Here is a 72,089-nt window from a genome sequence, read left to right as displayed (position 1 = left end):
TGCGCTTAGATTTAGGTGAACGTTAAAGAACCTCAGGTGGTCCAAATTTCCGGAGTACCCCACTACGGCGTGCCTCATAATCAGATCGTGGTTTTGGCACGTAAAACCCCATAATAAAAAAAGCCTGATAAGGTGGAAGCTTGGGCGAGTTGATTCAATATCGACATGTGTGCACAGCGCAAAACACGAGGAATGAAGGAAGGACACAACGCAGGCGCTAACTGTGAAACCGCCAGAACTATATACATGAGCAAAAGTGATGAAAAACAACTTTTGCCTAATGACACACATGAACCCCTATTGCATCACAGCCATATACTTGATTTAATTTTTGGTGAGGAAAATGGACGGCATGCTGATGCAAAGGTCACCGAGGCGCTGTATCATGTCAGCCTCTATAATTTCACGTGTATGCTGTTCCCGTGTTTGGAGATGATGACGCAGTTTTCAAATTCAGGGTCACAAGGGCAGTCTCCGCAGTGAATGCCAAGATGACCTTGCACGGCTGAAAAAGAGTGAATTTCCTTGTGAGCTTCTGAAATCCACGAGCAGCTTCACTCATCTTAGCAGTTATATCTTCGTCATGACTAAACTGGAACAGAGGATGTGCCAAGTCCCGTCACAGTTTCAAACTTCAGAACTTGGTGTGCACCCTCCTTTTACTGCGATCGGGTTTAACATGCTTGTTGTAACAGTACGGTGCTATTGAATATGCTCATTATATGTAGACGCAGTTTGAACAGGCATGGTCAGGAAATAATAAATGCAATAAAATGCGGTCATTTTAACCAATTATTCGTTATATCTGCGACTGTTATAAGCGAGAACTGTAGTGTACATGAACGTAAACTGTGAGAATTTTTTCACATGGCACTCCAGTGATAGCACAAGTAAAGGCACTTGATAAACCGCTGATAAACCATCACTGTTTCTCACTCCTTACTCGTGCCCTCATCCTACCTTACAAATTGCAGCTAAAGCTACGAATTGTATTGCACGGCAGAAGTAAGGTTCCTCCATTGTCTGCTCCTAATCACCCTCGCCGTGAAGATATCTGAATGGAACCTTCAGAAAAGCTTCAGTGTTGCAAAATGGGCGACCCGTCCGACATTTTCAGAACACAAAATTGGCTCTCGTCATGTTGGCTCTGTCGTTCCTCGATGATTGACTGATCGACGGCTTTTACTCATAACGCTGAGGTCACCTGGAACACCCCGTTGACATCGTGATGCATGGAGGCAATGGCAGAATAGCCAGGAGAGGAGTACGTGAGTTCTTTAAATTTGTGGCATTCCCGCAACCTATATCACTGCCGCATTCACCAGACTGTTGTCATAGCGTTTTCTACGTCATGCGCACATTTCTTTGAAATATCAACTATGTCAGAGGGGCCCTTTAGGCAATTTTCATTTGTATAAAGGCTGTCATATTCTAGCAAGGCTTTCTAAATAAACCTTCAGTTTAAACAGCAGCGCTTTTGTGCTCTTTTCTTAGTCTTTGATTCTCTGTGCTGCTCACAATGCATCATTTTCAACCAATGTCTTTGTGTTCCACTGTTCAAACACTATATTTTTTTTTATAAGTTGACGTGCAATATATCTTCAACGTAAAGAAGCCTAAGGAAGCGTCTAAAACTAAAACAAAGCAATCTGTTACGCTCGTTTGTTTCTAATAAACATATTCTTGCAGCAAATGGAATTTGTGGCAGACTGTTTGTGGGTGCTCAAATAAGAGTTACCGGCAGTTATATTTATAAAACAATTGAAATTGCACAGAAATGAAAAGGCTAGTTACAGTCACACTGTATAGTCGTCCGCTCTAATCCCAGCTGGCGGCGAGTGTTGAAACTTTGTATGATGCCTTAGTGCCTTGCTTTTTGTGGCATCGATGACAGGCATAATTTATCGCAGGCTTATCAGGAGAAGTACAGATATCCATTTATAGCGTACATGCACTAATGTGCGAGGTAGTAGTAGTAAACACTTTATTTAGGTCCTGAGAAGCTAGGCAGGCGGGCCTGCTAGCCGTTGGCTAGTCCCATGTCGGAACAGAGAGGCCGTGCCTCTCCGCTCGTTCACGGGCCCTCTGGACAGCCAGGAGTTGGACGTCTTGTCTGGGATCTGTGATGGCCTTCGTCCAGTCTTCTTCTTGGTTAAAATCCTGTAACACAGGGCACTGCCAGAGCATGTGATTTAATGAGCAAAATTCAGTGCCACAATCTGGGCAGAATGGATCGATGTCGGGGTGAAGTTTGTTCAGAAAGCCCCTAGAGGGGTGGGACCCCGTCTGGAGCATGCGGAGCGTGCTAGATTGTGATCTGTTGAGCTTATTATGGGGGGAGGGAAAACTCTGCCTATCCCCTCTGTAATGTGATGTGCGAGGTGCTTTCTTTGTGCAGTAATTCTTCATTGCTATGCGCAAATAAAATGAGATCACTGCAAGTAAGCTGAAAGTACTGATAGGACACATCTAAAGGGACAGGACCATCCCTGTGGGGCAAAGCAACTAGAAACAAAAGTAAAATCTTAGGCACCAGACAACCTCAACGATTCTGTGAAAGCTCACATATGAGTGACCTGTAGCTGCACACCACTTAAAAGTAACCAATGGTCAAGTTCGCATAATGAGCTGCACCACCAAAGTTAAAAACTGAAAAAGGAGGGCGGCAGGACACTTGCTGTACAATGAAATAAAGAATGATCGCAACATTTCCTGGCCTTATACACACCAACCCGCCTCCTTCTTAGTGTTCATCTGTGCATTTACAAGTGATTCATAACACATGAATACAAGAAAAGGAAAACTGAGTTAGTTATCTTTGAAGTGAAGTTAGTGAATTCACCACGTAGGAAGACAAACTGACCGCCACAAAAATAAGTACAAGGCTGGCTTAGGAGTGAGCCCTTCACTTATACACAGGGCCTCTGCTATATCAAGGGTTATGGAGTCTTTGTTGCAGTATGTAATCTCTGCGTCCTGGAAATCACCAAGGCACCCACAATCACTGCGATGAATTGCAAGGAGTGTATAGAGTGCTCTAACGACTTTCTACATTCTCTTAACCTCATGCCAGCACTGTGACCCATTTGACCGCATACCTGCTACCACAAGCAACAAGCCCTTTATACATTACCCTCTGATGACATGGACCGTATTTTATCTTGCTTTAGATGCCGCAAAATCCCTAGCAAGAGGCAACAGTACCTTCTGCTCCAGTGTAGACTACAGCTCATACTTTGCCAATCTTTGTGAAAAAAAGCTTTCTTTAAACTGTGGAAGTGACATTATTCAAATGAATGGAAACAACTTTTTTTACAATAATCTGCTTTATCACTCAACACCTCAGCCACCCACCAACCTTTTAGTAACCTCATTATATTTTTGCATTAAAGGTCACTATGTCAGCTGGACCACACCTCTCAGTCTGTCTACCTGTTCAAGGTAGGCAGACTGAGAGCCTTCATAAAATAAGCGCATAGTTTATGAAGGATGCAAGCTGGTATCCAGGTAGCATATTGGCCTTGGAGTACATTGAGATGACGACGAGGTCACTAAAATTCAAGTCGAAGGCAAAAATGCAGATAAACATAGTGAAACAAAAATGTGGCTTTCATCACCATCATCAGCCTATATTTATGTCCACTGCAGGACGAAGGCCTCTCCCTGTGATCTCCAATTACCCCTGTCGTGTGCTAGCTGATTCCAACTTGCGCCTGCAAATTTCCTAACTTCATCACCCCACCTAGTTTTCTGCCGTCCTCGACTGCGCTTCTCTTCTCTTGGTATCCATTATGTAACTCTAAAGGTCTACCGATTATCCATCCTACGCTTTACATGGCTTGCCCAGCTCGATTTCTTCCGCTTAATGTCAACTAGAATATCGACTATCTCCCGTTTCATCAAATTTCCAGTTAAGATTACCACGGCAAGAAAGGAATAGCAGTGCTAAATTAATCCGCATTTTCCTTCATAGCAGCATGCCCCACTTTCCTGTCGTACATCAAGTTGTGACCAAGTGATAAAAGAGAGATAATTGGCTCTTATCTGAGATCTCAGTATTCACAGTTATACATTTTACTAATCATTTCGCATTTGTTGCTTTGCATAGGTTGTGCATTCTTGCGTACCTTCTTCTTTAGCTCTGCCAGCAGAGTATTTTGACTTTAAGCCAGTGGCTTTCAACCCAATAAAAGAGCATTTCGCATGGCTTAGAGAAAGGTGGAGTGAAGAATGAATTAGACGTGTTTTAACAAATAAGATTACCTGAACACATGCTGCAGTTAAGATTATAGCAAACAGTAGTGCTGGCTCTGGCAGATTTTGCGGTAGTAAACACACAATTGGTCGGTCTCTGCCATCTAATGGTAGCTCATAAAGAGTCGTGTGCTTTTCGTGACACCGTATATGGGTTAAACAGGGTGTTGTGTCAACACAAGGCGAAAAGAATATCCGAGTTATGTGAAGGTTACTGTGTACTCGCCTTACAATTCTTGGAGTGATTGTGGGTATTTACCCATTTTCATGGACAGAGATTACATACCCACTCAAGGACTGGGTAACCTCTGAAATAGTGGTGGCATCGGCGCTATCCCCCTTGCATTTATTTTTGTGGCAGGAAGCTCGTTTTTCTATGAGCATGACTCTGCATTTTTAATATTGTTTCCATGAATTATACTTGCGCCATATGGTATTTTCTTTTCCCATGCAGACAAATTTTGAAAGGTGGGAAAGGTGGTGTGTATATGCAGCAGAAATTTGTCTATCAAACTTTAGTTAGCAGTTAAGCACGCATCCTTTGGTTCTTAATTTTCTGCCGTTGTCTTTAGTCGTGCAGCAGAGCAATGGAATGCTGCCAGCTAGCTTCATTTTTCATTTTATTGATAAAACAATTATGTAGCATTGTAAGGACAACCTGGATACATTTGCATTTTACATGAAACATTTTCTTGCAAACTACAGAATCACACAAGAGCTGTACTAAATTATAGTAAGTTCTTCAATATTTTCACAAGCCCCCAAAATCTCCCATTGTATTGAAGAAGAGGAAGAAGTGCTCTTGCGTCTGTCGCTGTGCGCACCATAAGCGTTTGTGGACTGTCTCGACTGCGTGAGACGTCTAATAAATCGTCATATCACATTTGGTGGAGGTGCTGCAATCCCCGACCTCACCCTGGAACTTCGCAGCCGCACGTTGCCGACTGCTTCAGCCGCTACCATGCTTGAGCCTACCGACAATCCGCCAGCAGCTTCCGCCGCGCCCATCATTTGCGGCGCCGTCCAGCGGCAGCGGGACCCCCCCCCCCCCGTCTTCAGCGGAGCCGGTGAGACTGTCGTGGAAGATTGGCTCTCTACCTATGAGCGCGTCAGTGAGAACAACAAGTGGGATGACCCGACGTGGACTGCCTCGATTGCGTGAGACGTCTAATAAATCGTCATATCACACCACCAACTCCAATTATGCAACACCTCAAGATGAATTCGACAGCTCACTTGTTTCAGGCCATACTGAGTGCATTCCGCGGATGTTAGTAAGAAAAAAAGTTAGGCAAGTCGCATCTATAGCTACTCATAATGTGATGCTGAGTCTTGCTGTGAGAAGTCACTAAATATATCCAAGCTGCATATATCTGCCTTCACAACTGATCACAAAAACAAATGCGGGTACCTTAATGGGCAATTAAGCTTGCATTTCGTTTTGCTTTTATTGTAACCTTCCTAAGCTTGCGCACCATTATGGCACGCTGAGAGCACCCATGATACTCCTCACAACTGTGATGCAACTTTAATAAATAGGGATGAATTGTTAGGTGTTTAACACGAACAGAAATGTGGAAGCTCAAGTATATGGCAGTAAGAGGGAACAAACTGTGACGGCTAATATGATGTAAGGATCTGCAAATGACTGCGACCCATAGAAAGATAGACGAGAATTTCTTCCTTGCAAGGCTACTTTGTTTGGTACCTAGGCTATAGGAGAGATATTGTTAAACATAGGCCTACGCCTCTTCACGCCTGCCATCTAATAGCATAATCTCAATGCAAAGTGCTGAAGAAGTTTTCTTGTCTCATGCATGCTTGGTAAATGCAGCATGCTAAGTTCATACACGCCTTCCAGTATGCTGCATTTTTGTGGCAGCAGCAGACACGCTGTTAGTTACCACACATTTGGCAGCAACATTACCAGAACCAAGCTATTCTTTATGTTAGAAAAATAAACATTACATTGTGCACTTTTAAAAGGAACAATTCTCTCAAAATGTGGTTACCCGAAGCTCACAAGACGCACTGCATTCAAGACAACTACGTTTCCACGCTATATAACAGCAAGCCCAGAAGTAGCACCAAACTCCATTGTTAACGAAATCACTGTAATGTTCCTTATTGAACTTTGTCCAACACTAATGTCTCAATTATTCGGTGTGGACTATAGCCAAGTCCTAAAAGGCTAGGTAATTAGCTATTCGTCTCATGGTTCCATAGAAACTGAATTTGTGAGTTACCTTTTTTAATTATTGCAATCAACAGCAGTAGTAGAACACCTAAATAGTGCACTATGCTTCCTACACCACCAGTAATTTCTGTGACTGCAAATAAAATCAAATAAAACCAAGAGTGATCTTTAAAAACTTGCATCATCAACACAACTACATACAGCTATAAATATGTCCTTACCAAGCCATTTCCGCACAAGACTGGACATGTGGCTCAGCCCAACTGAATAGCTGATCTAGTGCAAAAAGAAAACAATACAAATTAAACGTTTAATTAAATAGTAGACTTCTGCACCTCACAATTGTCTTTTCACTGCAATGCCAACTTCTGTCGGCAACAGATTTTACACATTTGTGCAAATGTAAAGGTCCCAGAATTTACTTTGGAAGAAGGCCCCTTCTGCAAACATTCTTAAGCCAGGGAAGAACTCACATAAGTAGGGTAGACTTATGCTCTTATCTGAGCTGACCAATAGTATTAGGCTGTCCATGTGACTTCTATAGCAATGCTTCCACAGGGGCTGTATAAATGATCTTAGGTACAAGCTTTTAGATGACTAACCTTTTTAAACTCGATGACATGCAGTGGTAACATTATTTGCAGTGACTGTTTAAAGCACAGAAAAAATGGTTTCCCTAATTAACTGTGACCATGCTGTGAAAGTAAATAAAGCTGTTTCCCACATCAAGGTAAATCACGGAAGCACAGTTGATCAGCACCATGAAAAGCTTTATAAAAACTGAATCTTAAGCTAGCTGCGCATGAGTTAACTGGAACATTTGCAAGGACAGCGAAAAAACATATCAAACATTTGGTGTGCTTCCTGGTTTGTCGAGTTAGAAATGGGAGGTCCATTCGAATATGTAATCAGTTGGCTCTCTGCCAGTTTGTATGTAGGCGTAGGTAGTAGTCTAGTATTGCCTATTTTTGTTCTTTATGTGACAGCTGCATATAATTGTTTTGTCTGTCACTGTCTTATTTGTTTTATGTTGCACATGTACATTTTCCCTTGGCTTTTTCTGCTCTGTGCAAAAAGAGTATAGCAGAACTATGGTATGCTCTAGTATCAACAACTTGATTTCGGTGAGCTCATTCACCTTGATTGTACAATGAAGCAGGACAATGGGACAAGAGCCCCGCAGGGGCGTCCGTGTCAGCAGGCGTTTGGTGTGTTTCGACACCACGGACCCGAGCACATGGGAGTTGGACCCTCCCGCGTCTAACTGTGCGCGGCTTAGCCGTGTCCGGGGAAAAGGGGATCCTGGAGGTTGAGCCGAAGCCAGGAGTTTGGATCTTTATGGCCCCCCGGCGGAGGCAACGCACCTCTTTGGCCTCGGCTTGACGCAGACGGCACCCCCGGACTGACCCACCCAGGGGAAATCGGTAGTTGCCTTTTCCTGTCTATCTCTCTCCCTCCAACCTTCGTCTTTCTCTCTCACTTTCCATCTCTCCTGTCTTCTATTCACTTCGTGTTACTTCCAATTTTCCAGGCAGCAAGGGTTAACCTGGTGTAGTTTATCCATCCTTGGGTCTATTATATTAGGTTATAGTGACTATGTACAGCTGGCGTCTGCATCTCCTTCGGGTCTTGTAGCGTCCCCTTGTTGGGCTCGGTGGTGGGTGGCTGGCATAGCTACCGAAATCATTGTTAGCTTATGGCTTTTTCCTAATTCCCCCGACTCCCTGATCGCTCTCACAAACGAGGGCGCACCGAAGTTATTTTTGAATTCCATGGCAACAGATTGCAAAACTTCCCCCGATTTCATGTGATCCATTCTGATAAACCCGAAAAGACGGTGAGAATGATCTCATTCTTTCTCGTTTCGAAAAGTCTGACGAAAGCTCTTGGAGCAGGCTACAAAGCATCGAAAATGGCTTTCGGCGACCTCCTTTTGGAACTCCGCGATATGAAACAGCACGAAAAGCTTCCTAACCTAGTGTCATTCGGGGAGATCCCAGTGACAATATCCCCGCACTGAACTATGAACACCAGCCGTGGTGTTGTCTCCGACGATGACCTCATGGAACTGACAGAAGCTGAACTGTTGGAAGGCTGGAGCGAGGAAAACGTGATCGCTGTTAAACGAATCATGCTAAGACGGGACGGCAAAGAGAGCAAAACCAAACATATAGTACTTTTGGCTCAAGCATCCTGCCCGAGACAATCGAGACAGGCTATCTAAAGCTACGGTTCAGCCCCTATGCACCAAATCCTCTTCATTTCTACAAGTGCCAGTGTTTCGGCCACAGTCCCCAGAACTGCAGAGGCCGACAGACATCTGCTAAATGTAGTTCCGGTGACCATGCCTCTGAAACATGCGAAAACACTCCACACTGTGTCAACTGTGATGGCGAGCGTGCCGCATACTTGCGGTCATGCCCGTCTTGGAAGAAAGAAAAAAATATAGTCACGATCAAAGTAAAGGAAAATATAACTTTCAAAGAGGCTCGCAGGCGGGTGTCATACCTGCCTAAAGTCAGTTTTGCCGAAGTGGCGCGTCAGGGGACAGCGCCACAGCGGCATCCGGCAGCTGTCCGACCCACACAGAGTGAGCCGGCGGTGACGCCATCCGCCCCCTCGGCGGCTGCAGCTAGCGCTGCTCCGCCAACTCACAAGAAGGGGCCATCGACCTCCGGGCTGGTGGCTTCCAGGGCCTTGTCCCTCGAGGCGAGGCCTAACGGTCAAACCAACCGCTCGTAAGAGCGCGTGTCCAGCGCCTCGCAAGAAGCGATGGACACAACAACCGGTCAGAGGGCGCCGCCAGCACCTAAGGAGCCGCGAGAATCTCGCGATTGCTCAAAAAAAGATAAAGCCCGCATCACAGGGCCTGACAAGGGCTCTGTAAGTTAGTGTTTTTACACGAGACACACAGCACAAACATCGGCTGCAAAATGGACACACAGATACTGCAGTGGAACGACAGAGGACTACTACGTAACCTCGACGACATCACAGAACTCATACATAAATTTAATCCGAAGGTGCTGTGTGTCCAAGAAACGCACTTAAAGCCTACACAGTCCAATTTTCTCAAGCAATATGCCATTTTTCGTAAAGATCGTGACAACGCTTCTACCTCGTCCGGAGGTATAGCCATAGTTGTAAATAAGTCTATTGCTTGCCAACAGTTTGCCCTACACACGCCTCTCGAGGCTATGTCCGTACGAGCAATTTTATTCAACAAGCTCATAACCATTTGCTCCATTTACATACCACCGAACCATCACCTCGGTAAAACGGAATTTTACTGCCTCATCGACCAGCTCCCAGAACCATACATTATCACTGGTGATTTCAATGCTCATCACACTTTTTGGGGAGACTCGCGATGCGACGCGAGAGGTCGACTCATTGAAAACTTCCTTGTTAACTCCGGTGCGCACCTCTTCAATAAGAATGAGCCAACATATTACAATATGCATCATAGTTCATATTCATCAATAGACCTGTCGATTGGCTTTGCCTCACTTTTCCCTGATTTAGAATGGCGTGTAATTAAAAACCCAAACGGAAATGATCATTTCCCAGTAACCCTAAATTTAGTAACCGAACATGACTCCCTTCCGCATGTCCCACGCTGGAAACTGGCCTCAGCTGACTAGGAATGCCTTAGGGAATCCACGCACTTATCACAATATTTTCTAAATAATTTTAATATAGATCACGCCGTATCATATTGTACTGCTTTTATCATTGACGTCGCTGAGAATTTCATTCCTCAAACGAGTACTTCATTCAAAAGACGGGTCCCCTGGTGGAATGAAGATTGCAGAAAGGCACGAAGGAGACAAAATAAAGCAACTTGTGAGGGCTATTGTGAGGCAAACTACGTGAATGTCCTACAACTGAAAATCTAATAGAGTTTAAACACGTTAAATCCCAGGGAAGAAGGACGCGAAGACAGGCTAAGAGGGCAAGCTGCGAGAGGTTTCTCTCGGGTATAAATTCGTACACTCAACAGGCGAAAGTATGGCACGGGCTAAGGAGGCTAAAGGGAAAACAAATCCATCCGTTGCCGCTCGTAAACGACGAAGCGAACAGCTTGGAAGACCAAGCTGACGATCTTGGCGAACACTTCAAGTACATATCTAGTTCGAATCATTATTCCGAGGCCTTCCTAAAGCACAAACAAATCGCAGAACGCAAGGCTATCGATCGCAAATGCAGACAGAACGAACCTTATAACATGCCTTTTAACATCGCCGAGTTGAGAGCCTCCTTGAATAAATGTCGGAGCTCTGCACCTGTACCTTACAAGATCATGTACGATATGATTAAACATATCCACAGCGATACTCAAATAACACTGCTCGCACTTTTCAATGCGACATGGGCTGCCGGGTACCTACCTACTGCATGGAAACAATCCCTTGTCGTCGCCATTTTGAAACACAGTAAAGCCCCTACATTAGTAACAAGTTACCACCCAATAGCCCTCACAAGTTGTATTTGCAAACTTTTTGAAAAATTATAAACCGTCGCCTTTTACACTTCCTTGAGTCCAACAAACTTCTTGATCCATATCAGTGCGGCTTCAGTGAAGGACGGTCTACAACCGACCACCTCGTGCGCGTCGAAACAAACATTCGTGATGCTTTCATACATAAACAATATTTCTTATCCGTGTTTCTCGATATGGAAAAGGCGTACGATACAACCTGGCGTTATGGAATCTTGCGCCATCTGTCGGCAATTGGCATCCGCGGTAATATGTTAAACATTATCGAAGGCTATTTACACAACCACACATTCCGGGTTAAAATAGGTAATGCACTGTCGCGTCCATTTATACAGGAAACTGGTGTACCCCAGGGAGGCGTGCTCAGTTGCACACTCTTTATTGTCAAAATGAACACGCTTCGTGCTTCGTTACCACCAGCTATTTTTTATTCCATCTACGTGGATGATATACAAATAGGCTTCAAGTCGTGTAACCTCGCAGTGTGCGAGAGACAGGTACAGCAGGGGTTGAACAAAGTGTCTAAGTGGGCAGACGAAAATGGGTTCAAAGTAAACCCCCACAAAAGTTCTTGTGTTCTTTTCACCAGGAAGAAAGGTCTCGTTGCACATCCCACTATCGAAATGTATGGACAACAAATACCTATGAACAAATAACACAACTTTTTAGGCATCATACTTGACTCTAAGCTTACTTTCATCCACCTCATAAAACATCTGAAGGCGAAATGCCTAAAAACAATGAACTTACTGAAACTTTTATCTCACACATCCTGGGGCAGCGACAGAAAGTGTTTAAAGAATCTTCAAACGAGCCTCATTCGGTCACGATTGGATTATGGTACCGTGGTATATCACTCTGCCGCCCCGAGCGCGCTAAAAATGTTAGATCCAGTCCACCATCTAGGTATCCGCCTGACCACTGGCGCATTCAGAACAAGCCCCGTCGAAAGTTTATACGTAGAATCAAATGATTGATCACTCCATCTCCAGAGAACATACATAAGCTTCACCTATTTTCTCAAAGTTCACTCCAATCGGGAACATCCTTGTTCTATAGCCGTTAATGATTTGAAGTTTGCAACGCTTTTCTATAATCGACCCTCTATGAGGCGGCCTTTCTCACTGCGTGTAAGAGAACTTGGCGAGCAGATGGATGTCCCACTTCTAGAACATCACCTAATGCCTCCAGCTAAGATGTCACCGCCCTGGGAGTGGCAGGTGATAGATTGTGATTTATCCTTTGTAGAGGTCACAAAGTATGCTCCCGAGCTCGAAATTGCAATGCATTTCCGCGAACTTCAATCGAAGTACTCGTGCTCAGAATTCTACACCGACGCATCCAAGTCCCATTTTGGCGTATCTTACGCGGCAGTTGGCCCCTCTTTTTCTAAATCTGACGTATTTAACCCCCTAACAAGTATCTTCACAGCAGAAGCCTACGCAGTACTTTCTGCAGTGAAACATACAGACAAATTGAAACTACAAAAGGCAATAATATTCACGGACTCGTTGAGTCTTGTAAAAGTGCTAACATCTTTACAAAAGCATAAGAATCCTGTTTTTATTAAGCTTTACTCACTCTTTTGTAACATTTACCTATCTCATAGACATGTAATAATATGCTGGATTCCCGGCCATAGAGGAATCGTGGGTAATGTGCTTGCCGACGAAATCGCCAAATCAATGGCATCGCAAGGTATTGGTCTTCCCGCTGCTATCCCTGCTACAGATCTGAAGCCTTTCCTACGAAACAAACTGCGAAGCCACTGGCAACGCTTGTGGGACGCCCACATAAGCTCCACTTGATTAAGCCACAGTTAGTGTTCTGGCCCTGTACAACTAAAACACGACGAACTGATGTCCTATTCTGTCGCCTCAGAATAGGACACACATATGGTACTCACAATTTTCTATTGAATGGTTATGATCCTCCTACATGTGGTAGATGTGGCGTGAGGCTCACCGTCCTCCACGTCCTCTTGGAGTGTCGGGAAGCCGAAAGAGAAAAAGAAACATTTTCCGCTAGCATATCGCTATTGTGTCCCTCTCCATCCCGCTGTCTTTCTCGGTAAAGAGCCGCTTTATAACACAAACGCAGTCCTCGCATTCTTGAAAGATGTTGTGCTACATGTGATTAGCCCAATAAGTTCGTAGCGCATCCTCTCTCCAGAGGATGTTGCTGTGATTATTTTTTATAGCACATGCTTCCAGGCCCTTGTGTTTCAACGGTTCTGTTTAGGCACTTGTGCTTCTGGCTAATTCTTGCATCTGTAATATTTTGTTATTAATATCATTCTTTCGCAATGTATTGTTCATGTCTATAGTACACATCATTAGTCATTGCCATAATCGTATTACGTATAGATTTTACGCACTTTACAGCGACTGTTTTAGGCCCCTTTACAGCCATGCCACATCTAATGTTCATATAATTGACTATTCATATACCACTAACAAGCCATTACCATCGTTTTGGCGCTATTTGGCCACATCTGGCCCTCGCGCCAATAAACTACAATAATCATCATGAATGGGACAAGAAAGCAACCAAAACAAAACTAATGCAAACTGTCACTAAACATCATTTGAAGGAATACCATCGATTTAGAGTCACGTCGAAAACCACAAAAAAAAAACCATAGATTGACAGGCATGCGGAAATGTGGCACTACAGTTGCAAGTGTTTATCTAAAAATACCATCGCTTTGTTTTGCTCAGCTTATTGAAACCACGCTGAATGACTAGTCTATGACTTTTGTTATCCAGTGCACCTCTAAATTTCTGCTTTCTTGGTTTTTGCATTTTTCAGAAACCTGGTTTTACTGAACAGTGGAGTGCATGTCCGTTTATTACAAGAGCTGCTAAATGGCTCGCAAAACTAGGCAATGTTTTAATGACAAAGCGATAAAGCCCCAAAAAATGTAAAAAATGGATATGGTAGCCAGTTAGCTGCCCATTAATAAATGGGCTTGTGGTCCACAGTTTAATAGCCACCAGGTTCCTGAAAAATCCCAAAGCCAAACGAGCAAATTAATTGTAGAAATGTATTCTATAGCAACAGCCAAAGATGTGTGCCAGGACAGCACCCATCTTGTATCTGTAGTGCCTTCTGTGTGCATGCCAGTCAATCCGGATGGTTTTCTTCATTGTGTTTGACATTATCATAAGTGGTCAGTGTTTGTTCTAAAAAATTGTGATGCAAAACACCACAATTTTCTTAAGTGTCTCTTCGCATGTGTCAAAGATTACATTAACAACAAAAATTATACTTCAATTGGCGGGTATAAATTCATGGTACCTTGGTACCAAGCTGAACACAATAAGAGTCTTCTTATTGTGTTCTCCCTCTCATTCAAAACACAATGAGAGATTGCAGGTGTTGGTGCAAAGGCATTTTATGCCTCAATGAGCATCAACTTTTTGTGTGCCAGCCAGTGAAACCTTTATTTATATTACACCTATCACTAGTCTAGCATTTATTTGAGATGCAACCAAATAGTTAGAGACCTTGACAACGTCACGGGATAATGTACAGCCATATCTTAACATTCAAACCAACAAGAGCAAAATACAGCGTGAGCCGCGCCTACTTCTAGCTTTGCAATAGGAAGCAGTTTCATTGACTATTGGAAAAGGATAGATAATATCTACTGTACAGGACAATGAGGCACACATAACAGATGGAAGTTACTAACGAAAGCATATGCACACTTTTTTATTTCTTGAGTTTACTCACTTATAGTATAAATTGAAATGCGAGCAGGAATGAACATTTGTTACGCATAATTACATGGACGAACATGTAATCGCACTGTAGCTGGTTTCTAGGCATGGAGTAGTCTCAATTGCATGTTTTGGAGTCTAAATTAAACCACTGTTACAAGTGCAGCTAAACCTGGAAATGAAACTGTTTCAAGTAGTTTCAGAATTGGTTGCATTTGAATTCTGATGGTAGATATATCCTGCGCATTCAGTAAGTTTTTCATTCCAAATGAGTACTTCTGCCTGTTCCCTTGTTTCAGGAAAATTTTTAAACTGCGCGAAGACAAGACGTCAACAGAAACATAGAAGCTCACAGACGCTTCTGTTCACGTTGTGTCTTCTTCGCGCAGTTTAAACATTTTTGCTGAATCTATGAACCGACTAGCCTAACAACATGCCTTACTACCCTAGTTTATGCGTTACAGTTGCAATTTATTCAGCCCGCCTACACGAGACGTCACACTGAAATTCCAGAAATCTATTTTACGACTACGATAATGATAAAATAATTTAACAACGAAGCCTAGACTTACCGACCTAAATGTCTCTTCACTCAGCCATAGGTCAGTGCTGCTCACAGATATTAATCACCAGCGCCATTTGCAGAGGAAGAGGCTGAAAAAACACGTTTTTTTTCTGAAAGTACAGAACCACAGGACAGGCTCTGAAACTATGTCGAGTGACACGACGGATGCTAGTCAATTTAGAGGCTATTCCATACAAAAGGACAGTTTCGCACAAACTGTTACACTGCATAAGAGATGGCAATGTGACAAACACAAGGAGTATTTTAGCGCTTTTGTGCTATCTACCAATCTGCTGATGTGTTTATTATGAGCAAATAAAGGCTGAAAGGGCCCCAACTTATCCCACTAATGAGGTGCACCTACTGACACAATAAAATAGCTACTCCACAGTCTGAGATTTCTGGAAGAAAATGTGTTACTGAACTTACTGAGGTGTTAGCTGAAGTGTAATAAATGCACAATAAATTTTTTCCATGTGATGTCCTATTCACACAGTGACAGTTCAAAGAATCTGTTATGCCACCTTTTGTATTACGCATGTTGAATTTCTTGAACTTTTTGAAAATTTGCAGTTTTTTTCAGTATTTATGCTTTCCACAGGTCTGTTTACGTCAAACAAAGTAGTACCAGCTACAGCATGCTTGCTCTGAGTGTGGCAGCAGTGTCGTGTTATGTCAAGGCAATTCCAGCTGACCTGCTTTGGGTTCAAACGGTTTCATTCAAAAAACAATTATGGATTTTACGTGCCAAAACCACCATCTGATTATCAGGCACACCGTAGTGGGGGACTCGTGGATAAATTTGGACCGCCTGAGGTTCTTTAACGTGCACCTAAATCTATGTACACATGTTTTCTGCATTTTCCCCCATTGAAATGCGGCCGCGGTGGCTGGTATTTGATCCCGCAACCTCGAGCTTAGCAGCCCAACATTATAGCCACTAAGCAACCACGTCAGGTGGCAGTTTAATTTTAAGCATGCTTGACCACATACATGATGCCTAACCACATATACAATGTGCGACAAGATCTAACTCACAGAGCTCTCCCCACTTTCTTACTCCATGCTGGTGAAAATTCAAATTTACGACAGCACTATCAGAGTAAGTAGAGCAGGTGCTTTATAATCCCTGCCAGTGATATGCAGCTTTTCAGTCCTTATTTCACTCTACTTAGAACAATCGAAATGCATGTACATAGTTTCTGGATAAACCCATCACAACACAAAGAAAGCAACAGACGTTTTCCACAATTTACGTAATATGCACATTAGGCAACTAATAATCTCAAGCTCAGGTGTACCTTCAAGGCACGGGCAAACATACAGTGTCCGAAGCTTACTGCGCATCCGAAGCCAACATGTGCCATATTTTACATAGAGCTTGATATAAAATATGCAAATGGACCATTATTGCCTCTTCCATATATGACAGTATTATGAAATGCCTTTGCACCTGTTACACAGAATCGCAATTTTCACATTCAAACACAGTCTCGCTAATAAGAAAAATAATGCTCGTACAAATCAGTGCATACATTTAATAAGCAAGAAATGGCAACTGTTCTACAGTGTTCGGCCGATAACCACTCACACCACCACTCAGGCTCACAAGCCAACAACTTGTCATTGAATTTGTCCCACACCTTCCAAAATTAAAGGAAAACAACTATGCAAATAGAACGAGAACACAGCTGTGTATTTCAGGCACAGCTGTCTTTATAGTCTTGTACAAACTACCTCGGTTTAACAGCCCTTTCGGAGTGCAAAATGAAATCGGCAAAAACGTAATTACAGAGAAGCATTTTCTGTAACTGAATAAAGCCGCCGAGGATAATGAAGTTCTGTTAATTTGCATCAGCAATCAACTTCTGTGTCACGCTACACAAATAATCTTTTAAATATGTTCCTTAAACGCCGATAATTAAAAAGTACAAGCGTGCACGCTTATCGCGGTTCCGTACAAACAAAATGTGCCGCAAAACAAACACTTCTAAATGCGAATTCCCGGTTCGTAGGACACCGCGGTGGCTGCAGATATTAATTTTTTAGAGCTGTAGCTCAGACGTATTCCTGCCGAGGTTTCGGCTTCATTACGACAGTCAATGCAGCGTTTCCCAGCTAGCACAAAAGAGATATAATCATTCTTATTCACGGATATTTAGCTTTGACCGTCAAAAATCTAGATTGAAGAAGTCAACATCGAGAAGGATTCAATTGGGATGGAAAAATCTTGCTATAAGGCGGATTTTAGAAGACGTTTAAAATCGCTTGTTCTAGCAGCCTACAATTATTGATTTTTTTGTTGTTGTTTTCTTTGTTCTGCTTTTTGGCGGGAAAAACGGACGTTGGTTTTTGCTTTTGCTTCGCCCTGTTAGAAGAGAGTGCAATCAACCCAGGCGCGGGTGTTTGCATTGTGGTGAGTGAGCACTGAAGGGGCAGCCGCTTGTTCTTTATGCTCATAATGAAGTCCACAATAAAGAAGAAAAGTTACGCTGACCTTGCAGACAGTCAGAAGAGGCGTAGAGTTAATGACGAACCGATATCTGCCAGTCCTGTTGCCACGAGTACCGTCCAATAAGTATCATGCTAGGTTAATGAAAGTAGTAACCATGCTTCTAGTGAAGTATCCTCGCCACATGAGGATGCTCAATCCAAGGACAGTTTTCACGAAAGTGACCTTGCCTTGAAAGGAGAAAATGAAGAAGCACATACGCAAGACATTTTTAGAGAATATTTTGTTCCACAAAACGACCCTCCTATGAGCGCGGGCATCGAAGATAGAGGTTCTTCGGACTATGCATCATAATCTGCAGAAAATCAGGCAAGTCTTTGTCCACGTAAATGTGTGGAATTTCAAGGATGGCTTGCATCATGGGTTACAAGTCACCGAATTCCGCTTGTCGCAGTTTCTGAACTTCTCCGGAAACTAAGCACCACTTTCGGCGTTGATTTTGTCATCGACGCGAGGACATTGTTGAACAGTCCTCGATACACTTCAACGCGATCTGTCCCTCCTGGCGAATATTGCCAATTTTCTTTGAAAGAAAATTTAGAACGCATGATTTCTGTGTTCCTGAGTGCCTGTCGAGGGTAGATCCCTTGACAACGCTCAGAGAACTTTAAATGACAATGTCAGCCAAGCTGGACTAACGGTTCAAACTGTAAAATGTTTTGTTTGTCGCAGTTTTCGTTTTGTCTGTTTGGTTAACCTGTTTTACTTTGACCGAAAGGAAGAAAAAGACACCGTAGTCTAGTTGCTACAGAACCGGCTGCTGTGCCCCACGGCAGAGGTTCGATTCCATTACAGGTTGCACATCACTTTTTGTATTATAAAGCGAGTTAGGAACCTACCTACCTACCGCAAAGTGCCGAGAATGAGGCATTAAAAAGTTCGACTTTTGTTATTTCAAATTATCTTTGTAAGGTGGCGCTAGCATTATGGTAGCAGCCGCATTTTGTATTTTCTTAGTTAAATTAGCTAGTATTTCTGTGCTTCAGGTACCGAGTACGAAGCCACACTGAGTATTTTTCTGCATTGCACCAGCGTGTGTCGCAAGAGGATGCAGCGCCGCGACGTATCATAGCGGCTACCTGACAAAGCGAGGAGTGGCGCGACGGCTCATCGGCGTCATCGCTTGCGCCGACGCAGTCTGAGCAGCCGAGCTGACTGCGCTCTCCGCGCAGCTTTCCTCCAGATTACGTAACTTTTGAACCCGCCGTTACACTCACCGTTATTTTTGTCAGGACCAGCCGTTAAGTTCCTGACGCGTATTCGTTCATGAACTGCGGAGCGCCAGACTGCCTTCCACATCTTCTTTGCTCACGTAAGTAGTCACTGCCACTTTAACACCTGTCGTGTTTAATTATTTACGGTTTTCAGGTGGGAGTTTTAGGTGGAAGTTTTAGGCGGTAATGAAGTTTTGCAATGAAAGCGCCTTGATTTGAACTGGAATCTCTAATATTGTTTAAGAGGCATGTTTACGTCTGCGTACGTTTCTTTTATTGTGTGCGTATTCAGGTTTGCCAAAGCTGTCTAAAATTACCTCTGTGACGTTTCGTTGACCATTGATCGTTAGGATGACGATGACATTCCCGTTTGGCGCAGAATGATGAGACGTGCTACGATCTTCGCGTAGCCACAGCATTCTTCCGTCAACGCTCTTGTGCGAGATCACTCGTGTGTTTTTCCGAGCGTGAAAGATGCCCGCGAATACACGCAAAATTGCCGAACGACTGGCCGCTCGAGGCAGTTTGCGTGTATTGGCAGGTATGTTTCACACTTGGAAAAACACTTTATGTAGCTCATATTGAGAAACAGAAAGCGGTATCAGGGGTTTCTCATGTTGCTTTAAAAACTTCTCATTGACACTTTTCTTCTATAGTAATTGAGAAGTTAATCAATTAATTAGAACTAATTATCTAACTAGGCGGAATGCAAAAAATAATCTGAGTATCTCCAACATTACCTTGGTTCTGTCCTGGTACGTGGAACTTGCATATTTTTAGTATGGCTAAAGTTAAATGAAACACCCTGTATGTAGTGCACTGTTGCCTTGTTTTTTGTGACATAATCCGACAGTGTAGCTATTTACAGCATCTTTTTTTAGGATACCTAACATTTTTTGGCTTCAGTCATGCAACAAATAAATTTTGAGGTCGCACTGGCGTTTTCTTTTTGCAAGTCTGTGCAGTAACAAAATTCTGTTAAAAAAAGAAAAATTCCAATATACAGTTGTAATAGGCACTGCTGTTACATTATAAACATAGATACTCCGAGTTTATCAGCATAACAATAAAGAGTTTTTTTTTTTTGTAACTTACTTTGCAGGCACATACCTACGTGCAAGAGAGAAGGCGCGTGAGGGTGAAGACACCGATCATGTACCCTCTACAGGTGCCGAAAGGGGCAGACGAAAACGCCGCCGCCCAAAGGGCCACTACGAAACTCCTGAACTCCAAGAACCCAGGTAACTGTTATGTCATATTAAAGTCGTACAAATTAAATTTTCAGCGTGACACATATACAGTCGTATCTCGATAATTCGAACTCGAAGGAGCCCGAAAGTTTGTTCGAATTAAAGGAAGAACTTATTTCTGAAGTATTCGTGCACCACAGCTTGACGTACGAATGGAGTCGGTATATATCACGGCGCGCAAGCAGATTGGCGAGTAGGGGCCACGAGACTGCCCACGTCGGCCAACGCTCGCAGAAAACGATGCTGTAGAGAGCGGGCGGCGCCAGCACGTCGGCGCCGGGCGCGCGCGGACACGTCGAAGGTGAGGGAGGAGGGCGTCAGGGATGCTGATTTGGCTTCAGCAGAGGTGACCCCATCGCTTCGGTGGCTCCCCTCACTCTCCCTCTCAACTCCCTCGTAGCTCCCCCACCTTCGACTGTCTCCGTGCGCGCCCGCCGCCGGCCCGGCGCCATTAACCATCTCCCTTTCTTTTCCTGCCGTTGAAGCGAGCGTTGGCCGGACTGGGCCTCCGTCGTTGCTTCCGTCTGCGTCGCAGCCGCAGCGTTGAGACATCGACTCGAACACGCGTGTTACGGCGCGACGACGTAACGGAGACCTTGCCATTTGAGAGAGAGAAATTTACGCCGCGGTTCTTTTTCTTTTATTGCGATAGAAATTATATGGGCACTCCAAGCGCATTTTTGCCGCCGTCGTCGTCGCCGTGATATTCCGTATAAAGTGCAACGGCGATGAAATCGTCGCCGCGTGCCATGTGTGGGTTTTAGTGTGTGGGCTCATTTCGGTGTAAGCAATAAATTGCATATGCAAGCACTCTAGATCACAATTGATTTATAAACTGCACGAGCTTAACCTTTAACCCATTGCGTAACTATTAGTGTCACCAAGGTGAAAGTTAGTGAAACTGGGTGGAAAATTACGGCTTATGTTCCCACCTTGTGTGTGGATGACTCACTGTTTTTGTAAAAAAAATTCTTTACAAGTGCTTGGCTATGTTATTGTGTGGAGGTTTTCAAACAGGCAAGTCATAGGCGTGCAACATTTTAATGGTTTAATTACAAGCAAATGAAGTTCTTACTGTATATGCTTGAAGCAGCCGTGCTGCAAATAGTCGCTGTTACTCAAGGTTGCACTCGTCTGCTGTCTTTTATTTTTTAAGGAATCGCAATATATTTGCTCAATTTGAAGTATGCGATGTGTTTGATAGACTGGTGTTTAGGTATATACTCAAGCCTGCGCCATTTCTGAATTGGCTATGTGATCTGTGGCAAATAAAATGGGTGGTGTAACAATGCTGTCACACTGAAGCTGTGCCTTTGCAGAGCCGCACTTACCTCTTTTCCCGTACAACATTATCAGAAATGCATTATCTATTCCTTTCTTTGAATGCTAATTGGCACCTACTTCGCACATGTTTAGGAGGCTGCTGTCATCTACCAGTCGCCAACTAGTCAAGACAACAGCCTCCTGAAAGCTAGCAAAATAGCCGACACTTACACTGCTTGGCGATTGTTCATGCAACACCTTCAGTTAGATGTAAAGTATGTCTTCAAGGCAACAGAACGGAATTTCACTTGTGATCGGTTAATGTTAGAACCATGTTAAAGGTGGAATGCTCGAAAACTGTGTGCTTGGACCAATATATTGTAGTGCTGCCCATTGCCAAGATATATTGCAGTGCTTATTGCCAGTGCATTGAAAAACTAAACGTTCACTAAGAAAAGTGTGCTTCAATTAACATACGTTTTACACATGCCTAATGTTTTTGCAGTAAGAAGACCTGCTGAATTAAGGAGCTACAGCCCAGCAGCCTGTTCGAAACCAGGTTTATCAAGGTCGATACCTGTAATGGACGTTACTCGGAGGCACTCATTTAATGTTGATTGCTAGCTTGTCTAGTCGTGTTTACTTGCAATAAAAAATGTTATTGCTGTATGTGTTTCGTGTATTGCACAAGCGCAAACCTGCATGCCACCGGCCGGCGAAACGCCGCACGGGCATGGGGAGAGGGAAGGAAAGGGAGACGAGGGGGGCGGTAGAGGGGAGGGTGAAAGAAAATGGATGTCAAAATCCTGATTGTAGCAGGATTCAATCTGTATTTTTTAAATGCTTCTAATGGTCTTACAAAATCCATTTCAAGACAGGATTTTTCGAAACTACTTTAAGCAGGATTCTAGAACTTCTTGCAATAGTCATATCCGCCGGACATTAGCAACGATATACGACCGTTTATCACCTTCTAAACGGACTGCACGGATTTTTTAGTGCGTCTTTCAGACGTTCATTTAGTCTTGGCGAATCGGTATGGAAGCAGTTTTCTATCGCTTTTGTGCTAGCTGGGTTATTGCAAACCGCAAGTTTAAAATGCAGGGGGATCATCTTGCCGCCGGAACATTTTTGCGTCTAATACTGGGAAAAGTTTACGAGTGGTGGTGCGCACGTATTATCTCACTACAAGCGCTCTGTATTAGTAGCGATTAATCTTTACAAACGTAGAGCGCAAGCAGATTCAACGCCACGGCAACCGCATTCGGTACCACGCTGTTCGATTTCCGTGGAAACAACGCATCGAGCAACGATAACGCGCAACGTAATAAGGATAGCATACGCAGCTACCTGCCTTTGACACGAAAAATACCCGTCTGTCCGTCTTGTGGCAACGTGCCGCGCTGCCAATTGCCGGGCGGCCGTTGGTCTCGCGGCAATGTGCCGACTTCCCGATGTGCGCGGACTTCAAAGCATTTCTCCTGGCCACAGAGCGCTTGGTCGAGAATCTACTTCGGCACTGCTTTTCACTGCTGTGCGGAAGCATTTGAAAACGGGATCCTCCAAGACTACGGCTCACTTCCGTCCGCAAATGAAACAAAGGGATCACCGAGGTTGTGTTGCTGTAGGTTGTTGAATTAGTTCCTCGTGTCGCGAACCGAGTGGTCGCAGCGGAGCGCCAGAACAAAGAGCCCAGCTCAGCAGGCTTTTAGAACGGACTGGCGCGTGCCGTGCTTGCGCTGCTAGCACGTGCCGCCCAACTTTATTCTCCTCGCCATTCGCAGCCGGCCCCAAAGCGCCGGCCGAGAGCGCCGACCTTAGCGTCCCCGCATAGCAGCGTCTGTGGGCGCTACACTCGCATACGACGCATCATATCGGGCCCAGAAGTTCCTCCTTCGTTAATGAGCGCAATATAAAAGCGACAACAGGAGGTAGCACAAAAAAAGCCACTAAACAACGACTGCATGACCACAGAGATGGGCACGCAACATGACACGCCGCCATGTTTGTAAACAGCGACAGTGGCGACGCTACAGCCATGGTGCCTGTACAAGTTTCAATTTCAAAATATTACCTGATGATTCACTTTTGTGAATGGTGTCAGGAATAGCTTGGGATAATGCTCTAACGCTCCAATATGTAAAGGCAACTTGATATCTCATTTGTCTAGCGGTATACCATGCAACATTGATTGTACACTATGCAATCAATATTGGAGGGGTGGAGGGGCTATTTTGGTATGTAGATTCGGTCCGAACTGTAGGCTTTCGGTAAAAAATTTTGTGTTTATTTTGGCGTACTTTGGCGTTTTCTAACGCCAGTTCTTATGCACTTTACGGAAGTTTTGCTCGATTCTTTCGCCTGTAAAGTCAGACATAAAATCGTCTTTCAATACAAAACGAGCGAGCGAGCCACCTGCCTTTCCTGTCGGGTCTAGAATATTTCGCAGTACCTGTTCGAAAAAAGATTTTGTGCTCACCGCTGCACTCTTCTTGTTCAAATGTTGCAGAACGATCGCATTTTCGGGTCTGCTTCGTTTAGTATAACACTTACCACAGTTAATTGCCTGATTTTTAAGAACAAATGCAAATTTGTATTCACCTGCGGAGATGTGAACTGCTCCTGCGACGGCGCTAGCATTAGGGCGCCTCGATGCCAGCGCCGCTTACAGGTGGGGACAGCCTTTGAACCGCCCCGCGCCGCCGCTCTGGCTTTTCGGCGCCATGTTGGTTCTTTCGCGCCGGCTGTCGATCTGAACAGACGCGCGCTCCATTTGCTTTCTTGGTAGCGTTGTGGTGCGAGAGCTGGTATGTCGTGTAGTCTCTTGTGATGTTCGTGCTGGTTAATGAAACATGACGGGCTGCTTTGTCGTTCTGTGCACTGGATCGACCGCGAAAGAGCCGCGGGTATTTTATTACCCCCGCGACGTTGAACGAAGGAAGAAAAGGGCAGCGAAAGTAAAACGTGACAGCTGGGTACCGACGGACACAACGAAGATATGCGAGTGAGGATCATGATTTCGTTAAGGATAATGTCCCATTGTAATCCTTTTCATTTTCACAGAGAAGTTGCTTGTATACGTTGGCGTGCCTTTTCTAGTGATTATAAGGCTGCAGTATGGTGTGATACGACTTGCTGCAACGGTGTAGGTTTATTCTAGACGTTTGTGAATTGACTTTTGTTTGTAGCTAGAAGTATTGGGGCACTTGCTAACTCGTTTCCTGGTTACGCGATCGATGACAGTACCTACCTGGTCGACTTTTTTTCAGCAAAAATTAAACAGGCACAATGCATCACTCAGTCAGACGAGAGTGATGAGAGAAGCGACTTCATTCTCGACTTAGAAGAAGCTTCTTCTCTTGGGGAAGATGTACTCGCCCACTTGGCAGTCTTTTTGTTAAAGCCGATTATCCGCACTGTGGAACACTGCTCTGTGTGCATGCTAGCGGCTGAAGAACCTGGACAGGAACACCACCCTGATCAACTAAATGATAATGTCCAATACGTCAAAGTTTAATTTATGCAAGCAGACAAATTCTGGACTTTGTTTTTTAATGTGAGGGTGTTCTCAAGTCTTTTGCTGAAGCTCAAGATCTGAGCTGTCTGAGAAACACCATTGAAAGTACTGAAGAAAATTATTGGAAAGAATGTAACCTTGCCAGAAAACCCGTTATCAGCACAAGGATCTGATTGGAAAACTTCTTGAGCGATTTGTGTCTACACATCTCCGCATCTATCTGCGATTGTTTAACACTCCTAAAAGGGCAACTGAGTGTTATGCTAGCAAGACTGTGTTATGTAGCAGGTACGAGCGTGCAGCAGGGCAACCGCATTTTAACCAGATAACATCGCTGAGAGGTTATAAAGTGGAATTATTAGTCCTTACTTTTGTAAATAAATTGGGTTTGAGTGTTGAAGACTGTTCTCAATGCATTTTTGTTCTTCAGCAGGCACCTGAACTGCTGCAGGCCTACTCACGCGACGTCTCCTAATTTTTCTCCCAGTTTCATAAATATGACGGGAAAACCCTAAGAAGCAAGATTACGATTAAAGGAGCTTCAAACTTAACATTTCATCAAATGTACAATTCCAGTAATATTTGTGGGCCGTTTACCAGTGAAATGAGTAAATAACAATAAATGTCACAGTTTCGCCCTAAGGGCGAAGCAATGAATGCGATAGCAACACAGCAATGTCATACGAAGTAAGGTGAGCGGCTTTGGTAGCAATATGAATTGTAGTAAACATGAGCTGATTAAGTAAGCAGGTGTGCTGCGGCGTAAGTAGACCGACATGAAGAGAGACTCGATGACCACGAGAAGGCGCGTGTGAAACGGTGGTGTTGATGAGAAGCGCTTACCGTGGGCAGCGCGTGCGAAGGGACACACCTGTAGTGCTGCGCTTCCGATCTGGGCAGCATTGCATGTGTAGCGTGCGTTGGAAAATGTGGCCAGACTATTGCTAACTGAATGAACAAGCGTGGTGTGAGCGCGCACAAACAAACATGAATAGATCACACTGAATGACTGCAGCCAACGACTGTCAAAACGCTGGCAGCGAGCGCATACGCCGCGCAGCGGGCGCAGGTACGTGCGGTCTATCGCTTCAACGGAAACTGAGCGGCGAATGCACGGCGCATAAAGGTTGAGCCGTGTGGAGATAAGAGACGGTGCGCGCGAGCGAGCGACGAGCGCGGTTGTTGGCAGAGTAGAAGTGCGCCCCCCCCCCCTTTGCGCTCCCTCCGGCGCTGCCTTCCCGCTTCCTTGCTTGCGCGTGGGTGATTGAGTGCGTTCGCTCTCCGTGATAGCGCGCGTCCCCGCACGCTTCCGCTCGGGCATACGGCGCGCGGCGAAGATTTTATCTATAGGGAACCTCACGGCGACGACGACGGCGACGGCAGAAATCCGGTTGAAGTGTCTATATAATTGCTATCGCAATAAAAGGGGTAACCTCGCAAACAAATCGTGCTACCTTCAGGTTGCGATACACGCGAAAAGTGTCGGACAACCTCTTTTGAAACAAGCACTCTATGCAAGCAAACTGTTTATCAGATTGTAAAGCAGAAAATCTGCATTTAAATCGCGTCGGTATCGCCCTTAGCACGCCCGCCGCCCTTTCTTTCTGCCCAATGGTTAATCTGCAGCCGCCACACGCCCAGCGCCTCCGTATTGGAAAGAACCAAGATGGCGCCGAAAAGCGTGGGTGTCCCCACCCTGAAAGCGGTGCTGGTCATCGAGGCACCCTAGCTAGCATAAACTTGTATCGCCGTCTGCCGGAAGCTGCAAAAAGTAGCTGGTGAGGGTGGTTTGCCGCGTGTTGCCCGTTCCTAGAACACGCGGCTAACCTAAAGTCCCTATATAAGAAAAGTACCGCCATCCTTTGATAAACGCCGCTTCTCTCTCTCCTGTATCTCCGATTGGACGATGAAAGCGCGCGCTTTTCACTTCTTTATATTTTCTTTTTTTCCGCCTCGGAGCCATGTTGAAAGTCCTCTGCGCAGCCGTAGTCGCCGGCGGCGGCGCGCGCCCGGCCTGAAAGCTTCAACGTGGACTTTCTAGGTGCGCCACCATCGACTTGGCCTTCGCAAGCAAAAAGTAAAGAAAAAAGCAAGCGCTTTAGGAGAGGAGGCGGCGGAGGAAAGAGTAAATGGCGGTACTTTTCTTATATAGAGATTTTAGGCTAACCGTGCTGACCGGCTGCTTTCTGCAGCTGCCGGCAGGCGGCGACACAAGTTTACGCTAGCACCGTTGCTGGAGCAGTTCACATCCCCATAAGTGAAGGGAAATTTGCACTTTTTTCTTAAAAACCAGGGAGTTAACTGTGGTAAGTGTTATACTAAACGAAGCAGACCCCAAATGCGATCGTTTTACAAGATTTGAGGAACAGTGGAGCGGTGAGCGCAAAATCTCTATTTTCGAACAAGCGCTGAGAAATATTCAGGCACTAGTAAAGGAGGCATTCATTCAGGACCGTGTATGTTGTGGTGGAGCACGCCTTCTTGGTCACAGCAGCTCGGTGTCATTTGCCCAACCTTGTGCTTCTCGATCGAGTAGCCGTAGGTTTGGATGTCCATCGCCGCCGCAAGTCGATACGATATACGGAGAAACACGATTGCTATTTCCGTGGGTTGCATGCATGCAGTGTATGAGAGGCGCGGTGTTCTGGCGGCGATCCGCTCGATCCCAGAAAACGCACCTCTTTAGGAATGGGTGCAAAGTTCGTGACAAGGCTATCAGCAGTAGTGATTGCACTTACGGGCAAATTGCAGTGCAACGTCCGAGTCCACCGTAACAGTGACGTTATTAACCAACGCATGCAAATTGTCAACCAAGCTGCGTATCCCGCTGCTTCCACGTCGCGTCGCTTGCAGCCGTCGCTCGTACGTGTACGTGGTTTCACCTGTGATGTCACTAGCAAAGCAACCGGCTTGAGCGTTAGCGATCTCTTTGGCGTCTCTTGTCGACATCACGCGCATATTGTGCGACAAGGGTGAATCGCGCCCATTCGCAAGCCAAGAATGCCGGGGACGCAAACAGCTGTTAGCGGCGTCACGAGTTCATTATTCAAGCTTTTACGTTCGACGCTTCTGCATAGTCAATAGTTGACATTTTCGTTAATGGCCGCAAGGCATTTACTTATCTTCCACCAGTTCAGAAGTTATTAAGTTTCCTACTGCCTGCCGTGTTTTTTGCGAGAAAATACCGAGATGCATTAGTAATTATTTAATGAGAATATCCCAGAGTCATCGAGTAACAACCATTAGGTGATTCTCTCGAATACAGTATCACTGTATTCGAGAAAATCCAGTGTGTACGTTCCAGAAATCAATAGCTTAATTGAAATACTGAAACGTATCTTGTTAGTACATTCACCATGACAACTAGAGCAAAAGCTACCAAGCGCATACATATATAGTATACATAGGCGCCGACTACGGGGGGCTCTGGGGCTCGAGCCCCGCCCATGGCTATCCGAAGCCTGCCCCCCCCCCCCCCCCGCATTTCTCTCCAAAGTGTCATCACCAGAGTTCTGTTGCCGACATCATTTGCGGTTTCTTTAGAGTTGACTCAACGTTTCACTCAAAATTTTATTGTGGCTGAAAGCTTACTGCATCAGCGCGGACATGCACGGCTTTACATTCACACTTTCGCTTTATTTCTGCAAATCCTGACCATAGGACGACAAGCGCATTAGAAGCGGCAGCGGCGGCTACCTTATAAGCATTTGTTCTCACTTCAACTTTTTTTTTATTTCGACTGTGAACACTATAAACACACATACAATATATTTAAATATATACACAGGAATAAGTTTGCTACATTTTTTAAAGAGAAGGATTTAGCCAAGTAACAATTATTTCTAATTGTAAGGATAGGTTGTGCCTGGAGAATGAATACGTTGCTCTATGTTCACCTCCAATTACCCCTGCCTTGCGCTAGCGTATTCCTACTTGCGCCTGCAAGTTGGAATACGCTTGGAATACAGGGATAATTGGAGATCGCAGGGAGAAGCCTTCGTCCTGCAGTGGACATAAAACATAGGCTCATGATGCAGATGATGTTCACTTCTCACCCGCCGCGGTGGCTTAGTCAGCTAAGGCGTTGCGCTGCTGAACACGAGATCGCGGGATCGAATCCCGGCCGCGGCGGCCGTATTTCGATGGAGGCAAAATGCAAAAACGCCCGTGTACTTGGGTTTTACTGCACGTTAAACAACCCCAGGTGATCAAAATTATTCCGGAGCCCTCCACTACGGCGTGTCTCATAATCAGAACTGGTTTTGGCACGCAAAACCCCCAAAAGAAGAAGAATGTTCACCTCTCTTCAAATTGCTTTGCGTGCTTTTTTGACCCTGAAAAAGAAAAACCTACAGTCTTCAGTGGCCCCTTCAGCAGAGTCTTTTATCAGCGGCGTGTGAAATGCACATGAATGTTGTGTGTCTGAGTATTGCTACTGTTTCCAGTAGGCAATGCTAATGACTCACGAAAAAAAAAACCAACCAAAAACTGTTCTAATAATTTACAACATTTATTAGGGATGGAACCATCCCCTCATGCCTGCAGCGGTCAAAATAAAAATAATTTACTCAGTAACCGAAGTGAGTCTAAGCCGGATTCACTCGCAATCAGAAACAATAGCCGCCATGCGCAGCAGCGCTTATACTCGCACTAAACGTAAAAAGAAGAAAAAAAAGAAAGAGACGCAGTGTCGCCCGAACGGCGAAGCATCGATTGCAATAGAAAATCAGTAGACAGTTATATGAAGTAATGATAGTGGTTTTATCGGCCGTATAAACTTGCAAACATTTGCTTACTAACTGAATTATCAAGCATGTTGTCAGCGCGCCCAAGCAAACATGAACACAGCACACTCGATGACCTCTGACACTAACCGTCAAAACGCTGGCGTATGAAAGTGCGGCACCAGCAGCAGCAAGCAGTGATCTTTGTACTGTCTATTGCTTCAACGGAAACTGAGCGGCAAAAACACAGCGCGTACAAAGGTATTAGCCGTCTGCGGATCGCCATCAAGATACCGCTCGCAGATTACCGCCAAAATAAAGCGCGCGACCCGCGTATGTAGTGCTCCCCAGGCGCACGGACAGCCGCAGTCACTACAAACTAGCAGATACGCGCCGCGCTTGTCCCCCCCCCCCCCCCCCCCTTTTTTTTTTTCAAAGCGCACGCTTTATCGATAAAGTGACCGCGCGTTCAAGACTTGTACTCTGCGCATGCGCTGCTGCCTTCTCCTCTGAGCCTTGCAAGAACCCTAAGCTTAGCGCGCTGCCACTGCGCTGTCTATAGTGATGTCTTCCCAGGCAGCACATTACATGGGGCCAACTAGGGCCGATGATGGTTTTCAGCCGGCACTGGCTGGGCCGCGAAGGCCCACCGTTGCCTCTGTAATGCCAGTGCTGGCAAAGCCACTGTAACAGACATCCAGCGCTGGCCCTACCGTGCCGGTGAATGCCCGTTAATGGCTAGGCCGGGCGACGCAACTGGCTATCCCGGGCCTGTTCTGCCGTTAGAGTGCCCTCATTGGCTGTACATCTCCAAACATTGGTTAACAACGTCCGTTCAAAGCTATAGGCATAGCCACATTGTTTAGCAGTTCTGATAGACCCTTAAATATTGGCCTGTCAAACAGAACGGCATTTCAATATTACTTTTCACGCACCATTCGCTGGCCAATCCTGATTATATTTGTTATACAGCACGCAATATTTATTTGAATTTTTCACCGCTCACTCCAACTGCAACGAGATCACTCGGGTACTTTTTTTTGTTTCTTACTAAATTATTATGTATGTTCTGCATATTTTTTTTATTTTATTACAAAGGCTGTTAACTTTCGCGTAATTTTATTTATTGTGTTGAATCATTCAATCGGAGATTGTTTACAAATTACAAGTGACACAAGGGCACTCAATTATAACGCAGCAATGCGCGTTTGCCGTGTGCATCCTCGATAGGCACAATAACAAATTCAAGGGAGTGTATAATTAAAAAGCATGTGCGCTTACATGCGCGTCGTTTAAATAGTGTTGCGGGTAGTGAATTTCAAAATACTGCATAACTTTATGGTGCAATCATCTGTACCGCTTGCCAGTAATGCCCTTGCTAGCAGAACTTCTGTAGCGGCTGTAAATTTTATTGCTAGTACAATACAAGTCATTTTGGATGACTGCTCCCCATATTATTTTTCTGCATAAAGAGCATATCGAACCGTGTAGTAGTGTATCCTGCGGCCCGCTTCATTAAAATCTTAGGTGCCTTTCCCGGAAAGCTCTCGTGCGTGCTTTTTTTTTTTTGATGCCAGATGATATTTTCAGACCAACTGGCACAGTAGGCGTAAAGTCCTCCCCGCAGAAAGAACCGGGGAAAAAATGAAGTGGTGCCATGTTGGAGAAGAGGTTTGTGCTGGGCTATTGGAGCATATTTCAAAAAAAAAAGCACACACAGCGCATAGAAGGGACACGAATGTGAGACAAGCCCAACGCTAACTTACAATGAAATGCTTATTTTGCACGACGCCAAATATATCTACACTGAAAAGAAAGGGGAAGGCGGAGAACAGAGACAACGCCACAAGAGATATACCGGGGAGGGAGGGGGGGAGTGAAGAGAAAAGGTTTGGTCAGACGACCAAGACGACTACACAAGGCGCTCTCCGTTGGAAGGGAACAGAAAATAAAGAAAAATAAAAAAGTACAGGAATGTTCGTGGCCCGCCGCGCCATTCCGAACCTTGACGGATGGCTGAAAGAGTCCTAGAACTGAGAACGAAAATAGAATGAAAAAAAAAAAAGAAAATGAACGCTACTGGATAAAAATGTAAGCAAAAAGTACAAAATCCGGCAATTGCTATACCTTATCGCAAGCTCTCGAAAGTGTCCAAAAGCTTGCCGTCCGTGTTTTGTTACCTACAATTACTCACGTGTAGCCAGTGCGCTTGGTTTAACTTGTCGCCGTATGCGATCTCGCTTGAGTTTGTTTATTAGGATTTATTTTATTACTCCCGTTGCTTAAAGGACATAATTTTCTACCTCCCATCTACGTTTATTCTCGCAGTGGCCACGTTTGAAGCTTTCTTGCTTAGGAAAATAAGAAAAAAAAAACTGCCCGCTTTCTTATGTAAAGCCTTCGGGCTTTGACACTATACTAACATAATTAAGTAAATTAATATGGCGAACTTGAACGAGATTCTTTTTGGGCTTCACTTCCATGTTATGCGCCGCGTAAGGTATTGTCGCGAGGTTGAATAAAATGTCACAGTTTCGCCCTAAGGGCGAAGCAATGAATGCGATAGCAACAGAGCAATGTCATACGAAGTAAGGTGAGCGGCTTTGGTAGCAACAACACGCAGAACTGTTGTCGACGCCATCGGCGTTTTGCCCGCGTTAGCTCAAAATGCGTGCGGCGTTGGTAACTGTTGCTGGAGCCTCTGATATAAATAGCCACTTGGTGCCGCAGCTAAACGTCGGCTCCCTTCCCTCCCCCACGGACTCTCGCGCGTCTGAAGAAGGCGCGTTTGCTCTACATATATGGTCATTGTAAAGGAGAAAAGAGACGCCTACTTCTGCAGCCCTTAAGCGAGCACGGCGCAGAACGCGCGTTTGTTCTCCGCCGTGCGTTCACTCCCTGTGAAAGCGCGCGTCCCTCGCGCCCTTTCACTCGCACATACAGCGTTCGGCGGCGCGCGGCGACGATTTCATCTCCAAATGACGTCATACGGAACCTCACGGCGACGGCGACGCCGACGGCAGAAATCTGCTTTTGAGTGTCCATATAATTGCTATCGCAATAATATAGATACGGTTGCCGCTGCTTTGTGTCTATTCATTTTTTCCGAAGGGGCAGGTTGTATTATTTAACCAGAAGCAACAAATGCATGGGGGCATCTTAGCAAGTGATGCTGTGCACCGGACTTCCCCTTTGCGCACACGTTGTCTTGCTCTGCCGTTCTCCTCGGATAATGAGCGCAAAAAAAAATAACGATGAAAACATTCATTGATCACTTTGAGTTGTTCTACCGGTCCATTTGTCATGTGTTACATTTCAGCTATAATATATAATAAAATCAGCACAAGTGCTACTGCTCCTTCAGCCACATCAGCTTTTGGAAAAAGAAAAAATAAATAAATAAAAGAATAAAAAAAACGTGCGCGTGTCGTTTTTCACTACTATCAGGCGAAACGACTTCAAAACACCAACAATGCGTTTCACTCTCACCACGTGTTCCCTGCGTTCCCTCGCTTTGCAGTGTCGAAGGTATGCACGGTCGCGCACAGCCGAGCCTGCGTTGCTAATCAGAACCGGATGGGTGCACAAAGAAGCGTGAATAATGCCCTGTCAAATTTGTTGCTCCCTGCGCGGACCTCGCCCGCTTCCAAAAAAAAAACGTGGCGACTCTCGGAGGACGAGGGACCCGTACACATTCTGCTTCTGCCTGTGAGCTGTCGTAGCTCACATTTCTTGCACCATGTTTTGCTTGCATCAATGGTGAAGCATGCACCATGAAGCATGCATCAACTTGTCCAGCAACGTGTTCAGTACCAGCGGCTTGACCTTCGCCACTACAAGCTTGGTTCCACACTGCTATTGGGTGAAACATGAACAACTAGCCAAACGTTGGAAAACTGCATTTACTGCGAAATAAACTCTAATATAGCAAGGTAAGTGCAATTGTCTTATTTTTATTCTCAAGTATAGTGTTTCAACTAAGTGCATTGCCTAATACGTGTATTTTCTTTTCTTACAGAGATAATGTGCGGCCACTTTTTACTGCGTACATAGACGGTGCTGCACCGCTTCAGCGTCAGCTGAAACGCACTGTCTGAAAAAGGAACACGGCACACTTCGGCTGGTACACTGAAGAAGACCAAAGTTGGATTGTCGTAATTTCTTACTGAGGAACTATATTCTGCGAGCTGACTAGTGTTCAGGACTTCCTGCAAAACTATAATCTGTTGTATTATAGCTTGCTTAGCTGTTTATCATGAAGTAATGTACCCTTTCTTTGCTACCTTTGTTCTAAAAGCTTACGCATTGCCAAAGGCTAAGTACAGCTACCCGCAAGCACTTACGAGAAGTCTTCCAATGAAGGCATAATTCATCATAATTGGCTAGATAGAACAAAAATCGCATATTTTGATGCAGCGGCATTTCCTACCTAATTTTTGCGTATTTCTGCTTCTTTTTTCAGCTTCAACAACTTGTTTGAATGGATTAATCATGTGTGTGGGAGGTTGCCTTCAATATAATGAACGCTATCATGGGCCATGCAGTTCCAACTGTCATACAGCCTGCATGGGAATAAAAGCAAGATACTGTTGAACATGCGGCTATGCAGAGTGGGAACAGGTGATACGCATTTAATTTCTCAGTTTTGTGCCTCTTGCCTATATTTTGCACTGCAGGCAGTGTTGGGATAATATAGGTATATGTATTGTATGCAGATGGTGCCTGAGAGACGCAGAGATCGACATCAATCAAGCGCAAGACTCCATAAGAATGTGGCTACCAGGCGCCGTCGACTGTGCTAATAGCAGAAGGCGGCGTTACGCCGAAGCGGCTTAACCCGTTCAGCATCTTCAAGTGCCCTTTTTGCGAGCCCAGCCTCAACACCCCGTAGCGTCATAAACAAAGCTTTCGTAGGTGGCCCACAGGATTGGGGATACGAGCGACAATCTGTATCAACCTATTTTAAGACCAATAAAGAAATTATGTATCATTATTTGGTGATATTATAGTAGATCATTGCGTGTTGCATCAAGCTACCGTGCAATTTTTGCCCAATTTAAAATCGTAGGAAATTACGGCATCGCCCACACACATCACAATATGGCAATGCCAGTGGGTAATACGGGACAATAAATCGAATAAAAGCGGCAGAGCCGGCTATTGACCAATAACGGCGCTGCCAGTAGGCAAGGTGGGACACTAGAATGGCAATTAACGGCAGAGACGGCTATGTGCCTGTATTGGCACTGCCACTCGATGGCCGAAATAGGCCCTTTAGTGGCATGGCCACACCGGGCCATTCCTGACGCGGGTAGCGCTGCCGGCTTCGGGCCTATATTTGTGCCGGTGTTTGCCGTGACAATGCCGTGCTGGGGCCAGCCTGGTTGTGCTGCCTGGGTTGTGAGCATTAGCAGGAGGCACCTTCGCGTTTGAGCAGGTGGAGAATCCGAGATAGGAGAACCAAGCGAAGCGCCATTGTGTGCGTTGTGGTTTTCATGCGCACAACTTTAGAAATGTAGAGGACTTTCAAAAGCTCGCTGGATTTTCAACGAGGTAGTACCATCGTGTCCAGGCTCTTTGGATGCGCCTCACTCGTCTCACTTGTGAAATTAAGCGAGTGCCTGCCCATGCAGACAAGTTGACAACTGACGTCTGCGACCTGATTGGTCCGAACAGGTGAGTGAAGTCTTCCATTATTAACGCATACCCCTTCGAATACTCGACGTCTTTAGTAGAGGTTCACTGTCGCAGTAAGCGTCGTCAGCACGAAAGCAATGTGAAGTCCATCGTCATGATACTTTGACTTGCGTTAACTATAATACTATACGCGCGCGATCGTACATGGTTCTTTATGGCAGCCTTGCGCATCTGGCGGCGTCAAAGTGGGCTACCACGTCAGCAGGAGCGCAAGTGCCCGCGCTTAAGCCACACAGAGTGACCAAAAGTGGTCGGCGCTGACTGATTCGGAAAATTGTTCGATCTCGTTCTATTGGAGGGGTGCGTCTTTATGAACATTGCGTGGGGGTAAGTTTTAATAAAAGGAAAAAGTGGGAGCTATCGCATAGTTCTGAGCCGTTCTGTACCAGGACGGCAGTCTTACAGAGAGAGTGCTCCTACAATAAGGCATGTACGAGGTATTCAGTTGGCAAAACTTATCAGGCGCTAATACGAGCCGAGGAGGCAGTGAGGGAACCTTCAGGAACAAGTGAAAAGTGAACGTGCGTGGTTTTGATTGTGAAAGGCAATTACTGTGTAAGACAACTACTGTGTTTATGTAAGGATCGTGTAGGCGCGGAATGCTTGATCGCGTAGAGAATCGGCCTTTGAGGATTATTCGTTCTCGCAAAATTGGTTCCCAGTGGCAGATCTATTATTCCAGTTTAAGAAATTAAGAAATTGAAAGAATAGCCTTTAAAATAGCAACAGTTTGCTCAAGTGGCAATAGATTGACAAAATAGCTTTGTATGTAATTTGAATAATGTATTCCAAAATGTATGGTCATGCTGCACAACGTATTCACAAACATGCTAACAGCCACACAACTTATTTCTATTTTCACAACAGCCGTGATCTGCACCTTTGTGGTAGTTCTTTAACGTGTGACACTTTGTTCAGCGTCCTCATGCCGCTCCCGCGCCCGAGAAGTCATTCCTGTGTCAAATTATGAGCCCGAGCTCTTTCGCAGTGAAGCCAGCACACATTGCCATGACGAAAGTTAAAACGCGCATGCGAGCGCCAGCAACGAAAGTGGGTAGACACTCAGGCGTAAGAAAAAGCAAGCTGCATATTCGCTTGGCGCATCGCTCATCGAGACAATTCGTTGTCGCGGCTCTCGGCAAAGAAACGCGCCGACTGCGGTTTAATGTACCGCGGTGTCACGGCGCCTGTAAACAAAGTAACTGCACCGTCAGCACGCCTGTGAGAGATCTAACGGGGCAATCATGGCCCGGTGGCACTTTGAGGGACTAGGAACAGGAGATAGAGCGTGTTATCTTATGCCACCGTCGTGCGGCAGTGCGCTCAAAGAATTAAAACAACATGACGTGTGGATGTAGTTCACAAATGTAGCGCCTGCATCTTCTTTTAACACGAAAGTGTTTTATGCCGGGGTCCACCAAGACTTCACTGACGTATTTCCGTCACGGAAATACGTCATAGAACATAATACAAAGAAAGAAACCAGAAGAAAAAGTTCCACAAACATGCAAAATTTGGAAATCGAACCCACGACCTCTCGGTCCGCGACGATAGATCGCCGAGCGTTTAACCCATTGCGCCACAAACGCATTTGCAGAGAGCTACACAGACGCGCCTTATATATCTAACACTCCTCCGTGTACCCGCGCTCTTGCTCGGGGCGGTGCCGCCGCCTACGAGCAGAAAAGAGAAGTACTGCATTATGACACTAACGCGCACCGACAGTGAACGCTTCGGTGGTCTCAGCACTACGACGTCTCGATGCCAGCATTCGAAGGGACGCTGGCATCAAGAAGCACTACCAACGCCACCTAGGTGGCGTTCACCGTACTCAGCACAGCGGAGCGTGGCCTCCGCAATTAGCTCTGAAAATGTTTCTGAAGTTGATCGCGGAGGCTGCAATTACGACGCGCTGTACGCGCTGATTTGACTCGGTGACGATTCAGTTACGTGCTTTGTCTTGCGCGTTGTATTAGTGTGTCAGTTACGTGCTTCGTCTTTCGCGTTGTGCTAGCGTGTGCAGCGTAGTGCAGCTTCCATATGCACGACGGTTGCTCATGGTCATCGACGTTGGTAGTCGTGATGGAGGAGACGTGCCACCAGGCGTCAGCGTGGGTGCATCAACGCCTAAGGGCGCTTTAGCCACAAAACACCAATAGACATTATATATCAATGTGCAATAAACATTACACTACTTCTGTGAAGACACGTTTCACTTTCGTGTTCTATACCGATTCCTATATAAGAGGGATCAACCACATTTTTTTTTACATGAAACGTCTTATCTGCTTTATATTTTTGTTTGATGGCAATAATAATGTAGCTGCAGAGATCACAAGTGTCCGGTTATTCGCGACCGATGGTTATACTGTGATATTTTTGTTTGTGTTCTGCTTCTCTTTTATTTCAAAAAGAGAAAAGTTGACGGCGCAGTATTGATGACATCGCAAACTGGACAGCGCAAACAAAAATATCGCAGTATAGGGGGTGCATCATCGCACAGCACGATCAAACCGGACGTGCGCGCCTGTCAATGGTGATAACTGGACGGCGCGCCCTATACCTTCAGGCTTGTTATGCTTCGGCCACGCGCTCCGCTGTTCGCGTGTCTTTTCATCGTGATAGTACGTATGCCATGTGTATTCGCGTATAGCTTGTACACAAATGTAGGTTGATCGTCCCATATTCGTTGCCACGTGAGGGTATAAAATTATTCGCATGCTGGTCGGCCCATATTCTGAAGAAATGTATTTCTAATTTCAAGAAGACGCATACCTTTATTGCAGCGCGCACTAAATGATATTATGGGTAGCCGAAATTTTTTATAGCTCATTGCCACAGGCGGCGCCGTCATTCAGACTTGGCAAATCCTATTTTTTTGTGTGTCAAAATAGGGGTTTTTTACCGCGGGATAATTCTTCATGCTTCGAGAAATGGTGAAGATTCTTTTGTCTTTTTAAAGAGAGAGAGAGAGAAAAAAGGTAAAGGAAAGACAGGGAGGTTAACCAGACATTACCTCCGGTTGGCTACCCTGTACCGGGGGAGGGGTAAAGGGATGCGACAGGAGAGAGAGAGAAAAAATAAGTACAAAAAAGGGGAAAAAAGGAAAGAAAAAAATCACACACACACACACACACACACACACAAAACAGAACTGTTTCTGTGGGCATTGTCACGCAGTCTACGAAGGCGTTCTAGTGTTGAAAAGTGTCAACGTCCCATCCTACGTCACACAGTGTAGAGTCACAATTTGTCACTGAGTTCAGTGTCTTTTAAATAACGCAGCAGTGCCTTCAAGGTGGCTCGCGTTGTTGTTCGTGTAGGCCAGTTTACAAGGATGTTGATTTGCGTTATTAAGCGTTTGTCCAGTTGACCTATCGTGGCTGAGAGAGCTGCTCTCTGCTTTTTAAAAATTGAGCAGGGTTCCTACGCGCTTGACCAACTCTGAATATGAATAATATACCAAACTTTGTATGTTTATGCGAGCGTCTATTCAGAATGTTATTCATTTCCTTTGCAGACTGTTCAAAAGCAATGGAAAAATATCTCATCAGGAAACAGAAAGCCCCCGCTGAAGACTGCGAGGAGAGCCGTCCCTCATCCAGCATTTCCAGTTCAGTCGCTGAAGCTCCACCGCGCGCTGATGACACTAGCACACCAAGCTCTGTGTGCACTGCAGAAGCCGGTCCTTCCAAAATTCTATCAATCGGCGAGGTTTCTGATGCACCATCTACAGAAAAACAAGGGCGGCGCTTCCAGCCTACCTGGAAAAGTACCTACAAGTGGTTATCTTACAATGTCCAAAGTGACAAGGCGTTTTGCGAGACCTGTTGCACAGCATCAGAGATGAAACTGCCGCTCCCTAACACTTCCCAAGACAAGGATTCTTACCTGGAATTTGTGAAAAATGGTTTCTCAAACTGTAAAAAGGCAATTGACAGATTTAAATCCCATGAGAGGTCTAACTTTCATAAGGAGGCCTGCAATGCCGTCGTAGCTGCAAAAGGCAGCGCGAATGTGGCATATGCTTGCGCCAAGGGAAAGGCGAAAGAAATGGACGACGCCCGACAGGCTCTCCTAGCAACACTGTCGTCACTACTGTACCTGTCGACCCAAGGCTTAGCAATACGTGGCCACGAAGACACAGAGAGTAATTTGAGGCAGCTGCTGGAACTCCGGGCTAACGATATTCCTTCATTGCGATCGTGGCTTTTAAGAACAAAATACAAATGGATTTCTCTAGATTTTAAACGAGATGGTGGAACTCATGGCAAATGACATCCTTCGTTCACTCACAGACGAAGTTCGTGCGGCAGAGCACTACGCTCTCATTATGGGCGAGACAGCAGACATTTCTGTCAAAGAACAACTCTCTTTGTTTTCGGGTGGTCGCAGAAAGCCTGGAAGTAGAGGAGCTGTCCTGTGGTTTTTTCAACACGACGGACACCACAGCGACGAGCCTCTTTGCTATATTGAAAGACATTCTTTGTAGATTTAATCTGCCCATTGAAAAGTGCCGCGGGCAGTGCTATGATGGTGCGGCAAACATGAGAGGAAAGCACCCAGGAGTACAAGCTCTCATGCAAGAACAGGAACCTCGCGCGCTATAGGTACACTGCCTAGCGCACATCCTGAATTTGGTTTTGCATGATGTCGGCCAGAAAGTAGACATGTGCCGTGATTTTCTTTACGCCGTCACTGAACTGATAAACTTCGTGACCTGCTCTCCAAAGCGCGTTGCTGCTTTTCAAGGGATTCAGGTAGAAGAGGATGTGAACTTGCGAAAATTCTGCCCGACAAGGTGGACGCTAAGGACTTCATCACTGCGATCAGTTCTTTCAAATTATAGCTGTCTCATAACTAGAGACCGGATTTTAGGCAAATGCCTTTTTTGTTCCTATCGCCCCACTTTGATATATGAGCATGAATTAGAGGTTAAGAAGGGCTTTTATAGTATTTTTACAGTGCCTATGAATGCCTAATTTGGCGTTTGTGCCTAAATGCCTATAAATGCCTACTTTCAATATCGGCGCCTATATGAACACTATGTAGCCTCAAGTTTCGCTTTCGAGTGCAGTTAGAGACTGTTATTTATGTTACCGGGCAACATTGACTGTTAGGAACTCTATGGGGTTCAACCTAGCCCTTTAGTTCAACCAACTCCCGGAAAACAACTGCTATCAGCATTGAAATGGGACGCGCCGGCCAGAATACGCCGCCGAGCTGACATTGCGCGAGCGGTTGGTGAATGCGAAACCGTGGAGAGCCGTCAGGGGAAAGGAGAGTGAAGAGCAAAAGAAGAAAGAAAATGTGATGTGCACGCAGCTTTTGTTTTGTTTGTAATTTAGTTTTTAAGCTGTTCACCGCCGTCGGGCGTTCCTTCTCAGCGTATGAGATCATTCTCTGTGACAAGAGGCACAATTTTGAATCCAAAAATCTGGAGATGGTGGTAGTTTGCTAGTGTTTCCACAATCTTCACCATACTTCTTAGACTATGTTCGGCGGGCTCTCCAAACAGATTTCTTCATACACGTGCACTTCAAATGGGCGGAAGTGTATTTGGCAGTGTTGGGACGTCTTGCCTGTACAATTCGGATAATGTCATCGTATATGAGAAAATTGCCAAGAGTTGTACCTAACAGTCCTCATGTACGAACATGCTAATTTCTTAATAAATCGTAGTCTCTCTTGCATTTGTTATTTGCCTGTTTTTGTTGTGACAGTGACAGTGACAAGAACTTTTATTGGTCCCCTTGATTAGGGAACTACCTTGATTAGGGAACTAACGTCTACCTTGATTAGGGAACTAACGTCTACCTTCATTAGGGAACTAACGTGTTATGGAGTGTGTTATGTTTTTGTTGTGTCTTAATTTAATTGCGTCAGGCAGACATAAAGTATCGCCTTTTATAATCAGTATTCCCAGCTTTCAAGTATTCATTTTCATGCCTGTTTCACTATATGCGACGCCCGAGTACAGTGACATTGAACATGAATATGAGCAGTGTCCTTATTGAATTAAGCCAATTGATCGTCATTAGTTCAGCAGTATTATGGGACAATTGCACGGCTATGTTCAACTGTTGGCGCCTTTCTGCCATCGTAGACAATAACATTTCTTGTTTTCCTATCGTAGATAGGAAAATAGGAGATAGGAGATAGGCAGCGCACATCTTGGTTTGAAATTATTTGCATTTATGTAAACATTTATTGTGCCTATATTTACGACGTTGGAGGCCTAAAACATTGTTTTGCCTGCCTATTTTTGGCGCCTAAAACGCGTTTGTTTATTGCCTAAAGATCCGGCCTCTACTCATAACGTTTTTTCTGAAACAGCATCCGAAGAGCGAACTGAGGCCGGTGCGAAAGCCAGCGGATTTTTAAGGATGCTGTTCAAGTTTGAATCGTTTTTCATGTTGACGCTTTAGACAAAAGTGTTTTCACGATTGCAAGCACTGAATACTGCGTTACAAAAAAGAACGCTCAGGTTTGACCAAGCGGAGAAAATGGTGAAATCCGCCACTGCAAGCGTCGCTGAACTGAGGCAAAGTTTTCCCTTGGTTTGAGAGGCGGTGTTGGCAGAGGCAGGGAAAGTAGGAGTTGAGGAACCGTGTGTTCCAGCTGCTAGGCGAAAGAAAACACACCGCTATCAAGTAGGTGCCTCAACTCACGTGTTCACATCAGCGGAGGACATGTACCGCCAGAGTTACTAAGAAGTACTTGACACTGTACTGTCCTCGTTAAGCCACAGATATCCACCTAAGATGTGACAGCATATGTCACACATTGAACAGTTTGCCACAGGAAAGCAAGACGAAGCATACATAACAAAGTTCTACGGTGGCGACCTTGAAAGAGGACGGCTGATTTTGCACACAGACAGGCTCATTGACATCGTAAGCCAACAAAAGTCGGCACGATTGCACACATTCGAGGACGTCGTGCAGATGTTTTCGGGGGAGAAGGGCGAACACCTGCGAAACCTTTTGCCGGAAATGGCCAAGCTAACAAAAATTGCGTTGACCATACCGGTCTCGTAAAGCACATCCGAGTGGTCCTTTTCTTGTCTTCGGCGACTGAAAACGTACCTGCGGTCGACGACTGGACAAGCCCGTTTGAACCATCTGGCTCACTCACAAAGAACTCTCCCGCAAAATCAATTTAAATAAAATTGCCGACGACTTCATTGCTAGAACAAGTGCTCGAATGAACACATTTTCTCTCAAGGTGAAACCATCCCATCAGACAACGAAATGATGTCTTTAGTAGGAAAGAGGAAGTTGCCGACTCACAAGTTAAAGTTAACCATTTGGCTAAGAAAACAAAGCAAAAAGTTATTTCCAGGAACGAAAACGGGGTGCATGACAGGGCAAGTAGGGTGAGGCCTTTTGGGTACGCAAAGACGCTTCATTGCGCTATTTCTAAAGCTTCCCAGTCTATGCTGTGCTTTTTCCTTATTAATATTTATTTGTCATAGGCTGCATTAGCTGCTCAAGAATGCAATCCACGCTCTTACTACTTCTCTCGTGCCCTTTCCCACTGTTTAGATATCGTTGTGTCTTATTTATTTATTTGTTAATATGACTGTGTATTTCTGCGCCTGATAATTTATTCCTCTATAATCATTTATTCCGCCGCCGGGAAATAAATGAAACCAGTGGCATAAGGCATGCTTTGACAAGTAAATAAAGTATTGCGTCATGGAGTCACGTTGTTTTATGCTAATAATTGTAGTCATAAGTTGTGTACAGAAATTGTTATACATTGTGTATGTTTTATATATGTTATGTCTTATCTTTTCAACTGACCTTTAGTCAGGAAAATATTTCTTGACTGTGTCTTTGTATATGAAAACTTTCTCAAATCGTTACATGGCTGTTTTCATTTATGTGTAGTTGTGCGACTTATAGGCACAAAGCACACATATCTGCCTAACGTGAATCACTTAATCGGCTTTTCGCATGGCTCATCCGAGAGACGCGAGTCTCTTTGTGGTACGAGGGGACTCAGGTTATGAAATTGAACTATATATATATATATATATTGTCACCTGTAGTAGTGGGAATAGAGCAAGCGCAGAGGCGCAAGAAGAAATAAGTGTGCGTGCTAACCGCCCCGCTCGATGGTTAGCTCTCGCACTTCCCTTCTCTCGCACTTCGCTTGTAATGAAGAGAGAGACCCAGAGACAGCACCCGTTCCTGGGCCGGCTGTTCTATCCTCTGCCCGTCGTCTTTTTCTTCTCCAGCGCCCGCCTTGCGAGCGCGCGCGGCCAAGTTCACTACGCCTTCACACTCGGCCACGCTGCAAGTTTTCGGTGCGCTTGCAACTAAGCAACTTGTCCAGGGTTTGAGGTCGTCGTTGGTGATCAGTCCAGCGCGCAACCAGCTTCTCTGGCGGGCGACACTGACTGCAGCGCGCTGGTCGCAGGTCTCGCCGTCGATTATCCCGTCGCTCTTGAAAAAAAAGTTGCAGTGGCTTAGCTCGGCTATGCCAGGATATACGTAGCGTTAGCAAAGGTTCAGCTGATTATTCTTAGATTTCCTGGTTGTCTCCTACGCTCAACCGCTAATTGCCAGGCAACTACTTCGGGATCCGATGAGTCAAGCTTCTCCGTTCTTCTGCGCTGTTGAGCAGCATTTGCGCTCTCCTTCTCCATGGTTATACCACACTGGCAAACGCCAGTGAGAAGCGCAGCGGCTCCAGCGCAGTGTCAGACGGCGACTGCACAGCGAGCGCGCGCCGGCGCCAGTGCGTCTACCACGGCTACGACGTCACTCCTCTGGAATGCGCAGACCGGCGGCGGTTAGTCGCGCGCGGCGGCGGCGGAGTGCGCGAGAGGTGTAGGCTCCGGTGGCTCCGGTGCGCAAGCCGTGTGACATCACTGATCCTTGCGCATGCGCAGCACGGCTCTTGATGTGCCGCGCGAAACTGGCTTGGCTAGGCCAGTGTAGCTACCGCTACAAAAAGCTCCGTCGCATGCCCCCGCGCGAGGGACACGTGTAAATGCAGAGCATAGTGGGGTTCCGTGGTGTTGCACGAGGCGCACACCTCGAACGCCCGGAACCGTTCCAGCGAAGCGGCGTCCGCGTCGTCGATGTTGGTAACGACGGGGATGACGCGCGCCAACGCGACGGTGCCGTCCAGGCATTCTTGTTGGCGGCGTCGACGGCGAACGCGCTCCAAAGAACCCGCAAGGCGTTCAGGCTATGCGCCGGGTTACGCATGTTCCCGACCGTGGTTAAGTTGTTGTCGAACCACAGCCGGTCGCACACGTCGCAGCTGTGCCCGAAGCTCCGGTTCAGGAACTCGCGTTTGAAGCGCGCGTCGGCACCCCAAAATCCCGGTGACGTTGCCCGACGGCTTCCGCGCCAGCGCCCTCCGGGGCGACGGGCTCCGCGGCGGCGGCGGCGCGCACACCGCGAACGCCCGGAACCGTTCCAGCGAAGCGGCGTCCGCGTCGTCGATGTTGCTGATGCTGACGACGGGGATGACGCGCGCCAACGCGACGGTGCCGTCCAGGCATCCGCCGCCGAGACTCAACTACGACGCTTCGCGCGCAGCACATGTGCTGCAAGCGTGATGCGGGAGAGGAGGAGTGGGAGAGAGGGCGCACCTGTGCTCGACCTGTTGCGGACGGACGGCGCACGCTACATGTGAGTTAAGTGAGTGAGTGAGTGAGTGAATAAACTTTTATTGGGTCCAGCAAAACGCGATAAAACGCGCACCCGGCTAATCCCACGACGGGACTAACAGGTCTAGCCTGCCAGACCGATCACGGGCGCGCTGCAGGGCCAGGATTTGGTCTTCAAAGAGGGGACTTCGCAAGAGTGCGTCCCACTCTTCCTTGATGAACTTCGGGCCCAACGACTCGCACTCCCAGAGCATGTGAGCCAAAGTAGTAGCCTCACCACAGGCCGCGCAACAACAATTCGGATAAATATCGGGATATATGCTGTTAAGAGACACCGGATTTGGGTAGGAGTTAGTTTGCAGGAGTCTGAGTGTGACCGCCTGCGGCCTGCTTAGCTTAGAATGAGGCGGCGGGAAGACCCTTCTCGCTAAGTAAAAGAATTTAGTGACTTCATTGTGCGTGATAGGCGAGTCCCTGTGGTCAGGGGGAGAGTCGTCCGATCCGAGGGCAGCGCGGTCGGTAAAGTTACGCGCAGCCTCGTGGGCAGAGTCGTTGAGGTTCAGAGGAACCCCCTCGACCACCCCGACGTGGGCAGGGAACCAAAGGATGGAGTGTGTGGAGCTGTCGCCTTGTTTGGCGCATTTCAGAATTTGAACTACCTGCCGGGCTACCTGGCCTTTCTGGAATGCCCTGACGGCCGCTTTCGACTCGCAATACACCCTGTCTCTCCGACCGTCTTGCATGGCGAGTGCAATGGCAACCTGCTCGGCCACCTCGGGTTCCGTCGTCCGAACTGAGGCACAGTTGATGACTTTGCCCAAGGTGTCCACGACGGAAACCGCAAAAGCCTTGCCCTCTCGGTACGCGGCGGCATCAACGAAGCTTGCTTCAATCTTGTCCTTGCAGATTTGTTTAATATCGTGGACGCTCTTGCCTTGCGACGACCTGCGTTGTGCACGGGATGAACGTTGCGGGGCAACGGGGTGACGACGAGCTTCTCCCCTATTTCTCTGGGGATCTGGGCGTTGCTAGCCAAGTTCTTGGTGGGTTGAGTCCCATCTCCTCAAGGATCCGCCTGCCGGTCGGCGTGGTGGATAGCCGAGTTAGCTGGGCCCGTTCCTGAGCCTCGGCTATCTCCTCCATGGTGTTGTGTATGCCGAGCCGGAGGAGGTCCTCGGTATGCGTTCTGACGGGCAGCCCGAGGGCTTTCTTGACAATTTTTCTAATGAGGGCATTGAGCTTGTCCCTCTCGGGCTCTGAGCCAGTTGTGCATGGCCACCGTGTAGGTGAAGTGACACAGCACAAAGGCATTGATGCGCCGGAGCAGGTTGTCCTCCTTGAGACCACGACGTCTGTTCATCACCCTTCGCACGAGGCGAAAAGCGTTGTCGGTCTTCGCAATGATTTTGCGCAACGCAGTACCGTTGCCGCCACCCGATTCGATGAACATACCCAGAACTCTGATGGTGTCGACCCTGGGTATCGGGTCGCCGCTCCGAGAGAACAGGTGAATGTCACTTTCGGAGACCGGTTTCCAGCCCTTGGGTCTACCCCCTCTTTCTTTCTGTAAAGCATAAGCTCGGATTTTTTCGGGGAACACCTGAGTCCGGTGGGTAGCAGGTACTGCTCTGTGACGTCTACAGCCTCTTGCATGACGCTTTCCACTTGCCCTTCGCTGCCACCGGTGCACCAGATCGTGATGTCGTCGGCGTAGATGGTGTGTTTGATACCTTCAACTTGGACCAGCTTCCTCGAGAGGCTGACCATGCAGATGTTGAACAGCGCGGGCTAAATGACTGAGCCTTGCGACGTGCCCCGTGGGCCCAAGTTAAGAAATGCTCTGGATTTAAAAATACGACAGGAAATTCTTGACGCCAAACCACAGTTTGTAGCACTGAACGCGCATGGTCGCATTGATCGCGTTCGGTCACAACGCATCGGTGTGGTCTACGACGCGGCTTCTTAATTGAGGAGGTGAGCATCCGTGCTCGCATGGGACGCAATTTGCGCTTTTGCAGAGTTGTAACTGATGGAACCAGGCTCCTCAAGGTGGTCGATGCCACGTCGTGTGCAGTTGAGCTGTGCAAGTTCGAGGCCGGGATACTAGGTGTATCTAGCGGAAGCGGGATGGTAGCGGAAGCGCAGGTGCGCCCGGCGTTTCCCACAAATTCGGATGGAGCCGACGGTGTCACCCGATGATACGGCACCTTCATGTGCACATCCAACAGCGAGCTTGGAGACTGCGTCACCGACTGCTGTGGATAGCATGTTATCGCGGGCTCTGGCAGTGATGGTGTGGTACCTGATGCTGAAGCAGAGTCCGAGACCCGCGGCGGAAAAAGTAGCTGGGAACCGGGGTCTACAGCAGGGCAGGCCGTGATGCCATATGTCAAAACCTTGTCGGCAGCGGCGATTTGGTGTTGCTCGCGAGCTTCGTGGGGCTGAAGTCGCAGAATCTCGGCTGGCGTAGATAACCATGTCAAAGTAGGAGAGGTGGTCGCCATGCGCTTCCCACTGTCTTCGGTAGAGCCGACGGCGACACCCGATGAGCCGGTGTCTGCGGCGCACCACTCTGCCTGAGGGCTGCTGCAGGGCACACCTGCCGCTGCGTCAAAGCGGTAGCTCGCAGGAGCGCCATGCGCAGAAATGGGCGGGTCAGACTCAACGCAGGCACAAGGATGCCGGCCGAAAGCAGCTATGAGCGCTGCGCTCCATTCAGGCCAGGACTGCTGCTTGACGCCTTCGTAGGTGTCCCATGCCTTTGCGGCACCGAAAAGTCGTTTGGCTGCAACCAGCCATCTTTTGTGGTCTAGCCAAGCATGCCGATCACCCAAGGCATTGATGGTGCGAACACAAAGGGTGACGTCATCTTCAAAGCCACGAAACGGCGGTATTTTTACGCAAGCCGACTGCTGGAAGTCGCAGGGCCTCGTCTCCGCCAGGTTGCTTGTCCAGCTTCCCGTGGAACTAGGGCCGGTGTCCACGGACAGTGCGGTCGTTGTAGGAGCGACAGCCGGCTCTACCACCAAGGAAGCTGGGACGGCATACCTTGTTGGCTGAGGAGTCGAAGTAGTGCCAGGCATGATAGTCTCACCAAGGGAAGCGTGGACGGCGTTCCCAGGCAGGACGGGTCCATGACGGAGGGGCTGAAGTGCTGTCCCAATGTGAGGTGCAACCGCGAATCCGCTGAGGGATGCGAAGGTGTTCGTCATAACCTCGAGCTGTTGGGTCAGCAGCGAGATGGCTCGCATGGCGTCGGACAAGCTGCCGGCAAAGCCGCCCGTAGAGCCAGGGGCGGAATCCACGTACCCTGAGACGGCGGCAGCGGCCGCAGCACTCGGGTCAGCCGGACCAGTGGCCAAGGGAGCCTGAACGGCATCCGTTGAGCCAGAACTGGTGGCGTATGCGGCACTCACTGCAGCCGGAAGCATGGTCAGGGAAGCGTGAACAGCATCCCTAGCTGGCTGAGATGTCGATGATATCATGGGGCCAGGGATGAAGGGCATAGGAAACGTAGACGGCATTCCCTGGCCGCAGAAGGAACGTACGACGGTGAGGATCCATGTCTAAGGCAGCGTGAACGGCATGCCTTGGCGGATCGGACCTTGACGTAGTCCCAGGCGCGGCATCTATGCGAAGGGAAGCGTTGACGGCGTTGCCCTCGCCGGAAAGACCCTGGACGGCGAGATGCCGGAAGACGCAAGGCCTCCACAGGACGGTGCTTAAGGCTGAAGCCCCTTAAGACTTGGCGTTCGCCGGCTGCGCCATTGTAATGAAGAGAGAGACCTAGAGACAGCACCCGTTCCTGGGCCGGCTGTTCTATTCTCTGCCCGTCGTCTTTGTCTTCTCCAGCCTCCACCTTGCGAGCGCGCGCGGCCAAGTTCACTTCGCCTTCCCAATATATGTATGTATATATATATATATATATATATATATATATATATATTGTTACGTGTGGAAGGACACAGACGAAAGAGGCTATTTACAGGCTATTTACACTGGAGCCAGACAGCCAGGCCCACACTCGCTCGCACCAAGAGCACAGACACACTTCATCGTCTTTCTCGCGGCGGCGCGTCCCTTGAGCATCTTTCGATGATAGCGTAATAATATATATATATATATATATGACCACTTCCCCTCCCCCCAGGAAAATGAAAACTTTCGGCCTATGTATATATATATATACATATGGCCGCTAGCGGTCATATATATATATATGACCGCTTCCCCTCCCCCCGGGAAAATGAAAACTTTCGGCCTATGTATATATATATATATATATATATATATATATATATATATTTATATACCGGGTGTTCAAAATTAAGCTTTACGGAATTTTTAAAAATCGCCCCTTGCAGATAGCATTATTATTGCTGAGCTGGGTTATTTGAAGAGGCGGACAATAGTAGGACGCGAAATTGAAACACATGTGTGTCAATTTCTCGTGCTACTAAAGTCGCCTAATTCAACTAATTAATAAAAATTGACTAATGAACTTTTTAGTTACTTACTTTAGGCACATTTTGCAATTTATGACTTGTAACCGGTGAGTTTGCGTGACGCTTCCACTTGAAATGAATTTCCAGGATGATACCAGTTTCGAGGTATTATTTCCCAATGTGTGGGACGAAATACATGGGCATTCCAGTTACTTTTGTGCTTCCATGTATAAAACAGCATTTTGGTAAAAAAGTAAGTACTATAACAGTGCATTTTTACGGCGAGTTCAATGGCGTAGATTTCCAAACTGGTATCATTCTGGAAGTTAATTCCAAATGGATACGCCTGACAAGCTCACTGGCTACAATTTGTATATGGCAATATATGTCGTAAAGTAATTCATTATGAAGTTAATTAGTGAAGTTTTGTTAATTAGTTTAATATGCGTTTCGATTTCTCATGCTACTAATGACTGCCTCATCAAATAACCCAGCTCAATGATAAGAATTATGCTGCCTGCTACAGGCGATTGCTACATATTCCGTAAAACTTAAAAATGAACACCCTGTGTAGTACTTGGGAATATATAGATATACCTAATTCTACAAAAATGAAAGAATATTCCCAGCTGTTTTGCAGAGAAGGCAGTTATGAAAGAAGTTTGACATTCCTGATATACACTCTTCTCAATCCATACGCCAATCAAATTCAGTTTTAAGACCATTCCACCAGGCAGTCTCCCTTGAGAAACAACCTAATGTTTATGTAGAAAAGAAAAAGGATACAACCACCCTTCGAGTAAAAGCCAGACATCACTCTCAAAATTTGCATACTGGTAAGACCATTGAGCTTAACATGATGAAGTTCCAAAGAAGCTGTGACTTAAGAAGTTCAATCTAACTGATGGTAGAAAATAAACCACTTCTAATGTTGATTTAACTGCTTAATATGTAACTTTAGCAGGTACTTGAACAGAAGATTTGAATTTTTTGTGCAAGTACTGTCTGCCACTTCGAGTAGACCTGATCATGAACTGAAATTGTGCTATCTGCCACAAACAACCAATACATTTTACCGCAATGTTTGGGAATTATCTCAAAACTGGTGTCATCCTGATAATTCGTGGATCCGCCTTGCCAACTCAACGACTAGAATTTGTGAATTGGAATATGGGCCAATAGGTATTTAGTTAAAAACCGAATTAGTGATTTTTCTTATTTATATAGTTGATTATGCATTTCTATTTTTTGCAAGTAATGTCTGCCTCTTCGAGTGGACCAGCTCATTAAATAGAATTGCGCTATGTGACACAGGCAACCTTTAAAAGTGTTGAAAGTGTTGACTGCAACACCCTGTATAGTCAACCATTGTCCTCCCACCATCCGCCCAGTACACCCACCCTTCACCCAGCACACACACCATTCAACCACCACCCAACCAGTACACCCATCATTCATTCACCATTTGCACAGGTCACCCAGTATGTATTCCACCGTCCACCCACCATTGAGACAAGCCACCCAGTAGGTATTCCATCATCTACCGAGCATCTGCCCAGCACCATCTATATCACCCATCGTCCACCCAGCATACCCAGGATGACTTCCATTGTGCCCAGTATGGTTCTCAGCATGCCCAGCACGCTTTCCAGCGTGCCCAGCATAAAATGCATGATGGGCAATCCTGGGATTTTCAATAGGGACGACGCCTCCTTGACGTGAGGGTCAACATAAAGGGCGATTTCACGCGCCGCTGCCGATCAGCGCGCGGGAAGCACCGGCGCGGCGACGGCGAGGAGGAGTGTTACTACTTTCCTGAATAAAGGGGTTTCACATAGAACAAGTTAAGGCTGCAGCACCGCGGCCGTAACGTAATGGGGTTGCGGCGAGTGTGAGCCCAAGATTGAGCGCCGTGCTGGAGGAACTACATGGATTGACGGTAGCAGTGACTTTGCTTCAGGAAGCATACTCACGCTATTTGCAATTTTTGATGTCAACAAACTTGCTCACAAGTATGTGAAATAACGCTGCCTAGCTGGCAGGTAGAGGCAGAACCAAAGAACGTTCATTGCTCAGTGTAACAGGTTTTTAAGTCAACAGAAATCGTCACCTGCCCTATCGGAAAAAACAGCATGGTGGGTGCTGGAAATAATACTGGGTATAATGGAAATCGTGTCGCGCATGATGGAATTCATGGTGAGTATAGTGGGCAGTGCTGGGAGGGCTGTGCCCACTATGGTGGGCAGTGCTGGGAAGCAGCGGGCAGTATGGTGGCCGTAGTGTAAACAATGGTGGGTAACGTTCTACAATGCTGGGAGGCTGTGCCCATCATTTTGGCCATGCTGGAGAGGAATGGGCAATAGATGGGTATAGTGTGAAGGATGATGGGTTGTGCTATACAATGCTGGGATATAGGAGCCAGATACTGGGTAAGAAAGACACAATGGTGGGCATGCTTACTTTAAATAGCGATGGCCGTAATGGGTGACACTCGAAAGCAGCGAGCAATACAGTGGGCACAAAAACTCATAGCATATACAGGGACAGAGTTACTAATTTTTGATACACGGAGTTACAGTTTTAAATGCCAATTTAAGCACAATTAACGGAAAGGAAAGCCCACAGTAGCATTTCTGATATGCTGGAATGAAGGTTTCATTCTGTTGTGAATAATCGTGAAACCATGCTATTGCACTATTATACATATTTATATGTTACGACTAAAATATTTCTTTTACGAGTGGAAATAAAACTGAACAAGTTCAAATTTTTATGGATGTAGAATGATGTTCAGCCTAAGCTTTGTGTCAATCGGCAGTATTACGTGGTACAGCTACGATATAACGTATCTGTGTGTCCATGCATGCCTTTTGATCTGCCCCTAACAATCGCACTTCGATTCGGCAACATCCTTGTTGACTTCATTAAGAAGGGGTCAGTTCCAACTCTGGTGTAGTCACAGCATTTAAATAATGCTGCTAAATATGTAATGCTATGAACATCTACAATTGGGAAATCCGGACATCAGGCACACCAATCTGCACAACAGGTGACTGAGTATATAGATGCTAAGTCTCCCAATCACAAAATAAATTATCAATAGTGTTCTGTATAAGTACTGTTACAAGGGGATGCATTGTCTTCTACTTATTAAAGCTGTAAATTGTGCTATCGTAGACGTTGGCATTAAATAGACCAACCACCAATTTTGGTCGTACTCATCTTTTTAATTGCAATAGTTCAGGCTTAAGTTACTGGTCAAGGATCTCCAATACTGCAGAAGTGACAAGAACATTGAACATTCTTAAGAATTTTTCAGTGTGCAGTCACAACCGTGTTTCTTTCCTATGCTGGAAACAGTGATAGGTAAACACCATGGCAATTTAAACCAGCACATATGGGAAGCTGACTAGCGTGGCCTTAGCCATAAGAAATAATATTGTTTATCGAGTCAATGTTATACAGTTCGTGCTCCTTGAACTGCTCAACTATTTCTGAAATGACAACAATGTGTCTTCATGGTTTCCTGTCCACTGCTTTGGTCACATACAAGTCAAGCCAAGCCATATGTGTACTTTGTAACAAAAATAATTAGGTGTTCAAATCCAAAATGATGCTTTTACTACAGCTGTACTTTGACAAGTGATGCACAGTTCAGCATATTGCCATTCAGAAGTATATTGTCTCTTGAAAACCTTAGCGATCTGGAGCAAAGAATTTCAGCTTCAATGCACAATGAGAACTTGAATCCGTACGAAACTGCAATATAGTGTAATGCGTATCTAAACGCAAAGAGGGATGCCAGTTTTACCCTTGTATTTGCTGCCACATAAGCAGCACAGCTTGTAAGCATGAAGTTTTTTATACCACAGTATGCATGGAATAAAACACGAACACCTATAAAATATAAGGAATGCGCTTTAAAATAATATGCTGGCTTTTGCAGTCACATTGTAGGAATCCAGCCCTAGTACTGTTTCACAGTAATGTGCCACAAAATCCAATTTCTCACTACCTTTCTTCACAATCTAAACTTAGTAATTTCTATATAAGCCACGAACAATGTGTTCGATTCCATCTCAAGAAATAATAATGTTTTCATTTCCACCAAAATTTCATTTTAGGTTCGGTGCACTTGTCAAACTTATTTGTAGCATTTTTTGTCAAAAAGTGCAGTAACTAAAACCACTGTTGACCCATATTAGAACAAAATAGTGTGCCATTTGTTGGTCATGGCAGCCGGTTGATAAGTAAAAAAAACATTTTGCTTCAAAATGGGTTACTTGAGGACACATTTACCGCTAAAAAGACAAAGCACAGATGGAAAAACAAGACAACACCATGATCCCGTCTATTCTACATCTTTGTAGTGGTGTATACATGTCCTTCAGTAAACACCAACTAGGCCAAGATCAAGTTCAAAAAGTTTGATCTTCACAGCATTGTTTATTCAACATCTCATACAGAATATAATACATATAACAAATAAAACATTCTTTTCAGCTTAGGCAGCATACAATGTTCCAAAACTTGAGCTGTTTTAGAACTTAATGCTATAATGCAATAACAAAAAATACAGCAGATAAACAGAGAAACAGGTTAGCAAATCATGTGCTTTACAGTGGGCAAACAGGAAAACACGTAAGAATACCTTAGGTGAATTTAAAGGTACTGATGTTCATTCACTGAAAGTACTAATATATTGTCACTGTTGAGAATCGACAAAATATCTCAATCAGAAAAGTAGAGGTGCATGCTGAAGAAGTTAACAGCAGAATATAAATCGCTACAACACTGCGCCTGTACATTTTGGATGCACTGTCAAAAGACACAAAAGAACCAGAGCAGATTTCTAGTTTTCTGGTAGTGCACAGTAAAGCAGCAAGCAGCAGTTGCAAGCCATTGGTCTCATTGACAGGCCTGTTATGTTGCCTGTAAGCTAAAATGCTTGTAAGCTGAATCTTTACAGGAAGCGTAGATTGAGCTTACTATTCAGAACTCACTCCCTTGACAAGTCTCTAGACGCAACCTGTGGCACTTGCGACACGAATGAGCTAGCGTTAGCACGCTATCTGCTAAGGAGATGCCCTGCCCTCTCTCCTAGCTGCAAAAGACCTGCCTTGCTCGGCTACAGAGCTTAGTTCTTAAGCTAAATGACTATCCGTCCAAGAAGTACCCCTGCCCGCCATATACGACAGCTTGATCCTGTGGCAACGAGCGCCCACATAGACTGGTAAAATCGTGGGCTCTTGCGGGAGAGGAACAACCGACACCCGATCTCTTAGCGTAGCATTTTTTAATCTTTTTGGGAACACTAGCCCGTGCTGGAGCGTGGCAGCACGGGCTAGTGCTGGCACGCTCCATAATCCGTACGAGCATGGACCCTTTCTGCACTATCACCAGAATCGGCCCACTTTTCAGCATGACATCACCACCAGCACCACCACCTCCGAAACTTGTGAGCCTATAAAGCTTCGCTTAAAAATTATTGCATGTAGTACTCCCTCTACTCTCGAGCATGGATAAGAAATGACACAAGAGCATAAAAACAGGCCCAGAACACAAGCTATATACAATGAAGGCAAATGAAAGGCAGATAGGACAGGTTGAACAAAATGTAACAAAACCACTTTTGTTAACATGTATGAAATAAAGCTGCCTCTTGTTTACAAGTAAAAGGAATTTTTGTTTTTGCATGTTAATCAAATAGTCATCATCATCAGCATACTGTGTATTTCCACTGCAGGATGAAGGCCTCTAAAAAAAGTTAAATTACAGGGTTTTGCGCACCAAATCCACCACTTGATTATGAGGCACGCATAGTGCGGGACTTCGGATTAATTTCGATCACCTGGGGTTCTTTAACGTGCACGTAAATCGAAATATACAGGTGTTTTTCGGCCTCTCCCTGTGATCTCCAATTACCCATGTTGCGTTAGCCAAATTTAACTGGCACCTGTAAATTTCTCAATTTAATTAGCCCACCTAATCTTCTGCCATCCTCGACTGCAATTCGCTTCCTTTGGCGCCCATTCTGTAACTCCAATGATCCACTGGTTATCTGCCCTAGGCACCACATGACCTGCCAACCTCTATTTTTTTCTCTGTCATTTAGAATATTTGTTACAGCCGTTTACTTTCTGGCCCAGACCATTTCTTTCCTTAATTTGCAGTTACACCTCAAATAATATATATAGCTCAAATAGCCCATTGAAAGTGTCACCTATCACAAGAAGCACATACTTTGATAGGAGCTTTGTAATGCTTCCACATTACGTAAATGCAATGCACATTTACAGAGAACACCTAATTAGCATTCCCACCTTGATTATCCTTCTGTCCATTCCTACATTTGTAAATGAGGTCACTATTCTTGGTCAGTTGCCTCTACATTGCCCTCTCAGCAACCCAGCCTTCCCTCAGGGTCCTAGTGCTTAAAGATTTGTGCATTTTTTATTGCCACCTCTTAGGCAGACCGCAGTCCTTGCCAATATCAGAGCTCTCATATTGATATTTATTTAGGTGCAAAAAGGGCAAAGAGAACAAGGTACACACAGATACAAATGTCCATGTGTTTGTTGTTCCATCCCCATTTTACACTGAAAGTTCGACCTAAGATCAGCTAGCCCAGCTTGCAGTTTCTAAAAAGCAGCTACCATTTTTCAATTCCTGGCCAAACCATCAAAGCCATCCGTTTTGACATCTCTCAATGTCAATGACTTGCTCAATTGTAATTATTCTAAAACCATAAAAACCTCACGTCCATTTCTCATTCCAACCATATTTCTTCAGAATGCTTGACTTCTTATTCAGGATTTGTTCGGTTCCGTATGGCATTGCCAATCAGACGTGTTGTTCTTTCTACTTGTCTTATAATGCGTTAAGAGAACTCTTAAATTTCCTAAATTTTTTTCATTCTGCCTGCATCATGATGGTTACTTTAACCACGCTGCTTTTTCCAACACAATTGTTTAAAGCTACTAGAGATGAGGCCTACAGACTGAGCTTTCAATACATCTAATGCGTCATAGCCACATTTTCTGATAAAGTACAAGGAATGCTGAAGCTGTACTGGCATGAATAAAAATCATGTTTTCTCCATGTGTGCACTGTTCCGTACAATGTTCTAGCAGCTTAGAGGCACTATCCAACCACTTGTTTTAGCCGTCTTGTCACCTGCCACTTAAAGTATGCTGTGTTTATGACGAGACCCAAAAGTAATTGGAGTTGCTTTTTTTTCATTAAAACAGTTTGTCAAGCATTACCAAATATTAATTACCTGCAAAGAACTTAGGCTGAGACAATACATTCCTCCCAGTGTTTTAAACATGTTCAAAACTGCTCTCGAACCTTTGAAATCAAGTTTCCCTCAGTGCTTCATTCATTTTCCTCGTTACCTCCTCTATATTCTAAAGAGGCTTTCTTGTAACTCTTTCCGTGCCAAGGACAAGTCTCATTTGTCAAGATATTTCCTTTTGTATAACGATTGTCACAGACAAATGAAGTGTAATCAATTTGGTATGAATGCAGATACACTAGATGGTGCCAGATTCAAAAATACTAATGTTTTCTTGAGCATTGCTGGTAGGAACAAGCAGAAATCTGGTTCCTCTGGATTTTTAAAGTGGTCGCACAGAGTTGTGCAGTTACAGTGAAGAACTGAACCTTTTTCATTGCTGGAATCGTGTTGTTGGATCTTTGTTCCGTTCAACTAAACAATTAGATCTGCCAAGCTCTAGTATGTCATGTGTGGAGCTTTATCAAAGTAGTGCTGATCATAGTGAGAAATAGCTTGAACCATTGGCAGCCTGCCTTGCATCGACACGGCTCGACGGAAACGCATTGTAGCCTGTGCCTGAGCAAATGACATTCCTCACAATGCTCGGTAGCACATGGAGAACAAGAAAAGCACAGCTTGGCTTCTATACCAAAAAATAAGAAGCTTCAATTGGTTTTTTTAGTAGTCATGCATCGCTATACTCAAAAACAGGAATAAATTTGAAGTAATTGGCAACTGAAAATAGCAAATGGACTGGTGATATTTCAATAACGATAGCTCTTAACAATGAACGAGTCATTAAAAATTTAGTGATTAACAGAAAAAAATTGACATGAAAAAAAGTTACGCCCTGGCTTTAGCCTTGGAAATTACTTCCCGGGGGCAAGATTCAAGGAGCAGGTATGTTGTACGGTTGTCATCCCACATTTTGTCAAAAAGTGCCACATGCTCTGTGGGCGAGGGTATTGCTGTGGTGCACAAGCCCACTGCACATTCCCACAATAAGGCATTTCCTCCTAACCACATCACATAATTACTTATGTAAATATGCTAGTTGACTGCCCGGACTTACAGTACACATTTAAAATTAGCAAGCCTTTTGATGTCGAAAAAATTCTCAGGACAGGAATGAACTAAACTAAGCACACAGATGTTATGTCCACCACAGCAAAACTGATGCAGTCAATAGAGTCTTATAAGAAAGCAATGCAGTGAGCAGACTTGACTTTGCACAAGGTCACTGCTTGCCTTCGGAAACAGTGTAGTATGTGTATCTAGTGACGTACATCAGTTTTAACGCCCCTCTCCCACCTGAATGAAAAATTCTTACTTTATGGGCCCCCTCTCATTATGCATTTACAACCAAATTTAATCTCTTTCAATTTTGTTTGGCAAGTCACAAATGAATGTTTTTTCTTCATTTGTGAAATTTATGTACATACAGGTGTCGGCCACCTCCTCTGGAAACAATAAATCTAAATCACTGTCTGGTGACAAGAAGCATTCCTTAATGTGAGGAGGCACTGCAGTTGTATCAGCAATAATTAGTGGCCTGCAGAAGAGAGCACAAATGTCTGCCTCTTTTACAAAGAGTATCTTTTCAATGCATTTGTAGCAGCTGCTGTTTGTTCTGATGAACCTTGTGTCCGACTTAGATGCCCTTTGGTAAGCAGTGCTGTGAAAGACTTGTTTGTTCATCACAAAACGCTCATACTCCACAGCCCTCGTTATGGATATCCCACAGGAATGGCGAAGTTTGTCCTGTTCATCAGCACTGAGGACTCTATCTTTTCCCCTCCCCAACAAAGTCAAATTGCAAACATTCAACGCCTTTTTTATGGGTGGGTAACCAATGAACTCATTGTAGAGCTCTCTTTCTGAAGGAGACAACAGGACACTTTCTATCAGCTGATTCAGCTTTTGTGCCATGATGACTCGTTCAGTTATCTGCCATGGCAGCCCGTTTGCAGCTGACACTAGGCGCACAATGCTGCCATTCCCCCCTCGAACACAAACGCTGAATGTGCCCAAAGTGGTCCAAGTGAGCGAGCACAGTTTGCCAAGTGTTGCAGGGCCTGGACATTGAACGTCATGAATGCTGTGCCGTATAACGTCTCGCAGCGGCAAACAAAATTGCTCAAGAGGGCCTCTGAAAAAGAAAGCATTGCCTCAAGATGTTGCAAGTGTTTAACAGTACTTCAAAAGAACTTTAACACTGCAAAAATTATTTCAGTTAGTTAAGTTCTGTAAACATTACACAACATAATTTCCAATTAAAAGGTTTTCACAACCACGAGCTGCACTGTAGGCTATGAGAAATACCAAATGTTGGACACACTAGATTAATTGTGACCACCCAGGGGTGTTTATTATGCATATACAGTTAAACCTGGATGTAAGAAATACCAGGATTTAAAAAAAAATTTCATTTCCCAACCCCGCTACCCCCCATAGAAGCCCATGTATTTCTGACCTCGACGTAACAAAGGCATTGTGGCAACTGACCTTGATGTAACAAATTTTCTACGCTCATCATTTATGATCGTGAGCAGTAGCTCTGCCGAAAATTTGGGCAAATAATGCTTAACGTTTGTAACTGATGAATAAGGCAAGCGGCCAATCCCAAGAGGAACGCATGCGATCGCCGCGAGCCAGAGCAATAGAGTCAGTGTGCCGCGATGATGATGAAAGTCGCTAGCTCCCTTAGTGCCGCTCTGCCACAAGCGGAGAGCCTCTGCATTTTTCGCTTATGCATCGTGACACCAGGTGTCACTACCGTGCCTTCTTGTGTTTCAGTATTTTTTTAGGCTTAAGCGTGTTGGCGTGGCACCGAAGTCGGTTTTTCATTGTATGGTGTAGGGTTTATTACAATGGGGGAGTGGGTCCAGCGGACGCCTTAGCAAGCACTGAGGGTGAAGCAAAAAAGGTGGAAAATGTGGCGGCACTGCCATCGCTTCACTGAATCTCCGGCCAACAAATGTTGGCTCCGGCTGTTTCGGCTGCGCTCATTGGCTGAGGCGAGCTTGCGGGCTGAGTAGCTGTTGTCTGCTCAACGCACCGTCGTTGTTGCGTCGTTTGCGTTCTTTCCGCCACTCTTTTTCCATTTGATTTACAATAGGTCGGTGGGGAATAAATTCAGTGTTACCGCCACCGAGTATCCGCCTGTCAAAGCTCCATGCAGCTGCGGTAGGGTCTCTAATGCGACAACCGTCTGGCCGGTGAGCGGGGCCGCTCATTCGGGAGAAAGCGACGGTGGCGCCACCTGGATTTTCAATAAAAAATGTCTCAGCGCAGAGCCCTCATTGGACCCACTCCCCCAATCTAGTACGCTGTAGTATGGTGGCACAGTGGCAGGTTTGTGAACGTGAGAACGGACGCGACGCGAGTGTTAACTTCAGCAGTGTGTCGCACATGTCTCACGGTGTTTGTTCACTTCGACAATGAGTTCGGCGAGGAAGCGCAAAGTTTTGTCTTTTGAGGACAAGCTTTTAATAGTGATTGCGGTCACCGTTGTTTCAACATACCAGCCTGCACCCTGTCGACTATCTTGAATGCGAAAGATAGCATTCGCAGTGCAGTGGAGTCAGGTACCAGTTCAAACAAAAAAGGATGAACTTGTCGACTTACGCCGAAATGGACAAAGCCGTGTTTATGTGGTTTTTGGACACACGGACTCAGAACGTGCCCATAAAAGGCGCGATCTTGCTGCAAAAAGTGAAGAATTTTGCATGCATACTGGGCCACGAGGACTTCAAAGCAAGCAACGGCTGGTTGCAAGGATTTAAGAGCCGAAATGGAGTCGTCGGGAAAATCATTAGCGGCGAGTCTGCCTCTGCCAACAGCAATGCTTCTGCATCATGGGTGGCCAAAGAAGCTGCTTGGCGTTTTGAGTCACTGCGAGGCGGCTGACGTCTACAACGCTGATGAGACGGCTGTTTTATCAGATGTTGACAAATCATACGCTGGCACTTAAAGAAGAAGACTGCCGCGGGGGCAAGCAAAGCAAACTCCGCGTGATGGTTTTGCTTTGCGCCAACAGCGATGGCAGTGACAAAGGAATCCCGTTAGTTATCTGGAAAAGTTCCCAGCCCAGATGCTTTAAGGGAACGAAGCGAATGCCAGTTAAATATGTGGCCAATTCAAAAGCGTGGATGTCGCGGGCTATCTTTCCCTACTGGTTGAAAGGGTTTAACGAAGACGTCAAGCATCAAGGCCGGCAAATCTGCTTGCTGCTTGACAACTGCTCCTCGCATCACGTCGATGGCCTTCAGCTGTTAAACATCGAGTTGATATTTTGTCCTCTCAATTACACATCCTTGATACAGCCATTGGACAAAGGAATTATCAACCACTTCAAATGCTGCTACTGCCATCGGGTGATGGATAAAATTATGCTGAACATCCATTTTGAATGGCAAACGAAGATAAACATATACCAAGCAATCGAGATGCTTGCCGCATCGTGGCAGGAAGTTGGAGCGCAGACGGTGTCGAATTGCTTCACCAAGGCCCAAATAGAGGTAGTTCAAGCTGGATCCTGCGACGACAAAGAGGAGCCCGAAAACACACCTGATGTCCCCAAAGTGTGGGATGCGCTACGTGCGAATGGTGGTGTGCTCACGACGTTGAACTTGATGTATTTTTGTATGCTGACAATGGCGCTGTATGTACTGAAGAAATGTAAGATGCGGCGCTTGTTGAAACCATGCAAGATTGCAGTGATAAGGAAGGTGCATCAGAGGCAGATCTGCTGTTTGCCGTGCCTGCCGCGAGAGAGGTGATGGGCGCGTTGGACCTCTTGCGTCGTTCCATCGGCGCGCACGATGATGAAGCCGCATTGCATGATTTAGCTTGTTTGGAACGCCGCTTGATGTCATCAATATATCAGTCATCAAGTGATATCAGCCTCGTTTTGTGTTGTTTTTGCATGCTAATTTCCGGTTTTTGACGTGAAACTGCATGTAACAAAACCCTGTATATAACGAAATACTTCGGACTTTCTTCAATTTCGTTACATCCAGATTTAACTGTATATCTAAGCACATAGGCACACTATAAAATTGCAGTGCTTCGGAATTCAATGCAGCATTTACTAATTACATGGTAAAACGAAAACTACCTGCTCTGTGAATGTCACGGGCATCCAATTCTTCCTGAAGGAGGATGTGGATGCCTTCTGAGAGCCGAGACAGGTGCTTCCAATACTCGGGGTGCAGGATACCATCAAGGCAAGGGAGTGCATAAAACAATATCCAGTGCCTCCATTCCGATGCCTTCCAGTGGCCGCGATCTTTGAGTGGGCGTGGCAGCCTGGTCACGCAGTGTGGGGGCTTTATGGCAAGTAGCCGTGACTCTATCTTTGCAGCAACTGAAGGTGCACCTGCAAACAGAAATAATGTAGAGTTAGTCACATATAATAAAAAATTATTAAAAACACACTATTTCTCAATAAAAACAAGCAACTACATTGCCGTCTTCATGCTTGCCTCTACATAGTGACTAAACATCATGCATACACCTGATGCATTTCATACAAATTGCATTCACCACAAGCTATGCAGCCACAAAGTGTGCTTCAGTAAAAAGCGATCGTTTCACAGTTACAGTTGAAAGTACCTGAAATCATGGTATTTACATGACTATGACAATGGCTCATCGCATTGCATTTCCAACAAATCGCACACATGTTGTAAATGGTGGAAATGTCATTCTAGCACAGGAAAACTAAGTGGGAAAACTAGTGGAAATCCAACTAGCCCAACATCAAACTTTGCAGTAAACAGTGTTAATGCACAAGGAATTGAATGCAGCACCGACATTGCTCTGCGTTGTGAATAGTAGCTGTGACGGTGAAGTAAATTTACTCAACTAAGTTCCGTTCAACAGAAAGGTGGCAGATTGGGCTAGTTGGCAGTCAAATAATTTTGTTGCAAGAGCATATGGTGCGACACCAAAACAAATAAGACAAAGAGACGGACGGGTCAGGTCAGGATCAACATTGGCTCAAACTTCATATGCACACCTTGACAGAACTGAAGCTTGTGCATTCCAAGTTCGAAGGCATGTTTAGACTAATTTTGAGCCTGATTATAACTATATATACAAGCAAAGGCACTGCAGATATCACATTGTCAGTTCAATGGCCAATCGTGAGGGGTTCGGTCGAGTGATCATGGTCGACACACTGACTTTGTAGGTGCCGTCGACAAGAAGGCCAGTCACACTATGACAACTCGTGCCTGTTTGCTTGCGGTCACTGTCGGCCTATTAAGATAAAATGGTCTGAGCGACACGCTGTGCTGAATAGTTGGCCAATCGCTGGCGTCGCAGTGCCTTGTCAATCCCTTCTCGACCCAGTCTTACCGCACCTTAAACGAGTATGTGAAATCAGGCACGCACTCCCACCACCAGCAAGAGAGAGCCAATGCTGCAAGAAGAGTGTAAGTGTCCCAAGTGTAACGCAGGGGTTTATCAATAAATTTGCTAGCCATCAAGGCAAGGTGGCAACTACATGGTTCACGGTGCAGTTGGGACGAACCCCTGGCCGAGTAGAGTTGCAGTCTTACACTGCACACATCTTCGGCACAGCACTGACGTAGACCTATATACCAGTGGAGTTACAACGCGGTATATGGCACGAGTTTTTGCAGTGCGCATCTGTGCGCATCTTTTGGGGGGGGGCGACTTTCCCCCAAAATCAGACTACACAGCTGCGCGCACATCCCTTCCAAAACGTTTTGCGATTAATCTGCTAGGGCAGGGCACATGTGCCATCGTGCCGTGAAAAAGATGCGATTGTCTAAAAGACTCACATAATTTTAGAAAAAGTCACCATGTCCTTATGTACCTTCGAGGTTATACTCAGCACTTTGCCACAGAAAAACACCCTCTAGAAAATCAATTTTTGATCCCCTTAAGTGCATGAACAGTATTTTTTTATGACTACATACAGAAGGATGTGCTGGGGCGGTGTTCTGTAAGAGTCTACTTAGTGGACTGTCCATTTCGGCTGTCACTCATTGGCGGCTACTTGACGTGCAGGAAGGTGCCAGCCAGTCTCCCTTTCTTCCTGCACATGAAGCAGCAGCCAATCAGCGACAGCCGAATGGACAGTCCACTAAGTAGACTCTTACAGAATACCTGCCCTTGATGTCTAACTGGGACCTCAACCTGAGTATATAAGAAGCAGTGACTGTTGTTGCAGTCAGATTTTTGTGTTGTATACTGGACATACAATCCAATTTTGAGGACTGCTATTCTGCTATCCTCAAATAGCAAGTCATTCTACACTCTAAGCTATGTGGCAAGATATCCAAATGACATGTGAATGATCAAGCAACACCCGAAATAAACTGCATATAACTTCAAATTGCTACATTACCAACATAGAAGCGCTGGTTGCAGTTTGTAGACGAAAGGATCGTCTCAGTCAGTGTTTGGTGACACCTTGAAGTACACAGTGCATGTACTCCACACTTTGACCATTCACGAGATCAAAACCTAGAATGAAAGCATGCTTTCTGTGAGTCAACACAGTTCACAGTAGTGTGTTTAAAATAGCAAATTGTGCCAAAAACAAGAGAATAAAAGCTCAGAAAATTACTTGCAGGTATTGCATTCATCCAACCAACCAACCAACTGCTAGCATAAATACAAGCACTTGTTTAAAACGGTGAAAGTTGGCCAGGTTGGTTTTGATTCATTGTGAAGCAGCACCAACTTTTGAGTAAAATTTGAGTAAGATTTTTCCTATTCACTGTGAATTCACACCACAAGGGATAATAGTCAGAAAGGAAAGAGCGCTGTTTTTCTCTTCTATCTGCTATCTTTAGTGGGAAAACTTTTCATTTTGCTATGAAATTGAAAATCGTCCAAAATATTCTAAAATTAGGAGCACTACACAGTGCTCATGCCACCGAGGTGCTATCTAGTTCAACTGCAATGTTGTTTCCAGTATATGCTAGAAACAAACACTTGACTAAAAGCAGCCATAAACAGCTTGACTGGCCCAGAAGGCACTGTACATAACAGCGCAAGAACACTTTGCACTCTTGAAGGGCACATAATCAAGAATATTAACAATGTAATTGAAAGCATACTAAACAATGACAAAAAGAAATGTAAAAAGAGAAATTTTCAACACTGTCATAGGGCACACCAGTGACAAGATAACCAACATGCAATATTCTGAAAGGGTCTGAACTTGAGCTTGTTGTTTGGCTTCATTATGGGGAAACAGCGCGAAGAAACGGACACCATTTAGCCTGTCCATCTTTCTTGTCTCTGCTTTTTTTTGTGTGTGCTGTTTCTTCGCAATGCAATCTTCACAATTACATAACGCAACAACTGCTTACTAACAATATGAGAAACACATTAGACCTTTTTCACTCGCATAAAACCCACAAAAACATGCAACTGCACCAGAGGACCACCATTTTGTAAAAGCAAAACTAAGCAACACAGACACCTAAAGTAACCATTTCTTACACTATTTCATTTTGCCAGAATTAGCGGCCAATGACAATTATGCATGTGTCAATGACAGCTTATATAAAGATAATGCAAGCAACATATCCTACTTTTGCTAACTTGTACATCCTCAGCCTAAGCATAAATACTGTAAAATTACAAGCAAGCGCCCCTACACGTGCAAGTGTTCACTGCCACTTTTCCAGCGACTTACAATTGATGCCAACTACCGAGGAATGCCTCCTTCCTTTCTCCCCCCTGTTCACTACTTCACGGGCTTCAGGCTCTCCTTTATTAAATGTAATTTTTTATGAAATCACACAAAACAGTGTAATTTAATGAGTATGAGAAATATATTGTTTATCTACATGTCTGTTGATGCCTGAAGTGTCCCCACCAAAGCCACGCATCTTTTCATAGCTTTTTATAGCCATCAATTACGTCAGATGCATCAGTTGTAAGAGGTCTCGGATGCCAATGTAGATTTGGTGTGCAGCGCTTTGGCTAGTGGCCTGTACTTGATGTGACAGCCACGCTGCATGCACTTCTGTACAGTCAGTGTCAAAATAGATAGGTTGAGGCTGTGGAGTGGCATCAGCAAACCAGGTGAATTGTGAACCACTACTGGTGCTGTACAGTCTGAAGATTGCGTGCCCCTACAGCCCGAGTGCAAGGAACCCAATTTTTGGGTCCAACCCAAAGGAGTTATCCGATAGATTTGGGAGCAATGACGCAGAATAAAGACAATAATTTCATGGTAAACAAAGATTCAGTAAATGAAAGGCTAGCTGCGTTTTGTCAGAATTGTTTCACTACTTCTTGAATTTTGGTCCACGACCAAGCGAATTTAGGGTGCTGGTGCAGTTTACCATTAATTAGTGCAGTAAGTGTAATTAAGCACCTGTAAGAAAACAGATGTATCTGCAACAGACTCAATTTCATAATAACATTCACTAGAAAACTGCTGCCACAAAGCATGCCCATAGCAGAAGTCCTTAGCAGGCTGAATTGCAACAATGGTACAAAGTATTTTGCGTATGCAGCATGACAAACTTACCCCTCGAGATTAATAGCCAGGGAAGTGAGAACAAAAGATTAACATTGGAATGGGGTAGAGCAAATGCTCTACACTCTCCCAAATACCCACTAAATTTCACTGCAAAGTCTCCATTGGCATAGTTCTCAGCATTCGTCTTAATGTTGCCTTGAACTTGAGTACAGTGTGAAAGCGTCAAGGATTGCCGTAACCATGGTGCTGACAGGGCCCTGGTGCATGTGTTCTGAATGTGGTGAAATCAGCCTATTTGATAAAAAATAATAGTAGCCACTGTGGTCTACTCACACATCTAGTTTGAAGGACAGCTCTTTTGACACCAGTCAAGAATGTCAAAAGCAGTACCATGTTCCTTGGAAACCCACAAACAAATAGCAAAATTAACGCTGGGCATTTTTTAATGGCCAAATCCGGACGTAACAGATTGGCTTTTATAGCTTACACAAAGAACACAATCACCGATCAAGAAATTTGATTCCAATTAAGATTCAAGTTCAATCAGAAGTGCTCTGTGTAGCACCGTATCAGTTTAAGCAATCAGTTAAGCAAATTGACAGGGAAACAATTAACATTGTTACCTTCCAAGTTGATTGAATGCTGACGGCCCTTTCACACCATTGATGACAATCTTTGTAATGAAGTGCCATCTTCATATCTCTCTTGAGTAGGTCAGAAGTCCGTGCCTCAACTGGCTGCTCTGTGACATATCTCATGCTCCCTAAAGCAAATAAGAAATATGAAAATTGTACAAAACACTGCAGTGTGTGACTTTTCCAACATGCATAACTGTCTTGCACACATTAGGTCCTGGAGAAGAGTGAAGCAAGTAACGAACTACTCACCTTCCACATGCTCACCCCTTATAAGGCACCAAGGGCACCCAAAATAGCCATTGAAGGGCACCATGTTTGCACAGCTGCCTTGCAGGCGATCCACAGAACAGCAAAGTACGAAAGGTCTAGATGTATGCACTTTGTTCTGGTAAGTCCATCTCACTGGTTCGTGCTGTTCACTTCTTGCACGAACTTGTTGAGGAAGAGTTGCATGTTTGGATGTGACTTGCCAAACCAAAGTCCTGCAAGTACCGGGTGCTTTGAAGCGCAAATGCTGTGGCAGTTCATTAACAATGAACTGAAGAGGCCACACGGATGTTTTGACGACTTGAAGACCGGGCTTCCATCAGTGTTTATGGTCAGTGTCAAGTCATCATCTGCAAGTTTTCTTGCCTTCTTCAGTTTAGCATAGCACCGAGCATTTGTGATTATCACTTATTTTCGATACCAGCAATTGTGCTTTTACCAAACTCGACTCTAACTCAGATTTTGTTTTTTCTATCAAAAGCTGAGCTGTTTGTGAAAGTCAAGGATGATAAAAATGAGCCTTTTTCTTTCAAGGCCTTAAGCCTTTCAATGCGCTCGCAAATTGGGCACTCTGCCATTTTGCCTTGTGGCGTCATTACTGCACTGCATGTATCACATACATAATGTATTGTAGCACCTCTTCTGCTTCTTTACTCCACAGCTTGCGAAACATGTACTCACTGCGCGGCAATACATTGGCACCAAACAGAAAGTTAATAAGCTTGAAAGATCACCTAGTGCCGTCCAAGTGAGACAGTGGGCAATGGCATATGACATAACGGCCGCAATTGCGCCCGCTTTCGTGACTTGTGAGCCTGGCAAGGTTTCCTGGCTAAAGCCAGAAAACTGGCGATTGTCTCCGTCCTCAGACTGGTGCCTCCTCAAGACCCGTCGCTCTCTTCATCACTATCTTCAGAGCTCCCTTGCTCGTCGTCAATTCGCGGTGCGCGCTACTGCTGTACGTAGAACTGCACGGAGTAGTGCCCGCACTGCCATTGGCACCGTCGTCGTTCGTTGCCGTCGTCGTCACTGTGTGCAACACACGGTGCGCTCGTTTCTTCCGAAGACGGAGAGTCGTCTCCGTTGCAGAGACTTGTGCTCGTGACTTTTGACCGTAGCTGCGGCGTGGTCCTTTAGTCGCTTGTACAGACTTGATACAGGCACCTGAAAGAACTTGTCACGATCCAGGTACACCTTACGGCGCTTGTGGGGCGGGATTCCGACATAGTTTCGCGCCGCTGCACCGACTACGCGAGCGTAAATAGAGGGACACGATTGTTGACGATCGTTTTGCCTAAGCCCACGTTGCAGTACACCATAGAATAAACATAGTTTCTCACTATAAACACCATAATAAGTGAGAAACTCTACGAGATAAAGAACAAACTTGGCACAAACGAACGCAGTGGATTCATGGACGGATGAAAAGCGCATATGGATGGATTGAGAACGTCTTCATTGTGAAGAGTGGTGGCGCTCGTTACCGTCGTAGGGGGGTCTGCTGGTTCCGGTCAGTTCCGGTTCAACACAACCACCGAACATGATAAACATCTACTGCTACACAATCTATCACTTTCCTTGTTTGTTTTGGGCCTCCACTACTACTGCTGTTTCTCAACCCATCATCTACTCAAACTTCTTGCTCTATCTTAACCGGGTGGTAGAGTTACTGTATATGCAACCCCTATGACGGGGGTTCTCATAGGAGCTCTCACAGCCGCCATCACTTGACTAAAGAAGACGTTGCAGCTCTCAAGATTTGAAGCGTAGTGGCAATACAGCATAGTGACACTTTTGTCGAGGGGCGGCGCTGCCATAAACTTTTTGGGGTCGAAGTGGAGTTAGGTTATTGGAGTGTTTAGTGGAGGAATGTACTTGAATGCGGGATAGTATAAGCTATATTTCTGGGTCGAATTGGAGTGTTTAGTGGAAATGTTCTTGAATACGGGATAGTATAGCTACATTAATAGCTAACACGGTTGATTGCATTAAAGGTGTTCTGTGGTATTAATAGGTTGCGACCACGTCCTGTGTTCGCTTAGCGCTCCTCCTGATAAGCTTGAAAATGTGCCAACATGCTCGATTTTCAACCCTTCAGCAATTCATATGGAAGCTGTAGTTTGCTACGAAACGTAATGACTGAAGGGGCTCAAGAATTGAGCCCATTGAGCATCAAGATCAACAACAAAGTGCAAAAGCTATATGTTTATTTTAGTCAGCTAAGCTACCAGCAAAAATCAGAGCACGTCGTTACGGTTCTGTTTTTGTGGTGATGGCGACCGTTTTATTTTGTTGCGGGTGCATAGGTCCACTTCCGTGGAAGTGAGAAGACATGTGAATTTATTCAGGGATGAAAATATATATTTAGATGTAGCTTATAAAACTACCTGTCAACATCACGTGTGTTCGCGTACACCTTGCATTCAAACTGGGTAATGTACACGTGGCACACTTAAGAAAAGCTTGTCCCACAACGATAATCGTCATCTGCCTTGCTTGCAGTTCCTTTCTTCTGAACTCTGCGCTTGTTACTTTCCTGCCGAGAATGCTCTGTCACGTTGAAAATGTGCATGTCGTTCGTGACCTAGAAGTAGGGGCATAGTACAGGGCGCGCAGCGTTAAATAAATGAATGCGGGTAAGATATGTACGGTGTACCTGGCATCAAAATGAATGACCGAAACTAACTTGAGTGATGGCAACAAAAAATTACAAAGGATGGATGATGATGATGATATAAACTTTAATTTTCGAGACGGTGTTCCCGAGCGTTTGAGCTGTGGATCACTCTAGGTGGGAGGGTCCCTCATTCCAGGAATCCTCTGGCAAAGGATGGAAGCGAAATAATTTCTATGCAGCGGAAGGCAAAAAGTACCGCACGCACTGTACCGCTCAGCGGAAGCATGCACCAAACATATCGTTGAACGATACACCGAAATCGACCCATACAACTAGAGCCCGCTACAGTGTATCGAATTAAAATGGGTTTACCAGAGAAACAAAACGCATTGTTATATCGAACTACCAATCCCCAATTGGTAGTTCGAAATCCCAATCCCCCAGAGTGGGTATGTGCCACTCACACCAATACTCTACATCTAAATAGTAAAAACCAGTCAAAAGACGAAGGACAGAGAAGAGACGTGGCACACACGACGACTGGTCGTCGCGTGTGCCACGTCTCTTCTCTGTCCTTCGTCTTTTGACAGGTTCTTACTATTCAGTATGTACCAACTGACCCAGACTGCTACACTCTACACATCTGCAAAAGAAGAAAAGGTCAGTGCAGCAAGTAAGTAAGTAAGTATACTTACTTAGAGATTATAATCTCTCAAAGGCAATTGCAAGCAAGCAAGCAATTGAACGTTAATCATTTGCAACGAGCAAGCAACACGGCTGTAATGAGCCAATCTTGTGCAGCAGCTGGCAGTAATGGAGCGAGTAAAGAAGGGTCCTTTTTGTGCGTGGTGTTTTTCACGTTGTGCTAATTAATAACAATTCTAAGGGCTCCACCATTTCGTCCACCATTAGTTGCGTTGCCCGATGTCGTCTATGATCAGTGCACCAACGTGTTCATGGTATCAAGAGCGCGCGAGTTTTGTCATTTATTGGCATCGCTGTCGGTCGCTTTCTGAATGAAAACCTAGGAAGAAACAAACGCTATGGTTCTTCTACGCGAAATTGGTATGACGCAGAAATCTTGTACGTTTCTATATGCATAACGCTCGCCTATGCGTACACTTTTAGTCAATGCTTGCTACACTTCGGCATTGTTTTGCGGTTACGTTAACATACTTATAATTCGTTATAATTCGACTACAAGTCTCCACACCGACAACCATGCCGTCCCGAATCTCACACGCCGTGGTTTTTCTACGCACACATGAATACGCGACATCTGCATGGCACGTCTTTGTGCATATCGCTTGAAAAGTATGTCTTAGGCCTGTATCTAAATTCAGGTCACAGAAAAAAAATTAATATTAACTTTAACGGAGTTTTCTTTCCTCCATGTGCCAGCCATGACGAAGCCGAAGCCGGTTGTGGCGTGGTGCTGTAGCCGAACGTAGCCGAACCAGTCCGAGGTTGCTACAGCTGGGCCTTCTTTATTCTGTGGCTGGGCTACGACGCTGTGTGCAATGTTCGCTTACGTGAAATACCACGATAAATATCGGGCTATTTTGCCCACTAGCCTCATAAAGGTTTTTTCCCCGAAATGTGAAGAAGACTTCGACAAAGCGAAGACGGTCCAGGCGTTCTGGCGGAGCGAGGACGGTGATGTCCAAGGATATTACCCAGCCTTTGTTGTTGCTTTGGCAGGTGAGTGTGCCGTGCAAAATTTTCAACTTTCTTGTATGATTTTCTGTTGCGGAAATGGTCAGCAACTTTTCTTGTTGGCTGAACGTATGTAAAACGTAAATTTACGCTAAGTTGCCGTCGCGAACTGACAACGTGTGCTATAACGTGTTGCTTGCGTCTACCGGTATATTTGATCTAGCCGGCGACGCGTCATTTCTAATGCGGGTGTCACACGGGCACTTTTCATCGCTATCGAGCCCGATTGCGGTCAAAAGTGGCCCATGTGACGTGGGTATAACATTGAGAACTTAATGTTTGCACAAACAACGGTTCTTATGCCAGCACAAGTTACCTGTGTGCGTGTATGAAATGTATGGACACAACGTTACGCATGTGTGCTTGACATGCTACCTGCTTTCATATTACTTTGTTTCGTGCAGTTCTAGCATTCTGTCAAGCCCAGATTGCCAACCATGTTTAATACTTTGATAGTTTTGCACGTCACTAACGTGGCCTTAACTGAATTCAATTATGTACTAAGTGTCGGAATCACTGTAGGGTTCACCGACGCCTGTGCATAACTTATACTCTACTAGGTTGCTTTTCTGCGCGAGTTTGTGTCATTGAAATACCTC

At 45.4% G+C, this 72,089-nt stretch overlaps 1 long non-coding RNA gene and 1 pseudogene across 1 annotated transcript; one reads left to right on the top strand and one right to left on the bottom strand.

Annotated features, from left to right (window-relative positions):
* Window positions 1-18,943: 18,943 nt before the first annotated feature.
* LOC125947053 (uncharacterized) lies at window positions 18,944-22,119 on the top strand. The gene is made up of 3 exons (XR_007468096.1): window positions 18,944-19,066; window positions 20,071-20,209; window positions 21,987-22,119. It is a non-coding gene; the product is annotated as an uncharacterized LOC125947053 (long non-coding RNA).
* A 36,557-nt stretch (window positions 22,120-58,676) lies between these two features.
* On the bottom strand, window positions 58,677-67,010 carry LOC125947052 (uncharacterized; annotated as a pseudogene).
* Between the last annotated feature and the right edge of the window lie 5,079 nt (window positions 67,011-72,089).

Source organism: Dermacentor silvarum, chromosome 7 (genome assembly GCF_013339745.2).
Source record: "Dermacentor silvarum isolate Dsil-2018 chromosome 7, BIME_Dsil_1.4, whole genome shotgun sequence".
NCBI classification, from domain to species: Eukaryota; Metazoa; Arthropoda; class Arachnida; order Ixodida; family Ixodidae; genus Dermacentor; species Dermacentor silvarum.
This window is presented reverse-complemented; position numbering and strand designations above follow the sequence as displayed.